Below are 72,089 nucleotides of genomic sequence, written 5' to 3'. Positions count from 1 at the left end.
CCACATAGCATCAGTGGCATGATGCGTAGAGGAGAACCTATCTTTGAACATCCAGCCCAGGACCAGCAATCGTGGTGCTAGGAGGAGCTGTGCTTCAGTGCCAGCCACTTCTGAAGCAGCTCGAACGTCTTCATATGCTGCCAGAATCTCTTTTTCAGTGGGAGTATAGCAGGCCTCGGATCCTTTGTATCCTCGGCTCCAAAACCCCAGGGGTCGACCTCGAGTCTCCCCTGGTGCTTTCTGCCACAGACTCCAGGTTGGGCCATTCTCCCCGGCTGCGGTGTAGAGCACCTTTTTAATATCTTGCCCTGACCGGACTGGACTAAGGGCTACGGCATGAACTATCTCCTCTTTACTTTGTTCAAATGCCTGTCGTTGCTCAGGGCCCCATTTGAAATCATTCTTCTTCCAAGTCACGTGGTACAGAGGACTTACAATCTATTTCCAATCACTATTAAAGGGTGAGCGAGTTTTGCTGATCAGTCCGTGACTCTCCAGCTGGTGAATCACCGGATGAATGGGGATAAGGGAGTCTCGGTTAGTGGAATAATGCCACCAGTGCACCGCTGTGGTAGTGATTGGCACCTGTTGTTCTTCAACCCTCGGCAACCCCACAATGGAAGGATCCTCCGAGCGACCAGGCAAAACATACAGCTGTTTAATTTCTTCTGTCTCCCAAGCAGCTATACCAAATGCCCACTGACACCCCTTTGGGTCATTGAAATACCCTCTCCTAAGATAGTCTATACCAAGGATGCACGGAGCCTCGGGGCCAGTTACAATGGGGTGCTCCTGCCACTCCTGACCAGTGAGGCTCACTTCAGCCTCCAATACAGAGGATCCCTCTTGGGACCGCCTTGTCACTCCAGAAAAAATTTTGGACTCTGACCCTTTGAAATCTGATGGCATTAAAGTACACTGTGCAGCAGTGTCCACTAGAGCTTTATACTCTTGCGGATCTGACGTGCCAGGCCACCGAATCCACACCGTCCTATAAAAGCGGTTGTCCCTTTCCTCCACCTGGCTGGAGGCAGGGCCCATCTAATCCTGGTCAGAGAATTTGCTGCTCATCTGCTGTAAAAATGACTTGAAGGTCCCTTCCAGAGGACTGGAATCAAGATCAAACTGTCTACCTGGTCTGGAGAGCTGGCTGCTGGAAACTGGAGCGGCATTTTTCCCAACAGAATCCCCTTTTGTGAGTATTTTACCTGGCAACTCACGCACTCGTGCCTTTAGACTTGAGGTGGGTTTTCCATCCCACTTCCTCATGTCCTCTCCGTGGTCACACAGATAGAAGCACAGGGTGCCCCATGGCGTATAGCCTCCGTATTCTCTCTTCTGAGCAGAGGAACCCTTGTCCCTAACAGCTGAGATGCAGGCCTGTACAGGTGGGGAGTAGGACATGCTCTCTTTGATTTGCTGGACCTTCTGGGACAGTTTCTCAACAGCTGAGATGAGGGACGAAGAGAGATTTTTCTCATATTGCCGGAGTCAGACAGCCACCTCATCCACTGTAGGTGCCTCTTCACTTCTCCAGTCTACTACTGTCAGTGAGCTGTCATATGAGAAAGGTGCGCTCAATACAAACTTCCTCCACATGGATTGTGTGCACTGGACTTCATCTGCGTCTGTGGGTAAGTGGTCATCGTCTGGTTCATAGTAAACCAGCTCCCGCACAGCTAATTCTCTCAAATACTGAATACCCCTTTCCAGATTGGTCCACTTGCCAGGAGAGTATTTAAAATCCTCACTGGAGGGGTACCTCTCCCTCACGCCTAACAGAAGTCTCCTCCAGAGGGTGAGGATTTGTGCCTTTTTCCCAATGGCCTTGTCAATGCCCCCATCCCTGGCCAGGGATCCCAGCTGCTTGGCTTCCTTGCCTTCTAATTCCAAGCTGCTGGCCCCGTTCTCCCAGCACCGCAGCAGCCAGGTGACAATGTGCTCACCTGGGTAGCAGCTGAAAGCTTTCCGCATGTCTTGCAGCTTGCTCAGGGACAGGGACCGGGTGATGATCTCTGTCTCTATCTCCCGCGATGACCCTGGCTCATCGTCATCCCTCCCGGAGCGATCTGCTCTCTTTGAGTCTTTCTTTAGTTTTACAGGGGCGACTGCTACCGGCACATGTTGGTCACTGGGCTCAGTCGCGATGTCTGCAGTTGGAGCTGGGGATGCAGCATTTGCCGTGCCTGCCGGGGAAACAGGGGCAGTCCGTCTGGTCGTGGCAGTGGCAGCCGTGGTGGTTGTCGGGGGGACTGTGACTGCCTGCTGGGCTGGAGGGGCTGCAGGGCCGGCTGGGGGGGCAGCGCCAAGCGCAGTGCCTACCGCTTCGTTTCCTCCCCTTTCCCCTTTAGAGCACTGAATCAGATTGAACAGGGCTCGGTAGGCGTGGGCCAGACCCCAAAACGTTGCAGTGATTTGTGTGTCTCTGGAGTTTCCAGGGTGGCAGCACACTTTTTGCAGATATTTTACTAGTTTGTCTGGATTCTGTACTTTTTTCAGGAGTGAGTTTCAAAGACATCGAGGGTGTCCACTGCCCTAGACACTTGCCCTTGGTGTGCCACATTCCCACCTTCTCATAGCTGTCCAACCCCTGGGCAGGTCTGTGCACAATCTTGTTAACTACTTGTTTAACCCTAAACAAAACCTGAAACTTATTCAGGAGGCATAACAGTAGAAACATTCTCGTCTGAGCATCCCATGGGTACTTGAAATTCTCAAAAGCTGTTAGGACTAGTCTGAAGGAGAGAGGAGGTTTGAAAGAGTGGGGGAAAGCATCCCCTCTGGTTTTCCCCACAGACTGGGTTTGATTAGAAACAAATTCTAAGACATAGGATCCGAGGTATGGAAATGACCGCAGTACCGCATGCAAATACAAGCCTAATTTCATGCGCAGTGATATTATCATATCATAAGTCGATATCATACAGTACAGCAAAATAATCATCCTGATCCTTTTCCCCGAGGTAACAAACAGCACGGCAGTGAACACATACTGCAAATAAGGATTCAAATACCACAGCCACATATTCAAAGTCAGCAATATTTTTTACCAGCGACTGTTTAACTAACAAAATAAATTTGTATAGCAAATCTAAGAAAGCTGTTTTAACACACTCTGGTCAGCCCTGTCATTATCCCCGCCCCATGCCTGGGTACCAAATTTAATGTTATTTTTTAGCTGCAGCTGGCAACACAAGCGCCACGCGGCCGCCCCTCCCCCCACTGGAGTGTGGAGGAGAATAGAAAGAAAAACAGACAAAAACTGGTGGGTCGGGATAAGAGCAGCTTAACAGAACAGCAAACAAAGGGAACAGTAACAAAAACGATACTGATAAGCAGAATACACAACACAAAACAGCAGAACACAGAGAACCACTCTCACCGCCCACAGCCGCCGCACGCTCCTGAGCTGCGACTGCCTTCGCGCTGCCCAGCTTCCTCCAACCAGAACCCAGCATGACAGCACATGGTGTGGAATACTCTGCTCTGGTTGGCCAGGTTGGGTCAACCCGCCTGGCTGTGCCCCTTCCTGGCTTCTGGTGAAAATTAACCCTGTCCTGTCCAACCCCAGGACACAATCCCACAGCACTCTCTCATTTATGCGTTAGTATTTACTGTGCCTTGTTCTTCAGCTATACGTTTTTGTGAAGCGGAAAAGGTCTGCCTTTAATTGACATCATCCATGTAACTGAGATCTTAATCCAAGTCTAGGGATCCTGTAAATTGGGTTTTGCTCTTTATATGTTTGTACTTGAGGGCCTATGCAATCCCTGATTGCGGTACCTCTTTCTACATTTCATTTAATTGCCACTCATCTCTATCTCATTTTCCTAGACTAGAGACAGACAATATCATTCTGTGGATCTGTGGCAGCACTGACCAGAGAAAAGTCCAGGAAGTAAATGTAATAATGAATTACAACCTGTGATATGTTTTCGTTAGCAGACTCTCAAACAACGAAGAAAGCTTGAGCTTAACTGTCCTTGTTAGTGGACCTAGAGAAAGGAAGGGAAAAATGGATACTAAATTCTCCAGCCAATTTGCACTAGCAAATTTTTTGTGATGTTAATCACACTACAAACCCACAGCAGGAATACACCCTCTTTTATACACAAAGAAAAGTTCCAACTTGAGGAGTCTTAATAGAAAAGTACAATATGCACAGACACACTTTTCTGGACAGTTGGTTCCATTTTCGTTCTACAGTTTCAGGAAATCATATTTCTATTCCAAATGACACCATATATGAGACAGTGCCTTAATGTACTCACATTTTCAGTTCTTTAAGTGGAAAATAACCCCACAATTATTGAACAACTGACCAGTTATTAAAAAAGATCATCTTAATTAAGTCAGATCAATTGCCTTTTCTTTATAGGTAAGTACTTTTATGCTATCTTTAATACTAAAAGCAATATTTGAAAATGTGTTGACATTTAAATTGAAAACAATTTGATCTAAATGACATTTTCATATCTGTTAATAACAATAACAGAGATAAAACATATAGTTGCCTTCAGCTTCACACATATTTTTCTAGTGATTTAGCAGTTCATTAATAAAAGAGAAATTATATTGATTAATTTTAATAATTTTAGTCTCATTCTTATATGAGATATGCAATAGTCATACAGAAAAAAAATAATCAGTTCAGGTATTGGCTCACCCTTTAAAAAGGTGGAACAGGCTCACGCATTCAAACATGCAAACACAAAAGCTAGCGGTGTCAGAAGTCTGACATCTAACTTGTGACATAATTTCTATTTTGAAAAAAACTAGCATATTTACATTGTTGATGTACAAGCCATTCTTCAAGTCTCTTCAAGTCTTTTTTGTTATTACTATTTATAAAGAATTTTCTGGTGGTATTATTTTAGTTTGTACAGGGAAAAGATAAAAATTTATCACTGGATGCATTGTAGTTTCTACTTATGTCAATATCATTATGTTGACTTTCCAAAATATCCAGAAAATTAAGCATATAAATTTATCTTTGGGATTCATGAGATTCAAGCTTTCCATTTCACAATGCATGGCAATCACACATATAAATGTAATTGGGAAAGCTGTAATTGCTGGGACGGGTAGTTACTAATTAAAAACAGAGAAATTGTTTACAATAAAAGAAAGAACTGACCCATCCTCTAAACTGAAAACAAAATTTGAAGTTTAACTTCTGTAAAGTTCTTTAATGCTTCTTCATGATTCTTATCTATGTTATTTTTCTGTTGTGGAAAAATCAGTTCTAGGAGTTACTCTTAAAAAACCTAACACATTCCTATTCATAATATACTTGTTATGAATAAACTTTAATACCTAGTATGATACCTTAATGATATTCTTAAATTGTGTATTGGCATTTGTCATTCTATTGTTACACTGTTAACAAAATCAAGGATATGTTCTGTGATAATAAGAATTATAAGCAGAAGTTTTAGTTACTACATGTTGTCCACAACAGAATTCAACATCTCTACACTGCATTCAGGTACTCATAAAATTAATGCATACAGCAAGCTATTTAAAACGGAATGCAATCAGCCAAATAATCCATGTGCACTTGCCTGTATGTAGCCCTACGGACTTCTGTATATTTTAAGTTATACCTTTCCCGCAGCTTACATGGAGCTGTAAAGAAATACCTGCAGTTTCCAAAATTCAAAATATTTTCTTTAGTGGTTCCTTACATAGTTTCCCTCAAAATAAAAAGGGAGGTTTTATTCGAAAGTTACAGTGTAGAAGGAGCTACTTTTGCTTACATGCACCTAGACATAGTGGCAAATTTTAGACGTCTGGAGAATGCTTTGGTTGATAATTGAAGCTTTAGTGTTTTAGAAGTAAGCAAGAAGATTTTTTTTTATTACAGCTTTGTTCTGTTCTGGGTAAATTATCCATTCTCTTTTGGGAAACTCCATCTTTTAACTGTATTTTTCTGGTCATAAAGCGTACTCAAATCATTCTGTCTGAAAGAAAATTCTCTAATATCATCTTCATTTTCAGGATGCCATGTAAAAATATGACTTTTTCTTCATTAATGCAACATGTAATCTTTTTCTTTTAGGCGTTGGGGATGTAGGTACAGAGGACTGAGTCCAGATTCTTTTAAAGTTATACTAAGACATTCTGTTGTCCTTAATCTGAGCTGGTGTCCAGAAAGAATAAACCTCTTGCCAAAAATCAAGCCAGATCTCAGACATCCATGTATGATGCTACGAATATAAATTATCTTTCATCTCAGCGTTATGCTATTCTACTTTAGAGGTAATATACAGAATACAAGTACTACAAAAAAAAACAATCGCAAAGTCATGAGCAAAGATTTCTATGTGCAGATACTGGTGGAAAGTTTAAAAAGAAAGTGTACGAGGTGTCTTGAAAATATATTTGCATCTTTTGTGAATAATTTTTTTTAAAACTGTTTTTTATGAATTATAGCACAAGCAGTTAATACTTAAAAAAATTAAGGCTTCTAATATATGTAACTTAATCCATGCCTGAATTTATCCCTAGTATTGACTAAGCAATTCCCTGGAAACAAAAACCTTACTGTTTCCAAGTCCCAGAATATCTGCTTAAAGTTTCCATCATTGTCTTTCTTTAAGTACTTGGAATACTAGATACAGATACTACCGTTGTTTAGACAGTAAATTCAATTCAACACTGTAATCTAGTTGTAAAATTGCTAGATACTTGTCAGTTTTTAAAGACACTTTTAAGGACTAGCAACATTTTAGATTATTTATATTGCTAATAATATATGATTTTTTGTGTTCTTAGGAACTTTCAGTATCAATGATGTTAGCAACAGTGCACACTTTATCTAATTATGTAGACTTTAGCAATCATACTTTGTATTAGCATCTTACAGTGTTTCCAGATACATTCAGATAGCAATTCTAAAGTTGAAGTTACAAAGTGTATTGAAGTACTATCTTTGTTACCACTGTGTTGACTCAGATGTACTTCTTAACATATCTGATCCCTTCATTCTTCTACACAAGGAGACACTTCTGATCTATAATTACCTTAAGAGGTCAGTTGTACCACATTTAACAGGTTGCTTTGGAGAAGTGACAAATTTAATCTCTATGTTTATGCACGTGGGGTTTAATGAGAATCTGGCATCAATTTAAGAATTAATACCTAATCAAGCAAAACACTTGAGGCTGAGTAACTGGCAGATGTTTCTTGAATAGGAACCTTAATGGCCCACCAATACATAGAGTAGCATAAGAGTATTTCTGCTGCAATTCCCGTCAGAGCAGATGCGTTTGAACAGAAATAGAAGTGCATAATAATTAGTGTATTCAGTGTGACTAGCAACAGTTATTGGTTCAAAGGACAGAGGATACAAAAAGTAAGAAAGTTTTCATAGAATATATGAATCCTACTTATTATTCCCAAGTTAAATGTTTTCTCTCCTGAGGCAAATACCTCTAAATATGTGCAAAGAATGTAACTGTTTACTATGTATAGCATATTTACCTTATTTCCTTACTGGCCAAACTACTAATTACTGGGCTTTGTAAACTTTATACATGTAAACTGCAACTCATATAGTAAGATCTGCATCCTGAACGCATTCAAAAAGGATTTTAAGTTTGAGGGGTAGGAGGCTGAATAACAGCACTGAGGTGAAAAAAAGACAATATTTCTTGTTTTCAGGAATTCTCAAGAAATGTTTACTAGAATAAAAAACTTTTATAAGTATGTATCAGGTGCATAAATCTGATATATGAATAAAAGCTTCTGTGCTAAATCCCCTCCTTTTTTATTTTTTTTAATTCCAAGGGGTTGTCCATAAGACTTTGTTTATTATGTTTTACGGATATTATAAATATTGGGAGAAAATAATTTTTTTTAAATCCATTATATAGTATTCTGTGGACCTAAGTTAAAATAATATGTGCTTTTCCACACATTATTATGTTAAAGAGTAAATAATTATTCAAGCTTGGTTTTCATCAGTGACAAAGTGCATGTAGAATTATTAATTGGGACAAAATTAGGATGAAATGTTGGAGGAGGAAATTATACTAAATTAAAAGTTATGAAGTAAGGAAAATTGATAATACACTTAGGAAAAAATCCTTTGTGAGGCTAAGGACTAGAAGTTCTAAAAAAAAATATTAAGTAAAACAGAAATAAGAGAATATGTAGGCTTATTACTAAATTGAGATGATAATTGATGAAAATGTAAAAAGACACATCACATTTTTCTTTTTTTGAGGAAAACAATTTCTTTTGTGGCACAAGTATAATCAAATAACTTCAGCTCAGAGAAGAACTGATATCATACAAGCTTTACTAGAAAAGAAAGAGAACAAAGTACATTTCAAATTACAAAAAATCTATTGGGCAAACTAAAGTAGAATTTTGTATAAGGAAAAGGTGACAGATTGTAGGAACTTTACAAGGAACCAAATACTTTCTAGGTAGTGAAGTGTCAGTAAGCCCCATAGAAAAGGGGATGGACATGCTATTAGAAAACAGAGTGGTTAATATTTAGGTGACTCAGGCTTGGTGGGGATTTTTCTGTTTTATTTTATTGTTCACAAAGAAGAAGAGGTCAGATGATAAAAAATGGAATTTACAAGATTTTAGTAAAAACTTCCAGTAAGGAGAAAAATAAATACTTCAAAGAAAAGAGGGAAAATTTCAGGAGCAAGCAGTTACTAGTAGATGCAGAGACTGAAGGTACCACAGGATTATCATATTTGTCTTACTAATCTTGAAGTAAAAAAGGAAATAAAAGCTAATAAGTTCTATGGAACACAGATGCATGTCACAACTGTATGCTATTTAAAGAAAGCAGTAATTCTCAAAAAGGATCTAAGGTTCTTTACAGGTAAGTGATATTTCTGAACTCTAATCTCCTTTTAGAAACTATGTTCAAGTCAAATGAAATTATTTGGTTTAATACTGGGGTTCCTGTGTGAAATTCAGTATCACACAGGATATAAAAAGTGACACAGAGTCTCCCATACATCCAATATTACAACTAGTGCTGCCTCACCCTGAGTACTCTTTGCAATTCTGGGCCCCACAGTTTAAGAAGGATGTTAAGGTCCCCGAATGAGTCCCGAAGAGGGCAACACAGTTGGGAAGGGCTGGAAGGCATGTACTGTGAGAAGCAACTCAGGAGTAAGATTGTTTTGGAGAAAAGGAGGCTGAGGTGCGACCTCATTGCTCTCTACAGCTTACTGAGGGGTGGAAGTGGAGACAGAGGTGCTGATCTCTTCTGCCTAGTATCCAGTGACAGGACCATAGAATCATAGAATCACAGATTGGTTTGGGTGGGACCTTTAAAGGCCATGTGGCCTAGCCCCCCTGAAATGAGCAGGGATATCTTCAACTAGATCAGGTTGCTCAGAGCCCCATACAGCCTGGCCTTTAATGTTTCCAGGGATGAGGCATCTACAGCCTCTCTAGGCCACTGCTCCAATGTTTCACCATCCTCATTGTAAAAAATTTCTTCCTTATATCTAGTCTAAATCTACCCTCCTTTTGTTTAAAACCATTACTCTTTGTCCTATTGCAACAGGCCTTTCTGAAAAGATTGTACTCATCTTTCTTATAAGACCTCATTTAGTACTGAAAGGCCTCAATAAGTTTCTCCCTGCAGCCTTCTCTTCTCCAGGATGAAGAACGCCAACTCTCTCACCCTTTCCTCATAGGAGATGTGTTCTATCCCTATGATCACATTTGTGGCCCTCCTCTGGAGCTGCTCCAACAGGTCCATGTCTTTCCTGTGCTGAGGGATCCAGAGCTGGACGCAGAACTCCAGTTGAGGTCTCATCTGAACAGTGCAGAAGGGTAGAATCACCTCCCTTGATCTGCTGGCCACATTTCTTTTGGCACAGCCCAAGATATGGTTGTCTTTCTGGGCTGTGAGCACACATTGTCGGCTCATGTCCAGTTTTTCATCCACCAGTACCCATAGCTCCTTCTTGGCAGGGCTGCTCTCAATCTTTTCATCCCTTAGCCTATATTGACGCCAGAGGGTTGCCCCAGGTATGTGGGAATGGTTCAAAACTGTGTTGGGAAGGTTCGGACTGGACATTCAGAAACATTTATATACGAAGACGATGGTAAACCATTGGAACAGACTTTCTAGAGAGGTGGTCAATTCCCCAAGCCTGTCAGTATTTAAGAGGCATTTCGACAATGCCCTTAAGATCATGCTTTGTCTTTTGGTCAGCCATGAAGTGGTCAAGCAGTTGGACTAGTTGTAGGTCTCTTCCAACTGGAACTATTCTATTCCATTCTGTTCTGTTCTATTCTATTCTATTCTATTCTATTCTATTCTATTCTATTCTATTCTATTCAACAGACATTTTCTATTGGTTGATTAAGGAAATGACTGGTTGACTGACACAAAACGCTGAACGAAACAAAAAAGGAATAACAAAGGAATTATTTTAGTGGAAGAGAAAGCCTGAAGAAATGTTAATATTATTTCTTACCTAGACTCTGTTTTTAGTCAAGAAAATTAATAGGAAAAGAATATTAGGAATAGAAGTAGTAGAACAAATATATCCTTGCTAAACCAGTCAACTATCTGGAAGCATAAAATTATTAGTTTAAAAAGAAAAGGCCCAAAATTTTGAAGGGAATTGCATGGATAATAATTGTGTAGATTTTTAAGAATTTCAGAAACAAAAAGCATTTGGAATTCTGACAAGTCCATGGGTAAAAATAAATAAATAAAACACTGAGTAAAATCATTCCATTGCTTAAACATAAGCATCTAGTTTCCTCTCAGATGCCTTGAGATGTGAGACATCCTCACTGTTCTTTTAGACAATGAACAGGCCCTATGAGAAACCTGTACACTTCTAGAGTGGCACTTCATAGCAAGGCAGATTACCCTTGTTGCCTTTTTCAGGCAACCTAATCCCATCTCTTCTGACAGTAGCGATGTCTCTAAAGGCTGATCAATATAATCAGGGGAAGGAAGTTTAAGGTGTTTTGAACATGTTGTTAGAAAACAAGGAGCCTGTTTAGAGAAAGAAATCCATCAGTGATGAACAGAAGAACATGAAGGACAAAACTCGAAATATGTCAAGTAAACAGCACAGAGGAGTTAATTTTGATGAGCTGTATCCCACAATAATCGAAAATGCATAGTGTCATATGGGGAAGAAATTTATAAACTAGAATGTAGTTTACTGATATATGGTAAATTTCTTTTTCTGCAGTCTAGCCACTTCACTCAGACTTCTTCATGATTCCACAGAAAGTCATGACTACTAGATGGATTTGTGCTGAAAACTTACATATAGTTTGAGATAGTTTATCTCAAGAGGAGCTGTTCAGAGAGAAAGAACAAACACAGGTTGTGAAAAAAGTGGACCAAGGGCAACACTAGAGAACTCCAAGTCATCAGCCACATCAGGTAAAGTTCACATAGACAGAGGAGTTCATGTACCTAACTTGTTCCACTCCCCATGGGACTTAAGGCACCAATTTCCAATGGGAATTAAAGTAGGAATTAGACACTTAAATATGTTCAGCCATATGGTCTTATACCTGGTCTTTATCTTAGTTGGTCTTAAGTCCTATTAGTGCTAAAAGGGGACAAATATAAGCAAAACAAAGAGAACTCCAAAAAATAGTTGTTACTTGCAAGATATCATTCCTTCTCTGAATAAAATGTACAATATTTGAGAAAGCAGAAAGAAACAAAAAAAATTCTGATCAAATTACATAATGGGAGTGAAGATAAATTAAGCTGTAACACAACTGAACTGGTGCTCATGGAGCAAGAACTTCATCCTAAAATTTTATTTGAACTGATTAGTTAATTTCATGTGTCACTTGAAAACTTTCTTGAAATATGCATATCATACTTGAGGACAGCAACTCCTACTCATTAGTTTAATTACAAAAGAAAGTGTATTTCATGGCAATAATAAATTATTATATATAAAAGGAGGAACAAATTAAACTGTTAGAGTTAGTAAAGGGATTGTGTTAAAGATACTGATACTTCTCAAGAAGTCACAGAAGAGTCTGAACAACAAATTCTTTATAGTGGATACTAATTCACCATTGAAGTTACATAAAACATTATTAGTTTAGTTGGCAAGTGAATAAAGTTCAATTCACAAAAAAAGAATTTTATATCTTTTTCAGAGTCTTTTGTTTGGGTGAGTTTATTTTATTTGTTTTGGAAAAAAAATCCCAGCATTCTCCTCAAATAAAATATTTTTAGTTATTTCTAGTTTTCAAAATATGAGTATACAGAAGTTCACAGAGAAAAGAGCTGGAAAAATAAAAAGAAACACATTCATGTCTCAAACTTCATTAACATGTCTCAAAATGTCCCTCCTCAATTTTCATCTGAAATTTAATTAACTTTAGTCAAAAGTCATTATTATTTTCATTGAAATCGCTAACAAAACCTCCCATTTGCACAGGTAAATTGCTTACATTAATTGTGCAGTAGTTAAATAATCAACAAATTGTGATTTGTGATTTTTTTTTATTAAAATATAAACAATCAATGGTCTAAACTAATCTTCCGTAATTCTACTTGATACAAAACTAATGATTTAGTATTGCTTAAGTATTACTAAATTTGATAGAGAAATGTCAGTTTTTTGATAAAGTAATATTTCACATAAATATATGTATTTTGAAAATAGTGAAAAGAATACAGTCTATTTTTTTCATATCCATGCGTCATCTAAATAACTTTGAAATATTCTGTTTCTACTTTTTATTTTTGTGTAATTCACTTAAACTATTACATTAAGCTAATGTATTTCTGAATTAATCTCATATGAGTGAAATACAAATTAAGACAAAATCGGAAATCATTTTTCTGTGCTTTCACAAGGAACATTTAAACGATGCTTAGTCATTATTTCATTACACAAATTTTGAGCTGGAAGAAAAAGTAGTATTTTGTTACAATTAAGAGTGAAAAATCAAGTTACTTATAGCCTCGTTGAACATATTTCCAATTCTAATTCTAGGCAGAAAAATATTGAAAAAATATTGAATTGAGTTGACAAATTATTTTATTTCTGAACCATCTCACTAGTGACACAGATCTGGAGATTCAGGACAGGTGAAGCACTGTTGTTAGGTTAATTTTAGCTCTTTTCCTATTCCCTAAAACATCATTCTGCCAATATTATTATATTAGGTCTAAAACAGCCATAATGCATTACGGCTGTGAGATCAGCTTTAGAGGGATAACCAGTGGTTATTATTAGACAGAAGGATACAGCTGTGGCTTGTGGGCATGGAGGTAAAGGTTTCAGGAATAAAAAAAAAACTACCACAAACATATAATAGAAGATTAAATTGTCCTTTTGTCGTCTTTGCCTTATAGGAAGTTCTCTGTATTTCATGTCACAGATTCTGAAGCTCTCGGTTCTTTCAAATTGAAAAACCAATGAACCAACCAACCAAAGAAAAAACTTAAACCCTTTTAATCTTAGGAGTGTTTAGCATTAATAGGTAGAATGAGGTGCCAAGGTTCATTCATTAAAATCTATTTTATTACCAAACAGGAAAATGCTGAGTGAGCAGAGAAATCAGAAATTAAAATACAAACATATCTATTGGCAAAAAATGGAAATGTGGCACTTGTCTGACACCACCTGTCCAAATAGAAAGACATTGTCTCTCTGATAGTTGCAAAAAATTTTCAGTGAAGAAAAGAAATTTCATATAAATAAATCCAGTTTTATTCCTGCAGTGAACATAATGTTCTGTGATATTTACTTTTTAAAAAGCTATGTACTTAATAATCATTGCTATCTGAAGTCTACATATGAATACCTGATAGAATACCTTTAAAAGTTGTTTAAAATAAGTCAAAATATAGATCTCAGCACAGTAGATTTTCAATACCCCAGTGAACAGCAACATTTTTTTGCCTTATTACAAATACTCATAATGATTCCTTATTATGAAAGGACAAACAAGTTATGTTGTCTTTCTACCTTAGGTGTTATGTATTTTATTCCTATTTACTGTCGTCTGTCAAGTCTATGATAAAAATAAATAACATAGCCTATCAAATCCATGATATTTTTAAGAGCTTTCTTACACTATTAGAAAGCTAACATTTTTCTTCAAAATTAATCATCCTTTTATTCAGTTATAAGTGAATCTAGTACTACATTACCTAATATGTGACATGACTTGTTCTTCATGTCTTTAAATTTAATGTCTTTGCTTACATATATAGGGGACACACAATGTCTGTAAGGAAATAAAAATATACTTGTATTAGCTGTGCTAGAAGTTTGGACTAAGTTGGTCACCAAATACTTGGTGAGTGATCTGTTTTGCTTGATGATTTTTGGAATCACATTCATCATATCCACAATCTTGGCTTGAAATATGCAGAAAAAGAAAAAGAAAAAAAATGTCTGTAAGAGGAGGGTAAAATATTCACCTGTTTTGGTTATGGAAATATATGTGTCCTGTTGTGCTTTTTCCATAGATCTTCAGAGTACTCATTTTCTACTTTCTGTTCTCTGTGAGAATGATATTAATGCTTCATTCCAGAACCACCACAGAATATTATTTTTTTGCTGTTTTACACAGAAAGAAGCAAGTAAGTGCAATATGGTAATTATAATAAGAATCGTCAAGAATAGTACAATGATTTATGCCTGTGAAGAATAATTTAGCCTTCTTTCCACAAAGATCTTATAATGATTGCCTCTTGTTCAGGAAACGCTCTTCTATCATTGCTCCCTTTGCAAATCCTATTGACCACACTGTAATAATTCATATCTTAAAAACTTTGAAGTATCTGACTCCTTGGCCTTCATTGTCCTTCCTTGACCTCGCTTAACATGATACCCAGAAATACTTCTTTCATGCATGCTGATGTGTAATGACATACATCTCTCAATAATTTATTCCAATGCAATACTCACTTTTACGATATGCCTTCACAAAATGTGTCAGGCTTAGTATAATTTAATCATCAGTAATACTTAGCAGAACATATTGAAATTATTAAAAAAGATTATGCTTATCCAGCTTCTGTCTTCTATGAAGTGTGAAGATGGTGTCACAAGGGAATGCAAATGACTTAATTAAAAACAAAGTTTTACATAAATGAATGAATGAGTGGCATTTAATTTCAGCAAATAAGAGAACAGGTGAATGTTTTCTTAGAATGATGACCATAACATAAACCATAGTGTCTCTGCTGTACAGGAATAATTTAGACATTTGTAATAGAAGTGAGCCTGGGACATGTTTCTGCTAAGGGATGTTACAAGGCCCCTGGCTCTGGCAGGCTCTGGAGCTCAGGTGTTGCTCTGTCCTGGCCGCTGGAGCTCATCCTGGTGCCCTGGAGGCCCCAAAGTCTCTCTCCCGGGCTGAGTGTTGCAGCTGCTGCTTTTCTGTTTGAAGGGTCAGCCAGTAGCAAGGCTGAGTGTGTATCCCAGAGACACGCTCCTACTCACACGGGGACACTGCCATGGTTGGCTACAATGACAACCACCGAATGGGCACTGCCTTTAACAATCCCTGAATACGGCACTGTCAAGACACACGTAAAACACAAGTATGGATATCCAAGTCTCTAAAACCTAAGTACAGATCATCAAATACCTTTCCTCCTCTCCAGCTGATCAGGAATAAAGTTCACTAGTGAAAATACACATCGACATTCACTCTCTAGGTTCACAAGCATACACATGCTCATGGATCCCTCAAAGACCAGCACAGTCCCTCTACATAATACCTCTGCCTGGATCTCGAGCCCTCTTACTCACTCCACAGGTGTAATATTCAATAACTAGTCCAGCCTGAAGTTCACTAATACACACACACTCACACACTCATTTGAAAGGCACTCCACACTTGTTCATCCTCCCAGATACCACCACGAACCCTCTCCCGGCCTGACACTCCTTCCTGGACCTGAGTCCTCCCACGCCACCTGGTCCCACTTGAAGTTTGCTAGTAAATTAGACACATTCCCACATCCCACACCCACACCCACCAGGTTCAGGAAAAATGCATTCCTCTCCCCCCACCTGCTGACACACAGGCCCTGAGGTCTGTCCCAATCCAGTTGCTGTCACCATGGATGCACAGACCCTGTCATCCCTGATATCACTCCATTTGCTAAGTCTGAATTCGCTAACAGTCACTCTACTTGTTGTCTGAGCCCTCACGTGTGGGACGAAGAGCAAAATTGCTCAGAGAGATAGTTAAGAAAGGATTTAGTAAGAAGACAGGACAGACTGGGATGATTAGGCATAGGCCTTGGTCAGACAAACATACTGACCTGCTGTTGCTTACACACAATTGGTCCCTCTTATCGCTCTTCTTATCCACCTCACCTCCCTTTTTTAGTCCCTGGTTCCTCCTTTTCCTCTCACTTTGACCCTTCACTAAACATGCCTTAGCAAGTTTTGCACAGTGCCACAGCCCCCCTCAAATATCTTTAATACTTGTGTTCCCCTACTTCCCCTTCTTGCTAGCTACACAGTCCAGGTTGAATCTCTCCAAAGTTAAGCCTGGGGTTTTTTAATGGACCACTGATTACCATTTCAAGAGTTTTGGTCTTGTTTTCTCCCTTATCGCTTGCCTGTCAGAATTTTGTCTCTGTTTCATTTATCACTTTGCCTTCGAACTGGAAAGGTCCTTGATCTGATAACATAAATGAAGCAGATGCTCTCACATTCCACATTCCTTTATAGTTTACTTACTGGTAAATTAGCACATAGTTCTAATAACATTTGTTTCTAGGTAAGTCTGTAATAGTGGTGGGCTTGCGCTTACACTCAGTTATTCTATTTGCTGAACGGCAGTAGATTAAAAAATTGAAGAACTTTCCCTCAAAACTGAAAGAATAACAAGAAAAGCAATTTTATTAGACACTGACATTCCAAATGCACAAAGAAGATAAAAATTACTGCATCTTAAAAATCCAGTCTACTTTGTTCTTTTCAAAGACTAGAATATTCTTCCATTAAAATGGAAATAAAATTTTGGGCATGGTCATTGAACTGAATGAAATTAAAACCCCTTATTAATATTGTCTAATGTCTAATATAATTTTATATTACATTATATCCCAGCAATGTGTTTCATAAATATTTGCTTGCTGTCCTTTCTTTAGTGCATGGCAGAAATCTTGAAGCAGGATGAGTTACGATGAACACAAAAAAGGTCTAAAAGGAACTGTGTAAGTCCTCATTTTCAGTTCTATCACCTAAATGTAGCAATATATGGATGATGGTGGTATTGTTTTTTTGTTGTGCTGTGCATTGCAGTTTTTTTCAGGTTTTTAACCTCCTATCAGGCATCAGGACACGAGATTAATGCTTTATAATTTGCTGAACCCTTCTTTTTTAACTTAGGGATGTAGGGAAGGCTTCTATTAAAAAAAAAATGACCAGGATGTATTAAGTACTGAATGTAAAATTTTAAAATACTAATAAAATATCTAGATGGAACATAAAATTTTCTTCCATAAAATATTGTTAGGCAAACCATTTAGTTATGTAATAAAGATATATCATGTATGGCAAAGTTAAAAAAAAGTGTCTGACAAATTGTTCAGTAAATGTCTGAATGTGTGTTCTTCAGAACATATTTACATACTACAGTAATTTTTGAACACTTTGTAAGTGGGAGGTAAAGCCCAGCTAGCTAAGCTGAAAAGAAGAATCCAAAAACGCATTTCTGTTCTGATATTATAAAATGCTAGTACTTTGCTTTTTTAAAAACAACTTTAAACTGAAATGTTCAGCTTTCTGCTTTACCTTGGATATGAACCATAAAGTAAATTTGGTGGTTCCTATAACATAACTGAATTAACCATGAGAAATATTTCACTAGATGGTTCAAGAATAAAACTGGATGATCTTTATAATTCTCATCTATATTCCCAAGACAAGTTTCAATGACATATTTACATTAATATCAGAGATATTTTTCACGACAAAAGCAAACTAAGAAAAAAAGAGTAATAAATATATTCAAATATGACATCACAGTGGTAAATTTCATTGATAAAAATTTTAGATTACGTTTCAGATAAAGAAACTGACGTGCGGAAAGCAGACTCCACAATCTGTAAGATTGTAAAGTAGGTATGTTTATTTGGCGCCGAGCGGCACGGGGAGTAGTCCCACCAAAGTTGTGCGCGCCAAGCAGCAATGTGTCTCTTCAATTTATACAATCAAATATTACATATACATTAGATTTCCCAAGACATCTATACATATGCATCTATCCTCATTGCATATCAAAATCAGTTCCGAGAAATAATGTCCATATTATAATTAGTTCCAAGAAGTAAGTTCCATAGACTTCTCCCAGCTGCGCTTGGGCAGTGCCTCCTAGTGGTGGTTGTCGGGGGTCCCAAGATGAAGGCCCATCCTCTTCATCACAGTGTCCGCTGATTGACCTTAGTTTCTGTGCAAACTCAGTTCTCTCCTGGCTCCCATTCATACAGCAGGGTCGGTCTTGACCGGTTCTAGGTGACTCCCAGCCCCTATCAGGAACTAACCCCTTTGTATGGAGTTGCAAGACTCTCTGCTTCAGTTAATTTAGACAATAGATAAGCACTATCAGTTTTTTAAATGCACAGCAACTGTTAGGTAATGCAACTTCTATTAAAATCCCTTTTAACCCCTTCCTTCAATACAAGAATAAGAACTACTAATGTTATACATGTTTATGATTAAAATAAATTATTTTTAATGAAAACTTCTCTTGATGTTAAAATCTTACTACAAATATGAAGTGGGAAGTAGTAGGATAGAATAGTTATTGAAAAGAGGTTAAAAATAAGCTCAGATAAAGAATCTTAGAAGGAAATTGATCATGTATATCAAGGTGTTTTTACTGTCTTTTCTTACTGTAATTCTGATTGCCTAATAATTTTTATAATTTTTCATTAATGATTCTTTTGTGCTAGTAGGGAAAAACATCAACATTTTACAGATGAAGAGCTGAGACAAAAGTTATGAATCTTTTCAAAATATCAATCTGATGTTTTGATTCCAAGCTGAAAGAACTTTGTTTCTCTTGATCAGTAGTTGTGTTCCTTCAAAAAAGAAGTTCAACGAAGGAGGAGAAATATACCTTAACTTTAGTCATTTAAAAGTACAGTCAGTCATCAACAATTTTCTCATTGTCAGTTGAGAGAGATAGAGACCTTTATACAAAAATAATCTATCCTATCCTAGGTCATTAATTAGTAGTGGGCAAATTGCCCCCTGAATCTTCTTTCCACTGTCTCTGTTGATTGAAGTTAGCAGCCGAAAGTTAACTGAGATAAATCCTACCTCAGAGACTTGCTGAAAATCACGAAAGATGTTTGTGGTTGAGTCAAAAATGAGACCACGTGTTTAATCCTATCTAAGGGTCTTATCCCTTAAAAGCACCTTGCATACATAACAGAAAAAAAAAAAAAAGTGAAAAAGTATTAGAGAGAAATAAAGCACAAAGGAATAATCTGAAATAAGTCATTCAGATAGTGAGATGATTGCAAAGGAGGCAGGTGTTTACACACATGTGCCATTAATCAGCATCTTGAATGAAAACAAACCAAAATTATCACTATGTGGTATTTTTCTCATTAGATACAAATGAAAGAAACTATGAAGCCTGCAGTATGCTTAGGGGGAAAAAAGCATCAGTAGAGAAGAAGAAATTGTAACTTCTAGTAAATCAGTTCTCCAAAACAAAGAAAGTCTTTTCTCTTTAGTCACTTTGTAAGAATTTCACAAAAGTGGTTGGAATGTAGGTATATGTTTATTGATAAAAGGAAGAGAAAAATGTTGATCTGAGGTCCTGTAAAGTAGGATTTTCGACCTGTAAATACAGAACCTGGGAATCTAGATGCCTGTCATCTGTAGTACATGATTTAGAAGGTTATCACTCATAGCATTACTTATACATTACAGAACATGTGGTACTTTAAAAACAGCACGAAATTCTGCCAGTCATAAAATCTCAATAGCTCTAAGCATGAACACTTTTTATTCTCATTACTGTTGAAGAAAACCTTAACATTGAGAGAGTGTCTTGGACTACTCACACCTAGCATCACCCATGGGAGAGGGTATTACATTCCTCTTGGAGCAGACAGAAATGACACCATGAATCTCAGTTACGTCATTTGTAGTCTTTCTGTGTAAACAGACTGTGATCTTTTATAATTAAGGATAGCTGTTTCCCTAGTACAAAGATAAAGTTTAGTTTATTCTTAATTTTTAACTCTTGGGACAGAAGGGTATGAGGACAGTTCTGCAAATCTTGTTCTTTCTGACACATATATATAATGATATGCTTACTATCATAAAACTGACTATGGCAAATTTAACTTCTAGTTTCTCTCTGTTAATTTACAGCATCTGATGATGTTCTGTTTCCCTGTGAGAATATAATATTTACCACTTTAGAGAGAGAGTTACAGGTAAATTAGAATTGGCAGACCGAATTCTTTTAAATTCTTTTCCTGATGGTAAGCTGTTAAGACTTCATACAGGTATTTTGTAAGAAACAGCCTTCATTACAGGGGAAATTTAAAAAAAAGATTGTCATGAAGTAAATACGGATAAAATGAAATAATTCATCCTCTTCTGAAGAAACTGGTTGAAAAATGGAAAATATTCTTCTTCAGTAGACCTTGAACTATAGTAAAAACCAATCTAAGCTATCTAATTTGTATTTTCAGAAGACAATCTAAAAGGTCATGCTGGTTCTTCCTTCTGTTAAATGGAATAACTTTACAAAAGGTTAGTGCAATTTAGGTTCTCTAGGGTTTTTTTTGTTGTTTTTACTGCTCCTGAAAGAAAAACCTTCCAGCCTAACATTTGAACAAAAGAACAATCTCTTACATTCTTGATCTCATCGGTAATTTCAGCTCATAAGTGTTCACTTTGTTAAACTGACAAAAAAAAAAAAACATATTACTTATCACAGTGTAGAATTGAATTAAACTTCGTTTATTTGTTCTCATTTTACAATGGTTAACAGTACATTTTATTTATATTTGGAAATTATTTGGAGAATGATTAACTACAATGTAATAGCAATACTACCAAGGACTAGAATGTTGATTTGCAATAGCCAAACACTGCCAGGCAACTCCTCTGAAAGCCTTCAAAGGAGAAGAGAATTGATAATCATATTGCTCGTAATAATAGTTACTTTGATTTAATAATGAATATTATACATTTGTGTATGTATATGTGTGCATATTTATCTCTGTGTACAGATATAGATATCTGTATTCATGCACTCAAAGATAAAGAATAGATAGATAGACAGATAGATAGATAGATAGATAGATAGATACATACGTACATACATACATAGATACATAGATACATAGATAGACAGAAAGAAAAATAGGCAGGCAGGCAGACAGACAGACTTACCTGTGAGCACACATATATTCTTGAGGTTTGCCCTGGCCTAAAAATATACATTATAAAGAAATCAGAGTCATGGAAAATTACTCAAGGTCATTCAATGATTCAATGGAAGTCAAAAAGGGAGGAGCAGTCTCTCAGTTGTTATCTCTGTGGCCAGCATAGCTGGATACTGTTACCTCTTTAGCAATACAAGGTGAGGATGGGACTGTCAAGTATGTGTGGAACATTAGAAAAAAGGATAGAAAGAAGTCAGTCAGGTTAAAAAGTTTTTTAGCTCCACATTCCAAAATCATCAAGGCCAGAAATGGAGTTAAAAATGCTGGTGAGCAGCTGTTGTGCTGAGGGAGGTGTTGAAGGAGCTGTCATACAGTTAAAGGAGGCGGACTAAAGTAAACTGTTTTCTCCTTACTGTACTCCCAATGGTACCATAGTCAGAATAGGCAAGTAAAAAAAATTAAAAATTAAAAAGAGCTACTGTAAGATAATAACTATTCTAGTTACATGCAATTTTTATCCAAAGGAGTCTTTGACCTTTGATATATTCTTGTTTTGTAACCGCAAATATTTCTCAAGTGACTCAAGCACTACCTCTTCTGGCTCAGTTCATTAGTTTAGAGCATAAATTCATTTTTCCAGTATTCTTATTTGGTCAAGTAAAAGACACTTTAACAGTATGGCGGTATCCTGGGTTCGGCCAGGATAGGGTTAATTTTCACCAGAATCCAGGAAGGGGCACAGCCGGGCAGGCTGACCCCACCTGGCCAAACAGAGCAGGGTATTCCATACCATGTGCCGTCACGCTGGGTTCCGGTGGGGGGGAGCTGAGCGGCCAGAACTCACTCGTGGCTCGGGGGCATGGGCGGCGGTCCGGTCCGGTCCGGTCCGGTCGAGCAGCTCTGTGGTTTGTGCGGTTTGTGTTGTGTTTTCTCCTTATCTGTATCGTTGTTGTTACTGTTCCCTTTGTTTGCTGTTCTGTTAAACTACCCTTATCCCGACCCACCAGTTTCTGCCTGTTTCTTTCCATTCTCCTCCGCAACCCGACGGGGGGAGTGGCGGCCGTGTGGTGCTTCTGTTGCCGTCCGCAGCCAAACCATAACAGGGTGTCAGAAGGAAAATGATAAGGGTTAGAAGGAACGTGGTGAAAGACCAATGAAAGTAAAATCTGTTTTGGTATGGCCTGACATGAAAGAGAAATCATGATCTTTAATCCCTCATTTTCTTTTTTTTCCCTATTAGAAATATTTTCTTTGTAACAGAAGAAAAACCTTTGTTGGCTCCTCTTCCTGTTAGTAATGAGTTCTGGCACATTAAAACTTAATAACACATGAACATTGCAAACTGTATATGAATGTTTTAATTGCATAAGCTAGTGAATCTTGCAGGGGGAAAGAAGAATCCCATCACTTTGTCTGCCCATGTGCGTTTTGAAGGATGCTATGTAAATAAGAGCATTCAACTATATTAAAAAATGTTGTGTCTTGAAGGACAGTATAGTAAAATCAAACTTACCCTTTCTTCTTGGGCCTTTAAAAATTGCATTAGCTAAGCAAAGAGCAACTATCCATGTGCACTTAAAAAGTGTCATGAAACTTGAGGAGGAAAAAAAAAAAGCCTTAGGCTCTCAGTCAATAAGTGTTTCACCATTTTAATAGTTCAGCTAATACGAAAAGTATATGTACAGCTGTGCACTGACCAAGCAACAGTTTCAGTTAATCGAAGTTCAAGACCAGTGAGAACCATTAAATCATACTGCCAGACCTATATTTCATGAGCCATTACATTCCTCTTTCTTACTTCAGGAATCAGCCTAGTACCTTTGTTTTGATGTCCTCGTCGTTACTTCTTTTGTTTTTTTTCTGAAGTAAATCTCCATGTTTAGTTTTTCCATGTTTTTCTGCACTAGATAAAACTATTGTCTTTAGTAGTTGGCATATTCTCCTTTGAAATGTACTTCTTACTGCAGCTGTTTCATTAAATTTTTCTTTGTACAAGTTGCCACCTTTCATTACTAATCTCAATATGGAATAAAGGGAACTGTCTCAAAAGCTTAACGATACTTTTATTATACATTAAATATAGATTATTTCTCTGTATGTGACAGTCCCCATATCTTTGTCATCTTACCTACATTTCAGAAAGTTCTGACTTGCATCAATGCACGTAATCTGTCAAAAGCTAAAGCCTACCCAAAATCACTCCCCAGACAAAGGAGTCCATGACTACAGTCATCCAGCTCTGATGAGATTAAGCAAGTAGGAATAGGAAAGCAAAGTAGCAATAAACAACTGTAACAGTTACTGTGTTCATACTTTTATGTAATACATTTAGGACTGTAGACAGGAGTGTGACAGAAATCCTGGCAGCCATAGCTGACAACATCTAACTCGTCATAGATATGAAGAAAGTCAAAGATAATTCTGTGGGATTACATGACTTTTCAGGATTTACACTAGCAATCAAATATGGGAGGTAATACACAGTGTAAACAGCTTCTGCTCAGGTGGTGATAGGGAGCACCATGTGTGGAAGGCTAAGTCTGAGATGCAGTCATCCTGTGTAGTTGCCAGCCAGGACCTGCCACATCCTCGGGGCCCACGTACGCTGCCAGGCTAACTTACATTAGGAGGGCCACAGATAAGTATGTCCAAAAATTTAGGAAGATTCTAGGCAAAACCATCTGAATTTATTTTACCTCTGTAGTTTGAGTTTGCACCAGATTTTCGTGCTGTTCAGTTTGCTTATCTTTTATTTTGAGACAGACAGAAAGAAAAAGAGATAAAATTTCCTTGTGATGTTGACCTTACAGTTATCTTCAATTTTTAAGGTCTTCTTGTCAAAACCGTACATTGGGATGTGAGCGAGATCTTCTTCCAGATCAGATCTTTGCGTTGAATAAAAACAGGAAGCAAATTTATAAACTTTTTTTTTACATACTTCTTCCCTTTTAATAAAAATCCTTAACTATTTTTCTTTTTTGGGGCTATTCAACACCAAAAAAGTGACACACTTTCGAACAGCTCCATGGACATATGTTTTTCCATTTCTTTTTTTTTAGTTGTGTTTCTCAAAATTATTTTGACAAAATATAGAAATACTTATTTTGTTTTTCTGAAGATATTTGATATTTTTTCCTTTTAGGGTGTTCAAACACTGAATCACAGATTGAAAAGAAATATCATTACTTTTTCTAGGCAAAACTTTTTTGGTACCCTTTTTGCACAAGAAATTTTTATTGGCACATTAATGGAAAGCAAATGTTCATCATGCAACTAGTGAAGTCAAATGCACATAGAGTTTACAGAGAATATTCAACTCCAGCTTGAGCAATGAAGAACATAACACTTCCCATGAAGACAAAAATATTCGCTTGTGTCCTGGGTTTGCCAGGATAGGGTTAATTTTCACTGGAATCCAGGAAGGGACATAGCTGAGCAGGCTGACCCAACCACACCAAACAGAGCAGGGTATTCCATACCATGTGCTGTCATGCTGGGTTTCGGTGGGGGGGATGGGGGCAGGGGGAACTCACTCGCGCTCGGGAGCGCGCGGCAGCGGCGGTTCGGGAGAGCAGCTCTGTGGATTGTGTGGTTTGTGTTGTGTTTTCTCCTTATCTGTATCGTTGCTACTGTTCCCTTTGTTTGCTGTTCTGTTAAGCTGCCCTTATCCCGACCCACCGGTTTCAGCCTCTTTCTTTCCATTCTCCTCTGCACCGCGGCCGGGGGAGGGGCAGCTGCGTGGCATTTTTCTTGCTGGCAGCAGTCAAATCATAACATTAAATTGGTGCCCAAGCGTGGGATGGGGATAACGGCAGGGCTGAGCAGCGTGTGTTAAAACAGCTTTCTTAAAAATTGTTAAATTTTGTTAAAGGCATTTACTGTGTTAGTTAAAAAGTGGCCGGTAAAAAAAAGTTGCAGACTTTGATCAAATGGCTGGGGTATTTGAATCGTTATATGCAGTATGTATTCACTGCTGTGCTGTTCATTACCTTGGGCAAAAGGATCAGGATAATGATTTTGCTGTACTGTATGATATCGAATTATGACATGGTAACATCACTGTGCATGAAATTAGGCTTCTATTTGCATCCAGCACTGTGGCAATTTCCATACCTCGGATCCTATGTCTTAGAATTTATTAATAATCAAACCCAATCTGTGGGGAAAACCGAAGGGGATACCTTCCAGCACTCATTCGCCCCCACTCTCTCCTTCAGGCTAGTCCTAATGGCTTTTGAGAATTTGGAGAACCCGTGGGATGCTCAGGCCAGAACTCTCCTATAGTACTGCCTCCTGAATGGGTTGCAGGTTTTGTTTAGGGTTAAACATGCAGTTAAGAACATCATGCAGAGACCTGCCCCAGGGCTGGATAGCTGTGAGTGGCTGGGTGTGTGGGATAGCATGGGCAGGTGTCTAGGGCAGTGGACACTCAGTGTGTTTTAAACTCACCCCTGAACAAGTGCAGAATCCGGACAAACTAGTAAAATATCTGCAAAAAGTGTGCTGCCACCCTGGGAACTCCAGAGAGACACAAATCACCGCAATGTGCTGGGGTCTGGCCCACGCCTACCGAGCCCTGTTCAACCTGATTCAGTGCCCTAAAGGGGAAAGGGGGGGAAATGAAGGGGCAGGTGCTGCGCTTGGCGCTGACACCCAACCAGTCCTGCAGCCCCTCCAGCCCAGCAGGCAGTCACAGTCCCCCCGACCAGCACAACCACTGTTGCTGCCAGAGCCGCAGGGGGGGCCCCAGTTTCCCTGACAGGCACGGCAGCTGCTGCAGCTCCAGCTCCAGCAGCAGGCATAGCAGCTGAACTCAATGACCAACCTGTGCCGGTAGCAGTCGCCCCTGTAAAATTAAAGAAAGACTCAAAGAGAGCAGATCGCTCCGGGAGGGATGACAATGAGCCAGGGTAAATGCGGGAGATAGAGACAGAGATCATCACCCAGTCCCTGTCCCTGAGCAAGCTGCGAGACATGCGGAAAGCTTTCAGCTGCCACCCAGGTGAGCACATTGTCACCTGGCTGCTGCGGTGCTGGGAGAATGGGGCCAGCAGCTTGGAATTAGAAGGCAAGGAAGCCAAGCAGCTGGGATCCCTGGCCAGGGATGGGGGCATTGACAAGGCCATTGGGAAAAAGGCACAAATCCTCACCCTCTGGAGGAGACTTCTGTCAGGCGTGAGGGAGAGGTACCCCTCCAGTGAGGATTTTAAATACTGTCCTGGCAAGTGGACCAATCTGGAAAGGGGTATTCAGTACTTGAGGGAATTAGCTGTGCAGGAGCTGGTTTATAATGAACCAGACGATGAGCAGTTACCCACAGACCCAGATGAAGTCCAGTGCACAGCATCTATGTGGAGGAAGTTTGTGCGGAGCGCACCCTCCTCATATGCCAACTCACTGGCAGTTGTAAACTGGAAAGGTAGAGGAGGCACCAATAGTGGATTAAGAGGCTGTCCGACTCCGGCAATATGAAGAAAGCCTCTCTTCCTCCCTCATCTCAGCTGTGAATAAATTATCCCGGGAGTTACAGCAATTCATGGAGGATATGTCCTACTCCCCAACTGTGCGGTCCCACATCTCAGCTATTAGGGGCAAGCGTTCCTCTGCTCAGGAGAGGGAATACAGAGGCTACACTCCACTGGGCACCCTGTGGTTTTACTGCGTGACCACAGAGAGGACATGAGGAAGTGGGATGGAAAACCCACCTCAAGTCTAGAGGCACAAGCGCGTGAGTTGTGGGGTAAAACAATCACCAAAGGGGATTCTGTTAGGAAAAATGCCACTCCAGTTTCCAGCAGCCAGCTCTCCAGACCAGGTTGGCAGTTTGATCTTGAGTCCGATCCTCTGGAGGGGACCTCCAAGTCCTTTTTACAGCAGGTGAGCGGAAATTTCTCTGACCAGGATTAGAGGGGTCCTGCCTCCAGTCAGGTGGAGGAAAGGGACAACCGTGTTTATAGGACGGTGTGGATTCGGTGGCCTGGCAATTCAGATCCGCAAGAGTATAAAGTTCTAGTGGACACTGTTGTACAGTGTACTTTAATGCCATAAGAGTTCAAAGGATCAGAGTCCATTTGCATTTCGGGAGTGACCGGGGGATCCCAAGAGCTGAGTATATTGGAGGCTGAAGTGAGTCTCACTGGGCAGGACTGGCAGAAGCATCCCACTGTAGCTGGCCACGAGGCTCCGTGCATCCTTGGAATAGACTATGTTAGGAGAGGGTATTTCAAGGACCCAGAGGGGTATTGGTGGGCTTTTGGCATAGCTGCTTTGGAGACTGAAGAAATTAAACAGCTGTCCATTTTGCCTGGTCTCTCGGAGGATCCTTCCATTGTGGGGTTGCTGAGGGTTGAAGAACAACAGGTGCCTATCGCAACAACAACGATGCACCAGCGACAATATCGGACCAGCTAAGACTCCCTTCTTCCCATTCATCAGCTGATCCGCCAGCTGGAGAGTCAAGGAGTGACCAGCAAAACTCACTCACCCTTTAATAGTCCCATATGGCCAGTGAGAAAATCTATTGGAGAGTGGAGACTGACAATAGACTACCGTGTCCTGAATGAAGTCACACCACCGCTGAGTGCTGCCGTGCCAGACACGCTAGAACTTCAATATCAGCTGGAGTCAAAGGCAGCCAAGTGGTATGCTACAATTGACATCGCTAATGCATTCTTCTCCATCCCTTTGGCAGCAGAGTGCAGGCCACAGTTTTCTTTCACCTGGAGGGGCATCCAGTACAGCTGGAACCGACTGCCCCAGGGGTGGAAACACAGTCCCACCATTTGCCATGGACTAATCCAGTCTGCACTGGAAAAAGGCAAAGCTCCAGAACATCTGCAGTACATCGATGACATCATTGTATGGGGTGACACCGCGGAGGAAGTTTTTGAGAAAGGGGAGAAAATAGTTCAGGTCCTTTTGAAAGCCGGTTTCGCCATTAAGCGAAATAAAATCAAGGGACCTGCGCAAGAGATCCAGTTTTTGTGAATAAAATGGCAGGATGGGCACCGTCAAATCCCAATGGATGTCATCAACAAAATAGTAGCTATGTCCCCACCAACCACCAAAAAGGAAGCACAAGCCTTCTTAGGTGTTGTGGGGTTTTGGAGAATGCACATCCCAAATTACAGCCAGATTGTGAGTCCTCTGTCCCACGTGACCCGGAAGAAGAATGATTTTGAATGGGACCCTGAGCAACGACAGGCATTTGAACAAATTAAACGGGAGATAGTTCATGCCGTAGCCCTTGGTCCAGCCCGGTCAGGGCAAGATGTTAAAAACGTGCTCTACACCGCAGCCGGGGAGAATGGCCCAACCTGGAGTCTGTGGCAGAAAGCACCAGGGGAGACTCGAGGTCGACCCCTGGGGTTTTGGAGCCGAGGATACAAAGGATCCGAGGCCCGCTATACTCCCACTGAAAAAGAGATTCTGGCAGCATATGAAGGCGTTCGAGCTGCTTCAGAAGTGGTCGGCACTGAAGCACAGCTCCTCCTAGCACCACGATTGCCCGTCCTGGGCTGGATGTTCAAAGAGAGGGTCCCCTCTATGCATCATGCCACCGATGCTATGTGGAGTAAGTGGGTCGTGCTGATCACACAGCAGGACCGAATGGGAAACCCCAGTCGCCTGGGAATTCTGGAGGTCATCATGGACTGGCCAGAAGGCAAAGATTTTGGAGCATCACCAGAGGAGGAGGTGACACGTGCTGAAGAGGCCCCACTGTATAACCAGCTGCCAGAAGATGAGAAAAAGAATGCCCTGTTCACAGATGGGTCTTGCCGCATTGTGGGGAAGCAGCGGAGGTGGAAGGCTGCTGTATGGACCCCTACACGGCAAGTCGCGGAAACTGCCGACGGAGAAGTTGAGTCCAGCCAGTTTGCAGAGGCCACCAGCTGGCTTTAGACATTGCCAGTCGAGAGAAGTGGCCAGTGCTCTATCTTTACACCGACTCCTGGATGGTGGCAAATGACTTGTGGGGGTGGCTGCAGCAATGGAAGAAGAACAACTGGCAGAGCAGAGGCCAATCTATCTGGGTTGCCCCTTTGTGGCAAGATATTGCTGCCCGGCTGGAGCAGTTGGTTGTAAAAGTCCGTCACATGGACTCCCATGTCCCTAAGAGTCGGGCCACTGAGGAACATCAAAACAACCACCAGGTGGATCAGGCTGCTAAGACTGAAGTAGCTCAGGTGGATCTTGACTGGCAACATAAGGGTGAACTCTTTATAGTTCGGTGGGCCCATGACAGCTCAGGCCATCAAGGAAGAGACGCGACATACAGATGGGCTTGTGACCGAGGGGTGGACTTGACCATAGACACCATCGCACAGGTTATCCACGAGTGTGAAACATATCACAGAATCACAAAATCACAGAATAGTAGGGGTTGGAAGGGACCTCCGTGGGTCATCTAGTCCAACCCCCCTGCCGAAGCAGGGTCACCTACAGTAGGCTGCACAGGATCTTGTCCAGGCGGGTCTTGAATATCTCCAGAGAAGGAGACTCCACAACCTCCCTAGGCAGCCTGTTCCAGTGCTCCGTCACCCTCAGAGGGAAGAAGTTCTTCCTCATGATCAGACGGAACTTCCTATGCTTCAGTTTGTGCCCATTGCCCCTTGTCCTGTCACTGGGCACCACTGAAAAGAGCTTGGCCCCATCCTCCTGACACCCACCCTTCAGATATTTGTAGGCATTTATAAGGTCCCCTCGCAGCCTTCTCTTCTTCAGGCTGAACAAGCCCAGTTCCCTCAACCTCTCCTCGTAGTGGAGATGCTCCAGTCCCCTCACCATCCTTGTAGCCCTCCGCTGGACTCTCTCCAGTAGCTCTTCATCCTTCTTGAACTGGGGAGCCCAGAACTGGACACAGTACTCCAGATGAGGCCTCACCAGGGCAGTGTAGAGGGGAAGGAGAACCTCCCTCATCCTGCTGGCCACACTCTTCTTGATGCACCCCAGGATCCCATTGGCTTTCTTGGCAGCCAGGGCACACTGCTGGCTCATGGTTAACCTGTCGTCCACCAGGACACCCAGGTCCCTCTCCGCAGAGCTGCTCTCCAGCAGGTCCACCCCAAGCCTGTACTGGTGCATGAGGTTGTTCCTCCCCAGGTGCAGGACCCTGCACTTGCCCTTGTTGAACCTCATCAGGTTCCTCTCTGCCCAGCTTTCCAGCCTATCCAGGTCACGCTGAATGGCAGCACAGCCTTCCGGTGTATCTACCACACCTCCCAGTTTGGTGTCGTCAGCAAACTTGCTGAGGGTACATTCTAACTCTTCATCCAGGTCGCTGATGAAGAAGTTAAACAAGACTGGGCCCAGTACTGACCCCTGAGGGACACCACTTGTCACCAGCCTCCAACCAGACTCAGCGCCACTGATGACAACCCTCTGAGTTCTGCCATTCAGCCAGTTCTCTATCCACTTCACCGACCACTCATCCAGCCCACACTTCCTCAGCTTCTGCTCTGTAACCAAGCAAGCCAAGCGGTTAAAGCCTCAGTGGTATGGAGGACAATGGCTAAAATACAAATACGGGGAGGCTTGGCAGATTGACGACATCACACTGCCACAAACCCGCCAAGGCAAGTGCTATGTGCTCACAATGGTGGAGGCCACCACCGGATCACTGGAAACCTACCCTGTGCCCCATGGCACTGCCCAGAATACCATCCTGGGCCTGGAAAAACAAGTCCTGTGGCGACATGGCACTCCCGAAAGAATCGAGTCGGACAACGGGACTCACTGTCATAACAGCCTCATAGACACCTGGGCCAAAGAACACGGTACTGAGTGTGTGTATCAAATCCCCTGCCATGCACCAGCCTCTGGAAAGATCGAATGGTACAATGGGCTGCTAAAAACCACCTTCAGAGCAATGGGGAATGGGACTTTCAAAAATTGGGATACTCATTTAGCAAAGGCCACCTGGTTGTTTAACACCAGAGGATCCACTAACCGGGCTGGTCCTGCCCAGTCAAAACATCAGCGCCCCGTAGAAGGGGACAAAGTCCCTGTAGTGCACATGCGGATCATGTTAGGGAAGACGGTTTGGGTTAGTCCTGCCTCAGGCAAAGGCAAGCCCGTCCGCGGGATTGCTGTTGCTCAAGGGACTGGGTGTACCTGGTGGGTAATGCGGAAGGATGGGGAAGTCCAATGGGGTTTTGATTTTGGGTGAGAATAGTCCATAAATAAATTGTATAAAGTTAATTGTTAAATAACCCTGTCACTGTCTGTTATCACTGTTATATTTGTTATATGTTATACCAGTAGTAACATAGTAAGAATCATCCAGATTAAAGAAGGATGGACTTTTTGATGAAACCTAGCAGAGCACAGCGATGATGGGACTAGACCTGGTTTTCAAAAACTGGCACCCACCAACTTCATCAAGATCAACATCTCCTGCAGACTGTGGGCACGGGCTGCACCAGATACATCAGCCGTGACGTCTGGATGCAGCAAGTGACCGCCCATCACCACACATCACCTCTCCTGTCACGGAAGACAATTACGACAGATGGAGCCTGAAGTCATGAATTGAATGAACTCAACGGACACTTTAGAGTGATTATCCATAGACTAAAGGAATGATATCTGGAGACAGGAGAAGTGGTGGTTATCAACTGGATAATGGGGGACCTGGGCATGACATAGATGGTATGGAATAACGGGTGAATAATGTTCTGTGTTTGGCCAGGACAGGGTTGAATTTCACTGGAATCCAGGAAGTGGCGCAGCCAGGCGGGCTGACCCCACCTGGCCAAACAGAGCAGGGTATTCCATACCATGTGCTGTCACGCTGGGTTCCAGTGGGGGGGAGCTGGGCAACCAGAACTCACTCACGTTTCAGGAGCGCGGGCACCGGTCCAGTCCAGGAGAGCGGCTCCGTGGGTTGTGCGTTTTGTGTTGTGTTTTCTCCTTATCTGTTTCATTGTTGATCCTGTTCCCTTTGTTTGCTGTTCTGTTAAACTGCCCTTATCCCAACCCACCAGTTTCTGCCTGTTTCTTTCCATTCTCCTCTGCAACCCCGGCAGGGGGAGTGGCAGCCGCGTGGCGCTTTTGTTGCCGGCTGCAGTCGAACCAGAACAGAGGATGATGTGAGTTGTAAGGGACTTATGTGGATTATTCAGTCCAATCCCCCTGCCAAAGCAGGTTCACCTAGAGCACACTGCACAGGGCCGTGTCCAGTCAGCTTTTTAATAACTCCAGAGAAACAGACTCCACAACTTCCCTGGGCAGCCTGTTCCAGTGCTCCGTCACCCTCAGAGGGAAAAAATTCTTCCTCACGTTCACACGGAACTTCTTATGCTTCAGTGTGTGCTTCTTGCCCCTCGTCCTATCGCTGGGCACTACCGAAAAGAGTCTGGCTCCACCCTCCTGACACCCACCCTTGAGATATTTATAAGCATTTCGAAGATCTCCTCTCAAACTTCTCTTCTTCAGGATAAACAAGCCCAGCTCCCTCAGCCTTTCCTCATAGGAGATATGGTCCAGTCCCCTCATCATCCTCGTAGCCCTCCTATGGACTCTGTCCAGTAGCTCTTCATATTTCTTGAACTGGGGAGCCCAGAACTTTATGCAGCACTCCACATGGGTCCTCACTAGGGCAGCATAGAAGGGGAGGGGAACCTCCCTTGACCTGCTGGCCACACTCTTCTTAATGCACCCCAGGATACCACTGGCCTTCTTGGTAACAAGGGCAAACTGCTGGCTCATGCTTAACTTGTTGTCCACCAGGACTCCCAGGTCCCTCTCCACAGAGCTGCTCTCCAGCAGGTCCCCCCTAGCCTGTACTGGTGCATGGGGATTTTCCTCCCCAGGTGTAGGACCCTACACTTGCCCTTGTTGAGCTTCATCATGTTCCTCTGCACTCACTTCTCTAGCCTGTCCAAGTCTTGGTGAATGGCAGCACAGCCTTTCATTGTATCAGCCACTCCTCACAGTTTCGTGTCGTCAGCAGACCTGCTGAGGGTACACTCTAACTCCTCATCCAGGTCATTGATGAGGATGTTGAACAAGACTGGGTCAAGTACTGACCCCTGGGGAACACCACTAGTTACAGGCCTCTAACTAGACTCTGCACCACTGAGGAAAACCCTCAGAGCTCTGCCATTCAGCCAGTTCACAATCCACCTCACTGTCCACTCATCTAGCCCACACTTCCTGAGCTTGCCTATGAGGATGTGATGGGAGACAGTGCCAAAAGCCTTGCTGAAGTCAAGGTAGAAAACATCCACTGCTCTTCCCTCATCTACCCAGCTGGTCATGCCGTCGTAGAAAACTATCATGATTAGCCAAATATGATTTCTCCTTGGTGAATCCATGTTTACTCATCCTGATAACCTTCTTTTCCTCCACTTGCTTAATGATGACATCCAGAATGAGCTGTTCCACCACCTTTCCCGGGATGGAGGTGAGGCTGACCAGCCTGCAGTTCCCTGGGTCCTGCTTCTTTCCCTTTTTGAAGACTGGGGTGACATTGGCTTTCCTCCAGTCCTCAGGCACATCTGCTGTTCTCCAGGACCTCTCAAAGATGAGGAGAGTGTCTCAGCAATGACATGTTCTAGCTCCCTCAGCACTCGTGGGTGCATCCCATTGGGGCCCATGGATTTGTGGGTGTCCAGTTTGCTTAGATGGTCTCTCACCTGATCCCTCTCAATCAAGGGAAGGTCTTCCTTTCTCCAGGCTTCCTTTCTTTCTTCCAGGGACTGGGATACCTGCAGGCCAGCCTTAGCAGTAAAGACTGAAGCAAAGAAAGTATAACCTATGCCTTCTCTGTATCCTTCGTGAGCAGGGTACCCACCTCATTTAGCAGTGGCCCCACATTTTCCCCAGTCTTCTGTTTGCTACTTTGTTGCCTTTTCTTCACTGTTATCTTACTGTCTAAGAATAAGTGATTCTTCTTCTAACTAATGAGATTATTTTTGTATGTATTCTCCTGAATATATTTGTCTCTTTCTTAGCCATTTGTCTGTTGCTTTAGTCTTCATCGTATGTTCAGTCAAGAGTTCACAGTCAGCTATCCAAAAATATAAAAAGAATTACTAAAAATGTTTTGTTTGTGTCTAAGAATTGTATATATCACTTTCTGGTTTTTAGAAATTTCTTTGCAAACAGTTTTTTTCTCATTTTACCTTTCCAGCCTCTGCTGACTGATGTTCAGTTTGTTGCTTCTTTATTCTTTTATTAAAACTAACTGAACTGACAACAGTGAAATATAATTTTGTGATATCTACTCTGAAAGACTAATCTACAGCTGGCAGAAATGTATCGCCAGTTTAGTTGGCATGAAAGCAGTCACAAGAAAATTACGGGAAAGTCACTAAAAATTTCTGAGGTAGTAAAGCAAATTAGAAATAACTAGATATATAAATAGATAAACTCACAAAAGTAAAGATCTAGAGAAAATATCACTATGTCTTTTGCATTCTTGTCTTTGTCAGAATATTTAAATGCTACAGTACTGATATTTAGATCTTGCTGATTTTTTTTTTTTTTCTCCTAGGACTTATTATTGTGTTGTGTGAACAACATAGAAGGAAGTGTATGGCTTCTCTTGGTGACAAGTTACTAGTTAGCCTTACTAGCCTGCTCACCAGCAGCGATTAATACCTCAGTTGTTCTAAAGCTGTTTTTCTGATTTCAGGGTAGGAATTAAGCAGGAGTACAATAAAACTTATACCATGGAATTTTCACATTAGCTATTTGGCTAATGTCTACTTTTGCTGATAATCTAAACTAAAGATACACGTGCAGAGTTAAATCTACTACAATTTCAAATACATTCTCTGTTCTAGAGACTATTACAGCATAGATTACTAAAATGTTCATGCAGCTGTTCCATGACAAATAAACAATTTAGCTTTCAGTTCATTATTTATAATTCAGTGATGTCAGGGACAATCAATGTTATACTCATCTCATATAGAGACCTCATAGAAAAACACATTATGAAATACAGATATTTTATGTAACCTATACAGTAGCAATGTACACTTCAGAATAAACTATTCACAAGTCTACTGCATTGTAATTGCAGTTGTCTTGGGAGATATTTAAGCAAAATAGCTCTGCTGAAATGTGTAGCAAGAGGAAACATTCAAAGAAAACTTCACTGGTTCAGAGAGACAAAAGATCAGTAATTCTTCCTTACAAAGAGAAAGGAAAGAAGTTTTTGCAATTTCTTTCTAGTGTGACATTTCTTCAAATGGGGTGGAAAATCACAGAAAAAAATTCTTTTCTATTCTTGAAGTAGAGTTATTAGAGAATGATAAAATGCCCTTACACAATTTCTAATAAATTTGTCATTTGTAGTACACACATTTCTGTAAGAGCTGTCAAGACTTCTGCAGTCAGTAACACCAGTACTTGTTAGAGAGCAGTAGTCCTCTGATAGTTGGTAGTTCTTGATTGGAAGTACCCAGAATTAAATTTATGCTTGACTTCTTTCTAATCTGATGAATCAAGAAAAGGTAACTATGTGAGAAAAACCCTTACACTCTTTATGACTTCTGGTATCTAGTGCTGCACTCTCATAGATTTGAAGGCAAGGCACAGTAATCTTTATTTCTAAGCCAGTCCCAGTGTAATAAATCTTTTATTGCCAGCACCAGGAAAACAAAAAAATCATCATCCTATTCTGAAACCAGTTGCAAAAACTAATGTCTCTGCACAGCCCTATCCAGACTGTGTTAATATTTTATTCGGTATTGAATTGTTTTTATGACATCTAAGATCAATGTGTGTCTATTGATTAAGTCTTTTGTTTTATGTTGAAAATCCCTTTGCAACACTTGAACTTAGTTTTTGCAGCATTATTCTGGTAAACTAGAAACTGAAAGAGAAGATAACTAAAAAGAATCATTTATATTGAGTAAATTAAAAATCCATAAATATCACAAATCTTGAAAAACCAGAAAAAATATTATTCTTCCTTAGTTTACCAAAAGGTCTTCCTAAAGTCATTAAAAATTTACAAAAATTTATATTAAATCATAATTAATCTTTTTAAACAGTTGTGGACAAACCTTCAGTGACCCAACAAGTTTTCAGTGACCTAACAGAGACCGAAGTATAGTGTACTTTAAACACAAAACCAGTACTTTTAAGTGACTTTTCTTATGTTGAACTGGAAACAGTACTTGAAAATCTTGGCTACTTTCTTCTTGTAGCAAATAATGTGAGTCTGATGGTATATTTTTTTCTTATAAATCTGATTGTCTTTCAGACTTTCCTCCTATACATTCTGCGACAGATGCTTACACTAGTGCTCACGTAAAGGTATTTGTGTAGGCAAATTTTTGATATTGTGTGTGAGAGAACTGGAGGAGGTTATTTAAACAATTAAGACTGCAATATCAAAGCACTAAGTAGGAAAAAATTGATGTTAACAACTTGAATCAACACAGGCACAAACATATTGGAAGTATAGCTTGGCCACTACATAGCAGTGCCACACAGTTCTCCTAGCAGCAATAACTCCTTCCCATGAGATCACACTGACGAAAAAAGCTTTAAATGGTCCATCTCTTTGTGGCACTTCATTGTTACATTGTTAGCACAATCTTCCTGTGGACATTGTGAACTCTACGAAAAAGCAAGGTGTACTTCAAGATTTAAATCAATTTGTGTCCCTCACCCAACATATTTAAGTAGACTAGGGTTACCATAGCAGTTTAATCTTTTGGGTACTGCTGGTAAAAGGTGATTACAAATGCAGGTTGTATAGTACACCAATCTGTCTATAATTTAACATCTTTGATTAAGAAAAACTATGTTTTGCGTTTCATACAGAGATAAATATTCAGTCACTGATAGAAATACAGATAAGTAATTAATGTTTTCACTGTAGATTGTCATTAATGACCTACCTAGCCACCCCTCCTGTGGATTCTGAAAACCATTTTCTTCTTAAAATTAAAAATATCTCTTAAAAATTATACCTTTTTTTGCAGTTGAAAGTACTTTGTTCATTTAGGGTAGCTTTTGTAAGAAGTTAAAGCGGCTGAAATTACCGTGTCTCTGCAATCAAACTAGTCACCCCTGTGATTAGCTTTACAGAAGTCAGGTGAAAGGAAACAGTCTTAATACTTGAGAGCCTTTATTGCATACTTAGAGCAGGGAAGACTGTATCCACATAAAACATTTGCTTTCAGGATAAATTCTGATCTGCCTGTTTACACTGAGTGGGAATATTACTGTTTACATCAGGTTTGATTTTGATCCTTCATAAACAGTTGCTTACAGTTATTTTGCTCTGTTCAATTTCACTACATTTTTTTTAAATAAAATTGCAACACTTCAATAATTCTGCTTTTACTAGTGTCCAGTATCAATATGAATGCAATCCATTGCGACCCAGTAGTTAGTGCTGTTAGAGTAATTTTTGTTCATTCCTCTGTTCCTCTATAAGTTGTCCATATTTAAAGATAAACATATTCTATGAGAAAATAAACAAGATCATATCAGTAGTGACTGTACATTACATTCAATTTGACTTGATAGTTTTATTATGACTATCTTGTGTTAGCTTCAGTTTTCCATGGACCTGAAAATTTGCACAGAGATACAATGGAACACAATGATACGTTTTAATTTTTCCTTCTCCGAGGTCCTTCTCTCAACTAAATAGATTAACTTTCTTGTCTAGATAACTTACAAGATCATGAAATAATAATATCAAAAGGTACACATTAGAAGCACTTTAACTTCATTTTTATGTTAGGTAGCCCTCTTTATTTAAAAATAACACTATTTCATGTTTTTAGATAAATCTTTCTGTCTTTAAAATTTTATTTTATATCAAGAAACTTATTCACCTACATTTTGTTGCCAAAACACTTTTTTGTTTTTATATGAATAAATTTTACCTCAATAAACTCTCAAATGTAGCTTTGCCTTCAGCTTTTATGTGATAGCACAGTTTTACTTTCTAGACTTCTGACTGGGTTCTTGTACCTCCATAGTAACAAGAAAAATGCACTACCAATTCAGTACAATAAAAAAGACAGTCTATACTTACACAGATAGCAGATGCTTCACAAAATGGAGGCAAATTTCTGTCTATTTGCTGTCTTGCAGGTTAATCTCCACCTGCTGATATTTTTGTTGCTCAGAATCACATCTTGGATCTGTAGATAACTATGATTTTCACAGAGACTACTTGTCTTTAATTCAGGCTAAATATGGAACAGTTAAATATAATTTCATATGGTGATAATTGAAACAATGGACACTGTAATGGTCTGTGAAGTGTGACAATGTTTATTTCAGTAAGATTCTCTGACTGAGAACCTTGTCAAAACAGGATGATATGGGAAAGGGGGAGGCAATTAAAAGAATTTACAGAAGAACAGATCTGAGGGACCAACAGCAATGGAGATGATGACAAGGAACCAATATAGTCAGTGATACTAACTGATGACCAGTCAAGAAACTGCAATCATCGCTTCAAAGAGGGCCAACCTGAACTTAGCAAGTGATGAGGATGCAAACCTGAGGGTCCCAGATATTGCAGGGTGTGCGGGATCTCGGAGTTATGCAAACTGATGTGGGGGAAGGAGATCAAGGAGGAAGAATAAAGGAATAGACAAAAAGGGGTATAAAAGGAACTGGTCAACACACTTTATGGACTGAGCCCTGTGCCTGACCATCTTAGTCTGTTATTCGTATCTTCTTATCTTTTACTATCTCTCTGTGTAAACTCAGTCTCTATCCCGTGTGTGTGAAGGGTTGCTGCAGGGACTAAGTACTAGCTACTAGGAGGACCAGTGTCAGTAGATTTGGGGCTGGCAGCTGAAGTCTTGACAGTGGTGTGGGTGCCCCTCATCTGTGGTGTCATCTAATGGAGCAAATGTGGTCTCAACATCAGCTACCGGAGTGAGTGTGGGGTTTGGGCTACCAAATCAGAAACTACTAGCCAGTGGGAGAGACCAGTGTGAGCGAGGGCTGGTACTCAGGGGATCCAGCTGGCAGCTGGAGCAGGACCTTGGTCACAGTCTGTGTGCCTGGTGCCAGCTGTTGGCGGGCTGAGTGCCTGTATCTTGCCCAAAACAGTTGTGTGGGGTGTGCTTGTGTATTCGATAGCAAACCTTCAGCTGTACCAGCCAGCAAACAGGACATCCTGGGTCTTGTATTGGGTGGGGACAGTGTCCAAGGTGGTGTTTATGCATGAGTTCAGGGTGCCTGTGAGACAAGTGTAAGAGAGCATGTGTAATGGTTAGTGAGCACCAAGCTGGACCAGACAGTGAGTGGGGTATGAAAAATGAGTCAGGATATGGCCAGGGGTGTTGGACTGACAGAGGGTTTATGATGGCACTCAAGAAATCTTTGGTTATGCATGTGTGCGTGAATCTAGAGAGTGTTAAGCATGTGCTGCTGATAGTGACCTTCAATCTCTACCAGCTGAAGAAGAGGAAGGGAACGTGGCTGTCTGTGCTCGTGTTTTATGTCATTATCTATGTTTTACTGAAGGAAGTGCCTTGTCTGTGTCAGCCTGTGCACCTAGCCATGTCAGTGTCCTCTGTGTGTCTGTGTGTGTGTCCCTGTGTGTGTGTTTCTGGGATATGAGCTCAGCTTTTCTACTGGTTGAATAAGTAAACAGGAAAGCAGCACCAACTTCCATTGGCCTGGGATGCAAACCCTAGGTATCCTGCGTGGGGTCCAGCAGCCAGACAGAACGATTTCTGGACTGGGAGCTGCTGGAGGCAGCAGCCGATTATAACATCCGTTAACAGAAGCATGAACCCAAGGCACGAAGCAACCCAAGGCATGAAGCACCATGGACCAACCTGAGTAAAGGGGAACAAACTGGCCCAGCAGGCTTCCTTGGAGACTACTTGCAAATACAGCTATTATTTACTGAAGTCTGAGCACAAGTGAATAAAACTGTAAAGCAAGTAAATAGCATATAAATAATCACCAGGAAGAAACCACAAATGCAAGTAAATCTAGTTAGAATCTTTATTAACCTTAGCCCCCTGCTTCCCCTGCTCAGAGACATACTGAAGAAGATGTTTCTTGTTGTACAGCATCCTTTTGACAAAACTATGGTCAAGAAGCTTCTTCAAGCTCATTATAGAATTTCTTGCCTAAACAAGAAAAATAAGATGTGCCTTAGAATGTCTTATAAATCTTTACAGTCATGTATGTGCCCTTACCAAACTGGCTAGAGGAAGGACTTTGGTTTGTGTGTATGAAAGCTCTGTTTATTGATCATGTTCCTGACTTATTTTGTCATTCATAACCACAATTTCTATTTCCCAGGCTTCTAAAGCTTGAAATGCTTCCCCCCACCCCTTCTATTCTACACTGTAATGGAAAATTAAGAAAAGATATATTGAGAAGTAGTGTTCAGATATCTGTCTGAAATGGAAAACTTTGAAACTGTGAAAAAGGAAATAACTTCCTATTTTTTGCTCAAAATAGTTTAAAGGAAACAGGCTTATCTACATATTATTTAAAGCACCTACATTTAAATCATAGAGTCCTTTTCTTTACCCTTAATGGAAAAGCTATTAGCTAACTGCTGAGGTTAAAGTGCTAAATTCATAAAAAAACTTTTGTATGAATTCATGATGAAGCTGTAGATTCTAAAATACAAACCAGGAGTGCATCATTCCTTTCCTTCATTTTTCAGTGTTGGAAAACCTGTACTATGCAAAAAAAAAAGATTGTATGTAATCAGCACAGCTGCTTTAACACACATGGAGAGCAATCAAGCAATCAAGACTACAAAAATTTTCTATCTACTGTTGACAATCATTGGTCCTTTTTTCTCTGCACTGCTTACACCGCATCAGTGATAAAGGTGTATTAGCCCTTTGTATAAACTTTACATGAAAGAAGAAAATTAAAGGCATTGAGTCTCTATTTAAAATAAAACATATACTTAAGTTTTCTCTGCATTTGGTTCTGAGACTGCAGAAAACGGAAAATTTTTCAGATGTCTCTCTGTCTGTTAACTGACAAACTAAAAATGCAGGTGAATAAGAAAGCTCAGCAGATCAAATAGCAGCTTGTATAGAAGATGAAGACAGTACAATTTGCAAGCGTTGTTTGTGAACTATAGTATTAAAATGCTAGTCAGAGGTTTCAGAGACAGTTATTTTAATGAGAAATGGAAGTGACAGAACCGGAAACTCTCTAGTGACAATATCCATAAATGAAGGAAAAAAGTTGGAAATTTAACCTGATCTCATAACAGTGTCTCTTGGCTATATTTTATGAGATTTATTTTCCTTTATGCTGTCCTCAGAATTGAATTTTGAGTTGTATATGTATTTTTAACTCATCTACACTTTTATGAGTTAGAACTGATCTGCGTTCATTCACATTACTCCAGTGTCTTCTGGTTCTGTAGTCCTAATAGTCTAGATGCATGCCCATAGTAGTACTGAGTAAAATATACTTGTTCTACAGACAGCCTATTATCTAACATGAAACATTCATGCCACCGAAACTTTCTGCTTGACTTCTTTTGGTGTGACATGCTTTCAGGGCATGGGTCCATTTTGCACAGTCAAATGACACTCTAACCAAAAAATGTCTTCAGGTTCTGCAGATAATGTATTACAGCAGAGTGCCTTAGGTATATTATCTATTTCCATAAGACACAAGACTTGCAGGCATTAACTGGCTTGATTATTAAAGTGCAGTTCTTCTAAGAGTATTCTATTAAAGCTCTGAAAAAACTTGCAGCAGTTACAGCCCACACGATATGCACACAGACATAGACAAACTAATATTTTCATAGCAGTCATGGTGAAGGTGGAATTCACACAGTGAGAGATATTTTAAAAAGCTAGACTTTGGCTAGTAAGACACATTTGTAATAATTGTAGATAAAGATTAGAAAGTCTTCAGAAGACAAGCTATGTGAATAAAAAGTGTCATTCAATAGTAATAAAAAATATATTTTTTTACAGAATTAATTTATTAAATAAAAAGTTCTTGCATGAAAGAAGTTGAAGGAAGATCATATGCACAATGATTTTTTGGGAGGGTCCATGGCTTACAGCATATATTAAGTCTAATGGAGAAACATGCTTCTGGAGAAAAATAAAAACAAAAGGAGACAGAATAGGAAAAGGAAATCCTCTTCCCAGGATCCAGCAAGCAAAAGAAGTGGTAGCGGTCCCAAAGTGAACATTGCCCCCTGGGTATTCACTCTAGCACAGCAGTTGGTTCCACCTCATACTTTTCCCACATCAACTATAAACTTTGCAGGAGGACCTACTCAAACTCCCTATGAGCTATTCCTACTTATGGTACTGTTACTGGTGGCTAGAGAACGCTCTGGTCAGGGGCAGCTGTTCACATGCTAACACCTTATTAAGTTATGTGCATACAAATTATTAGGTCCCCTAATGTAAATCAAAATCTACAACTGGGGCAGGAATAGTGGGGAAAGAAAGGGTGATACCATGCCACTGGTAGTCACTTCCCAGCAGAGCCCACCTTAATAACAGTACTGGGATTTGCGGGTGCAAGTCTATGGGAACAAACAAAAAATGCTGCCACAGAATATCTGGAAAATACAGTGCCACAGCGGCTTGCAGGTAAGGTTACAGAGCTGCAAGTGAAAGGCAGACTACTGAGGTATAAATGGAGGACTCTTAGCAACAAAAAAATCTAATTACACTTAAGGCACCATGCAATATTCTTTCAGAGAATCATTAAATACTATTTAAAAAAGTTTCCACTGCTTTTTTGGACAAAAAACATAGTGGAATTATTAATTACCCATTAATTCAAATAAGACAGAATTATCTATAAAACTCTCTATTTGTATGAGCCCTCTTTTTTCATGATATTTTCAATTTCTATCAAATATTCAAGTTTCTCCTAAGGGATATTAATGAGATCACAGCTAAAGTACTGTTTTCAGGATTTACTAGTCAAAGCGAAAACATTTACATAAATATACTCTACTATTTTTTCTTTGACATTCTGATACAGTCTTCACACAATTAAATATTATATCACCTCCTGGCAACATCCACTATTTCATAATGATGTTTTAATAAAATACTCCCCACAAGACTGCTCTTTTGCTTGAAGACTGGTATCAGTCTAATGCATTAGCTTATGTGAAAGATCATTTCCTTTAACAAGTTTGAGGTGAATATTAGGGCAAAGTATCGGATTATTCATTATATCTTCTTGGGTTTCTATCTAGCTTGAAAATTTTTGATATTTCATATGAAAACATTGCCATGGTATATCCACCAGTGCTAAAAAAATGAAGATTTTCAGATTTAATATTTCACAAACCTTTCTTAATTATTTATTTTCATTCAGAGCTTATTTTCTGTAATGTTTCATTTTTCCTCAAACAAAAACAAACACCAAATACAGTGAAAATTTGAATTTTCCTTTACTTAATGCTAATTTATGAAAAGAAATTACTTAATTCATAGAAAATTCCTGATCTTTTCTTCTCAGACTTTTGAAAACATAGGAATTTTGAGATGATTGCATGAGAACAAGCTTGTCCTGAAAATTTAGCAGGAACTCTCTAGCCTACATCAGGTCTTAAAAAATCCTCATTTTAGTGTGTAGGGAGATTGAATGTATTGTTACAATTACATGAAAGGACTGAATTATGGGATAGGTATCTTTTTCAACTTCCCAGTACATTTTTTTTAATATTTTGAATATATAGCATAAGAATGCTTTTATATGTGCTTGCATAAAATACAATGTAACAAACTTGAGGCATCTGTTGTACTATTATAGAAAATAATATCACATCAAGACAAAGTTAGCGGCAAAACAAAATAATGAAGAGAGGAGATAATGGGAAATTACATGGTTTTAAAACATTGTCTGAAGAGTCTGTGGAGATTTAGTTTTTAGAACAGCATAGCACATGACCATTTTGATGAAAACTGACATAGTATCCGTGATCTACATAGAGAAGTATGGAGTCTACAGAAAAACAAATGTGCTAACTAATTACCTGTGAAAATGCCTATCTACTGTGAAAACCTGAACTTTTAACTTTTTCCTCATCTGTTTGGACAAATGTTTCAGGTGGCATATCTTTTGCCTTCTACCAGAGGTTAGGAATTTCCTTCACACATGTGCTGGAAGATCTTGTGCATGTAAAGAAAAATAATTCTATTTAGAGGCAAACATAGAGGAAAGATTAGAAGTAATGAAATGTAAGGCTTGTTTACATGCAGCATTAATTTACTTTTTTTTACAATTTACTTTTTTTTTTGTTTGTTTCTTTTTTAAAAAAAGTACCTTAACTATATCAATACAAAAATCCCAGGTAATGTAGACACTGGGTTGTACATGACAAGCTCTGCTCTCACCAGTTCAGCAGTTTGTGACCTCCATTGATAGCAACGGTGTTCCTTTGTAGGATGAATTAATTTTGTGAAGGTCAGATGGAGAATACATGGGGGGGGTTGGTTATAATATCAATAAAGCTTACCAGCTTTTCGAACAAATCCCCAAAGCTTATAAATCTGTCAGGCTTCACCTCACAATACTGAAGAGGCCTCTGCTGAATACAGCAGACGATCTACCTATTCCTTTTATTCAGTAACATAATGAACATTGTCTTTACCAGTAGTATTTATAAAATTACTAAATAATATTTTTACCCCAAAGTGAAATATGTGGAGATTCCATACTAATTTTATTGTTGTAAGTGGTTTTATTAGAATGAGTTCAAACAGTACAGTTACAACTATAAAATTCTAAGACAGTGTCACCATTTAAAGCAGAGCAGCAATAAACAGATTGGCAGGTGCTCTCTATTAACCCCTGACCTCCCCACAAGGGGAAGGGAAAAAGGAGGAAAACGGAAAGACTTATGAATTGGAAATTGGAACAGATTTACTAAAAATATTAATAATAAAAGAAATAATGCAAAATATACAAAACCAGAAAGTCCCGGACTGGCCTCAGCAGTAGACAGGAACTGGATTCAGGAATGCACAGATTGGAATTTGGATTAGGATCTCAGGCAGGACAAGGAGCAGGGTCTTCTTCAGAAGCCGGCCATGAACAAAGCAAGCAAGACTCATGTGATCCCCAAGCTTTAAGATGAGTATAACATGCATGGAATACCTTGCAGCTTGTTGGTCAATATGGGGTCACCTGTTCTGCCCACCGCTCCCTGCAAGTACTGCTCTTTACAAATCCTCACTTGTGGAACATGGGAAGTCTATCAACGACCTTATCAGTTACAGTAATAGTTATGAACCTGGGCCTTTCTGTGCATTCCATTCCTGCCCTTAGCTCAGTGAGACTATAAATGTAAGGTGTTATCACTCTGGAGTGGACACTATCTGCAAAATATGCAGCCAACTTCAGAAAAATGCAGTTACTTAGAAGAACTTAGCTGTAAGGAAAATTCACTGAAAGAGAATTGTTTCTGTTTTAAGTAAAATTGGGACAGATTGGTAAGAAAGACATCATTCATCATATTTAATCTTTCCTTTATATTCATTGATTGTGTTTATCTGATACGTAATAAAGTGAAATTAAAATGCAGAAAATTTAGGTTGTGTTAATAGTGTCTCTGTGCTCATCAGGTTACATTAAATAAAAATAACTTAGTCAATGGTGGTAAAATACTAAATGTATACAAGACACAAAACAGGTAATAGTAAATTATAACAGGGCGAGAGCTCTTAGTCAAATGTAAATGAAATGAAAAAATATTAAGGCACTGAAACATTCATGTGCTTCAGTATTTGTGGATAGCAAAGACTCAGTTTTCTAACATGAAGTACAATTTTCAAGTACATAGCTACAGTATTGTGAAACTTGCATCCAAGTAACATCATGTTTTCATCCAACATCTGATGATATTGGGGTTTAAATCACCATAAAGTTTTAATGCACCATTCCCACCATACCCTCCACAGTTAGATTTTCTGTCACTTAAGATCATTACAAAAGCTCTTTGAGGATATGCAGCAATGTAGCCTTTTTTCATATTCCCTCTACAGATTTCATCCACAAATAATAGTTTTTATACAGCTGAAAATGTTCCACTGACATTTTTGTACACATCCTTGAATGAAACTGACTTTTTATGTTATAAATTCATCTATTTTTGTGAAGAATGGTTTAGAATTTCTCTACACTGTGTATTTACTTTACATAAGCTAAAATTTTCTACTGTTGAATATTTACATACTTCCTAACAAATGGATATTTACCTCTCTATGTTTATATTTAGACAATAGCTCTTGAATAGTCCCATGACAGTTAACAATTTAAAATTAATTAGGTCAATAACACTCACTTATTTTTAACTAATTTATCAATAGTAGTAATCAGCTATTTCATACACACACCCAGAGACACACTCTCCCAGGAAATCCTTTACCCTATTTTAAAACAAGTAGAGAAAATCATGCTAGATATTTTTGCTAGGTGAATCTTATTTGTAGTTAAATATGTCATACAATATTGCAGCTAAAAGAAACTTCTCCTTAATATAAAGATAATGTAAGAGTTCAGCACAAAATTTCTATTTTTGTGGGTCTCCATCATCATTGATGAATGAATACATGACAACAACACATGATGATTTACAACAACTTGTCCTGGAAGAAAGCAGTGATTTCCAGATCACAAAATCACAGAATCACAGAATGGTAGGGTTTGGAAGGGACCTCTGTGGGTCATCTAGTCCAACCCTCCTGCCAAAGCAGGGTCACCTACAGCAGGCTGCACAGGACCGCGTCCAGACTGGTCTCGAATATATCCGGAGAAGGAGACTCCACAGCCTCCCTGGGCAGCCTGTTCCAGTGCTCCGTCACCCTCAGAGGGAAGAAGTTCTTCCTCATGTTCAGAAGGAACTGCCTGTGCCTCAGTTTGTGCCTGTTGCCCCTTGTCCTGTCGCTAGGCACCACTGAAAAGAGTTTGGCCCCATCCTCTTGACACCCACCCTTAAGATATTTATAAGCATTGATTAGGGCCCCTCTCAGCCTTCTCTTCTTCAGGCTAAACAAGCCCAACTCCCTCAGCCTCTCCTCATAGGAGAGATGCTCCAGTCCCCTCATCATCCTCGTAGCCCTCCGCTGGACTCTCTCCAGTAGCTCTTCATCTTTCTTGAAGTGGGGATCCCAGAACTGGACACAGTACTCCAGATGAGGCCTCACTAGGGCAGAGTAGAGGGGAAGGAGAACCACCCTCGACCTACTGGCCACAGTCCTAATGCACCCCAGGATGCCATTGGCCTTCTTGGCAGCCAGGGCACACTGCTGGTTCATCATTAACCTGTCATCCACCAGGACACCCAGGTCCCTCTCCGCAGAGCTGCTGTCTAGCAGGTCTGCCCCAAGCCTGTACTGGTGCATGGTGTTGATCCTCCCCAGGTGCAGGACCCTGCACTTGCCCTTGTTGAATTTCATCAGGTTCCTCTCTGCCCAACTTTCCAGCCTGTCCAGGTCTCACTGAATGGCAGCACAGCCTTCTGGTGTGTCTACCACTCCTCCCTGTTTGGTGTCATCAGCAAACTTCCTGATGTTCTGTGTTGAACTATTCCTGAAAATTCTATCTAAATCTTAAACTGTGAGGAATTGCAGAAATAATTTTTTAAAATCACATTTCAACTATAAAAGTTGTCACAGATTTTGAAATATGTGACGTCTTCTTAGTGATTGTTAAGTACTAGCAAACTGTTGTCATATTTTTCTAAGAAGTAAATCTTTTTGGAGTAAGAGAGAGTCAGCAGTATTGGCAGGGTAGCTTCTATCACAATGTGTTTTTTTTAGGATCATAAAATATGTTGGATTGGAAGGGACATTTAAAGGCCACCTGGTCCAAATCTCCTGTAAAAAGAAGGGGCATCTGCAGCTACATCAGGTTGCTCAGAGCCTTGTCGAACCTGATCTTGAATATATCCTGGGTTGGGACATCTACCATTTCTCTGGGTGACCTGTTCCAGTGTTTCACCACCCTCATGGTAAAAAATTTCTTGCTTGTATACAGTCTAAATCTTCCCCCTTTTTAGTTCAAAATCTTTACCCCTTGTCCTATTGCAACAGGCCCTGCTAAAATGTTTGTCCTCATCTTTTTTATAAGACCCCTTTAAGTACTGAAAGGCTGCAATAAGGTCTCCTTGGAGCCATCTCTTCTCCAGGTGGAACAACCCCAACTGTCTCAGCGTTTCCTCATAGGAGAGGTGTTCCATCACTCTGGTCACATTTGTGGCCCTCCTCTAGACTTGATCCAACAGCTCCATGTCTTTCTTGTGCTGAGGGCTTCAGAGCTGGATGCAGGACTCCCTCCAGGTGGGGTCTCACCAGAGCAGAGTAGAGGACTAGTATATCACATAGGTGAATGAAGGAGGTCCCTTGGGCATGGTGACAGACTGTGGGCTTTTGGAAAAAAATATTAATTTCTGTACTGTGAACACGTGTGGTACACAAGGTCTATGATACAAAATCCAACTATATGCACAAAAAAACCCAATCAAACAAAAGAATTCAGTTATATCGCTGGCTGGTATTTTTATGACAGAAAAAGTCCAAGAGTAAATACAAATACATCAAGAAAGTAATGATTTTTTGGTGTGAATTGTGCAGTTTTAGGAGGAAATAAGGATGCAGCAGAAGTCCTTCTGATGACACATACAGCATCCCCTTGAGGATCTCTGTGAAAGAGCTTTGCAGAAATAGCTACAGTAGCAGACTCTTCTAATGTAAACATCTTTGAAGCAAACTGAGTAATTACCTTTGAGCATGGTCACAGAATTTCTGTGACCATCCAAAGAAAAAGAAAAAAAGGAAAACCAAAACCATACCAAAAGTATAGCAAAATCCTACAAAAAATATGCTCATTACCAGCCCATGAACATGGATGTCTTCTTAATATTGCTGTCAAACACAAATCATAATATATGGACATATTTCCATAAGCAGTATAATCAACAGAAAATGATGAAAACAATCACTGAAAATACAGCCTAAAAAGAAAAATCTGACATAGCTGACAAGCAAACTGAATAAAACCTATTTCTATCTCCAGAAAGAGTGCTCAAGGGTAGATGAAAACAGCAGCAAGGTAACCTTCTCCAGACTCTCTTGAGGGATACCATTGTCTTTTGGACAGCAAGTAATATAGTCTTAGACTACATTTCTGGAAGCGTGAATATGCAGTATGTTATGTTAAAAATCTTGTTTACGAGCAAATATGAAATGTACTCATATATAAACCAAAAATATATTGTTATTGCAATTGATGTCTTGTATAAAAAAGTTTCAGTAATAGTGTAGTAGTTAAAATTTTTACACATGCACTTATTTTCTGCCCCTTTTACTCTTATGCTCATGCTTCTCCTGCTCCTCTGGGTCCTAAGGTTTATGGCTTCATTCTGGTATTTTGATGATTAGTCAGCAGATGAAGACTTTTGCTGGGAGAAGTGTGATGTTCATGTTGATGACTACTTCTTCTTCACTCTGGAGTCCACCTGAGATGATTTCCAAAATTTGTAGATAGAATTTCTTTGTTCTCTGTTGCCTCTAAAAGCAGATCTGCATTTCTTTAACATGTCACGTGTTAGTTGTTTATGGCTGTGGCATTTCCAGCCCCAGGCCTGTTCCCTGCCCTTTATCATCCCAAGCCTGCACTTCTCCACGATGAATCCTACATCTCCACTTCTCAAGCCCTCTGCTGCCATACCTGATTTGTATTTTCCTGGATTTTGTCATTGTGTTAGAGTTGTAAAACCATGATTTTACCACGCAAAGCTGACCAAAAGTAAAAAAAAAATCACGTTAGACACCTGCTCAATTAGAAAAGTTTCTGCTATTACTAGCTAAACTAAGTAAAACAAAGCTACAAGCAGGTCAGGAAATTTCAGAGAGATCAAGCTATAGCAGAGTCTACGCTGAAGCTTTGTAAACTCAGTACAAAGCTAACGACATGTTACTAGAAATGGCAATACTGTATTACGTGGCCATTCATCTACAGGTATTAGTCTGTGTGCTCAGGAAAGAGAGAGGCAAACCGACAATAAAGCAAAATACATTTGAAATACAGAGCACCTTTTGTGAAGCAAGGGGAATCTGTGCATGCCTGTATTACACAGCAAATATTTGATAAATAAATAAAAATGGAAAAGTATTACAATGATTTTTACAAATACATTATCCAACATTAAGGATCTGCGCTCAGCAAAATGCTAATTTATGTGAGAATGTTTAGCATGGATTGAATAGGAAAACAAGACTTGTAGTGATTATTAAATACCAACTATGTAGGGGTGATATGTATCAGTTGGACAATTATGAAGAGAAGACATAGCTGGAAAACACAGTTTATAACATAATTTGTATTTTCTACAATGGAGTCATGTCTTTCTGGAGCTCTGTCATTAAAATAACAGATAAAATGTTGCATTATTCTGCAATCCCAGTAAAGAACTAAGTGGCCAGAAAACAGTAATCCTAGCAGATTACTTGTTTCTGAGAATTTAACAGGGCTATACTTGAAAACTTCCTCTGCTTACACAGGTAATTTTCCTTCAAATTTTCCGTGTCTCTCCTGCTTTCCGCTTCCTTTCACAAGATAATCACCAAGTCAAACATGCAAAACAGGACTTGGAAAACTATACAGACTATTTAAAAAATGCATGAAGTGGTAATGACATTTGTAGTATTAGTATGCACTTTCAAAGATAATTAAATGCACTGGAATTCAGCTATGCCTATCAGATTGCTGTTTTACATATATACAATTTTGATGAATTTGTTCTCATCTTGTATTGAAAATGCTGTTCAGGTATTTGTTGCTAAAAAAAAAGATGCATGAAGCAATGGCAGCAAAATAACCTGTTATTATTTTACAAGTTAGTAACATATTCATATATCCCTTAACTCCAAAATTCAAAACTGCGTCAGGAATTACATTTTAATATACATATTTTAATTCAGTAGTCCTGTTTATATTCTTAAATATTATTATCATTTTCATTTATATCCATCTCATATAATTTCTGGCTTTTATGAAACAAGATAAATAAATCCTCTGTTAAAAAGTATTAATACTACATTTTTAAAATAAATGTTTCACCATTCTGCACTCACTCAGATCTGGTACAGAGTTTGCTTTGTCTACACATTTAACTGCCCCGATGGCTATTCACAAAATAAGAGATTAGGACTGAGGAGGAGATGCTTTGATCTCTAATAGCTAAAAGTGTTTTACAGAGCGTTCCCCTGGTGAAAAAGTGGCAACAAAAACCTGAAAAACTGCTGATTTGAAACACAGATCAGGCTCATTATGTTCAAGGTTAATGCAGCTGCCTTTTGCTCTCTTTCCAGATAAATGGCTCTCATTCTGACTTCATTCCTTGCTTTACCAACACCATGATATGAATTAGTCAGGGGACTTCATAAAAGTCTGCTCATGCCCAGAGCTGCCGGTCTTCACTTTATGCAGTTCAGCAGCTATTTAATTTTAATTGCTCCCCAAGCTTAGGCCAATTCTGGATGGCAAAAGCAGGGCAAGAATCATTCACTGCTCCTTTGAAGTTTGAAAAGCTTGTGTTCAGATTGCCTCGGGCTCTTATTCTTACATTTATGTGAAAATGTAAGCTGCTGAACACTTCTGTTGAACATCTACAACACTAACTTACCAGGAAATATCTTGTAAAGTGCAGCTGGATGTTTTTCCTGTGGATTTCATGTTAAGGATCTTCATAAAAATAATTGAAAAATCTAATAAAAATTTAGGAAAATCCATGCTAATGAGTTTTGGTAGGTGTAGATTTCAGATCATATTGCACAATCCCTTCATTATACTTCTTGGGGGGGGCTTATTACATCTGTGTATAGCCCCAAGTGCATACTACGAATAAATCATAGCTATACTTTCTCAGTATGTAAAAGTTTCTCACAAAGTAAAAGCAATAAGTGTTGCCCTGTTGATGGTTTTGCAAAAAGATGGGCGAAATAATTTTTATCCTGTCTCTTCATCCCTCTTTCCTTTCCTCGCCAATAGCAAAATTCAGACTTCATGAAGGAAATCACTTCAAGCTCTGAGAAAATTGAAAGAGTGAATCACTGCAGGAGATAAGCTGAATCTGATGGTGGTGCAGAGAATAACATATTCCCTTGTGGGTGTTTCTTCATGGGGAATGCTCTTCAACAGGTATAAAGATGTATGTAGCAATACAGAAAGGGGTCTTCTCTTGGAAGAAGGAAGGGATGAATTAAAATGTGTTTTTCTGTATACAAGGGCACTAAATTAAAAGTTGAAGAGGCAGTAAAGCTGGAGGTGTGACATTACTGAGCTAAGTATTCAATGAAATTACTATAATTATGTACATTAAAGAAAAAAATTACATTGCCAAATGCAATATATTTGTTTTTTCTACCCACACAATTGTATGGTATCTGCACTGAGCTGACCAGAGCAAAGTACAGACAAAAGAAAAGGAAGGGTGAGTGAAGAAAACAGAAAATTATTTCTGAACATTTCTGTGCTTTGAGGATTGGGACTGTATTTACCAAAGCTACTGCAGAAGCTTAAAAAGAAATCCCACAAAACACAAGCACTAGGTTCCAAGAAACAAAATTCTAATACAACTTGCTAACATTCTTTCCTAGTCCACATTTCTACAAATAAAAGCCTTTTGACAACTTTCCGTTTGAATTTTCCCTTCATACTGTGACTGAAAGCAGAGAGTCTCTTTATCATCAGAAGTGCTTTGTATTTGAGGGGGTACTCATCTGCCTTTTTGAAGTTTGTCTCTCTACTTGTTTTCCCAGCATGACATTCTTCAAAAGAGATCTTTTAAAATGATAGCTATAGCTGCAAATTGCCCCTTAACACTAGATAAACATGAGGAAATATAGCAACTGCTATGTCTTGCCCTGCGTTTCTTTTGCTTACTCTTGAGAAACACCATTTCTCGGATAATCTCAAAAATAAAAGGGTTAAATAGATTTAGAAGCTTTCAAGAACAGAGTAGAAAATTTTTCTGTTAAGTACTCTGTTTGATTACACTCTCACTTTTAGACTAACTCTTGTCTTAGAATTATAATACTTAGCAACAACAGAAGGTATTGTTTTTAACATACTTTTGTTTCTCTATGAAGTTATATGTGTTCTACTAGCTACAAGTTCAAAAACTGAATCTTTTGCTGATTTTGAGCCAGTTTTTCTTTTTCTGGTTGTAAAAATAATTTATGCTATTAATTCAAAAAACTTCAATATTATCTAACTTAAAATTTCAATAGCAACACAAATCTACACAGAGATTTAGAGTCAGAATGTCATCAATCCTTTCTGCTTTATGTATGACCTGTCCCAGAAGATAGCAGACACCTTACTTCTCTTGCTAAGAGCTACCTGGTATTCAAACTTATTTCTGGTTTAGTATGTATGGCAATACATCCTTAGGCACCCAATCACCAAACTCATAAAGCAATCCTGAAGTCAAAATGAAATTAAAAATTATATGAATATGAAACTCAGATGATGAACATTTCTAAATTAAATGAGTTTATATTTGAAGTAAAGATTCAGTTATTGGATTTTTGATTGTCTGAAGGTACAAGATATAAGCCTTTAAAAACATAGCACATTCTACAAAAACCCATATTTTTCAAGGAAAACCTTGTACATGATTATCCGAGAGAGTCACTAGTTTCAGTACTTAACATACCAAATATTTAGAAGTTATGTAAATAAGTGGTCCAAAGTAAAAATAAGGACTATCTACATAGTGATTTGTAGCAGTGGGGTGTTCTGATTTTGGGTTTGTGGTTGTTAGGGATTTTTTTTCCCCATTTAAATAGTAACCTACTTACTGCGTATTGGGTTCTCAAGTTGGTTCAGGATTATTCCCAAGTTTTAGGAAATCTCAAAATGTTTCTCAAGGTTTATTCCTGTGCTACGAAAGAAACCTTTCTGGTTTGCTATTGTTTCAATGGGTGAAGAACTATATTTGCACTCCATAAGAAAAACAATACTCAGTATTTAGAATTTAGTATTTAGAATTATGAGAGTTCTTGAGATCTGTTAGTAGGTGACTTTCCAGTGACATATTTTTAATTTCCTTCTCCAATATTTTCCTCTGGCTTTATTTGGGGAGTTTAGGACTGTGCAGGAAAAGAAGGAGAGTTTGCTTTTCCTATTTCCTTCCCCTCCTTTTTTATTAAAAAAAAAGAAAAAAGACTGTGATTATATTATATTATGTGTTTAATTGTTTGCCACCTGCTGGGGCTTCAGCTCAAATTATGCAGAGACTTGGTCATTAGTCCATGCAGTTATTTCACGCATGAGAATTATCATTTTTAATTTGGCAGAAGTGAACTAGTACCCCAGCATGTGTTCACAAGATCCACCTCAAAAGAGCAGTAAAACAAGTCAACTAAGTTGATGAAGACAATAAAGCTATCAGGATAGCTTTGGGGCTAACAAAAATGCTTACTCAATCCTACTTAGTGTTTATAACTGTTTGCGTTTTTTTCCATTTTTTTCTAATGTCACTAATGTGGACTACTAATTCAAGTAGTAAATTAAAAAGTCCATAAAGTGGTAATGCATACCATAAATTTAAGAAATCACTCGTTAGAATTCTAATTATGCATATATTTCAGTGTAGCTTGAAACAAATTGAACAGTGTTTATTTATGTAAAGTCATCATTTTATCTTTACAGAAAGCCTTCCCAAGACATCCAGGAATGAAAGTCTAATTAAATTACCCACAAAATACATACAACTTTGTAACAGACACTTCATTTTCCACTGCTAGCTTCCATGGAATAGTAAACCTTGAAATATTCTATTTAAAGTATTAAACAGTAGCTCACTGAAAATTGACAGGGTTTTTTGCAAACTGTTACCATGCAACAGTGAAATGGAGACATAAAAGATTGAAATTTCTTATGTAAGTGCTAAAATCTTGTTCTTTTCCACTTTAACCACTATGGACAACATTATATATATAGTAGTTTTTTGTCATCAATCCTTATTTTTTCATGTATGTAATAGAAGAAGTCTCAGAGTCATTTAAAGTAATTTGACAGAGCTTTATGTAGTGGTAAACGTCATAAATACAAAGTCTTCCTCTGAAAGACTTTTTCCAAATACATTCTCAAGAAGCTTTGGTAGAATGTATTCTAAAACTCATATAGGGAAATATTCCTGCAGTTCGACATTTTCCAAAAATAAAATATTTTCCCCTAACTTCTAACTCTTCTGTCTTTCTAAGGGTACAGATGTTTTTCTTATTCTCAGTGAAGATGGGGCAAAAAAGATGACAATTCTGTTTATAACAGAATCACAGAATGGTAGGGGTTGGAAGGGACCTCTGTGGGTCATCTAGTCCAACCCTCCTGCCGAAGCAGGGTCACCTACAGCAGGCTGCACAGGACCGCGTTCAAAACCTCACCATGTAAACCCAATACAGCTGGTATTCAGTTCTTCACTCATTAACCCCTCTGTCTTTTTTAAACACAATTTTAACACCACACTCTTCCTTCCTGATTTTTTTCCTCTTCTTTTAAATACTTTTAATGGAAAATCATGTTTGATCTTTCTCCAGTGTTCTGGAAGATTTTCTGTTCTCTATAAGTTCTTGAAAATAGCTAGCAGTTCTTCAGATTCTTTCATGACTACCGTAAGTCCTTTAGGATGAATTTTGCTAGGGTCAGCTGCCTTAAAAGTACAGATTTCTCTAATCTTCTTTAACTTCTTGTTTTCATATTGCAACATGGCTTCTGACTCCCTACTAAAATTATTTACCTGTTTAATATATATTTGGAGTAATGCAAAAAAAGCTCTGGGAACTTCAGCCTTCTGTGTGTAATTAATTTCTTGCACTCCTTCCCCATAAACTGATGGATCTATATTTTGCTGCCTTTTCACTTACAATGTTTTACTGATGTCAATGGCAAAAAGCTATTCAGATCTAATCACACTAAAAAAAATATTTGCCTTGTCAGTCCACTTTTATTCCTTGGTCCCAATTTTTGTCATAAAAGCTTCTTGGTTTTTTTGCTTGTTCAAGAGAGTGACTTATTTTACACTTTTTATTTTTGCTAGGTGTTGCAATTCCCAACAAGAATAAGTTCACAAGACAAGTTCAGCAGTTATTTACAAGTCCGTCACAAGGGCAACAAACACATCAGTCAAGAATTTCCTAAATGCCTACCTGGCTTCACCTAATAGTTCTAAGTGCCATTACAAACCAGTGAACAGCAGTCTGTTCACAATACTTCATCCTTGCCATTCCTTTCTCCTCATGTTCTTCCTCTGTTCCAATGTTTCCCAAATTTCTCTCTCTTGCTCATTTTTGTTCTGCTGTGCTAACAATAGGCATTTGCAAAAAGTTACAGTAGTTTCCAGTCACCGAGGAAACTACACACAAATCTTTTTCAAATAAAACTGTCATTTAAGTTGCAATTCCTCATTTTCATCATTAGAAAAGAGTAGAGAATTGCAATCTCTTCTGCTGACAGCATAAGTTTGCTTATATTCTAGTTCTGAAAGAAATCACTGTGAATACCCCTGTCATATATTCATTTGAACCAGCTGGATAGTCTGCATCCTGCCTAAGAGATGGTCACATACAGTTCTTTCTCTCTCTTTTGTAACTTCCTTCTCTCAATGTTTACTAGTTTACCTGTTATTATACAGAGGACTTATCATAGACATAAGTTCCTGCTCAGATTTTCTTTTAATCGTCACCACTTCAACAAGTATTTACAAGTGAAACAGGAAAATGGGAATCCGTGTTCTTGAGGCAGTGCTGTAAGATGCAAGATAGATCTCATTATGAGGTGCATTTTAAAACAAAGAAACAAACAAATAAAACATAGTCATTTTTTTAATGTAAATTGAAGTCAAGAAGGGAAAAGAGTAAGAATATGTATCTAAAGGATAACAGTTGATATACAGTATAAATATTGTAGCAGGACTACAAATTTACGTCTTGCAAGTTCTAGGACTTAAGGGTCTTATGGCAACATTATTTCTGTGATTAAGACTTCTGCAAATGTCTGTGGTACTATTACGCACTGAGTGAGGTGAAACATCTAGAATTCTACCTCAGAAAAATTAGATGTGTATGGCAAGACAAAGTTAATTTATCCTTAATAGACAGCTTCAGTATATATTATATTACCATTATAATGAGAATTTACAGGTAAAAGTATAATGTGCACAATCAACTTTAGACATAACTGACTTTTTGGAGAGCAGGAGAGGGAATTTACTTCCCATCATTGTCAGTGTTTCTTATCATCTGAGGCTGTGGTAATCCCTGAAAAAGGGGATTATGTCTTCAACAAATCTGAAAGAGAAGCAAAGAAAAAGTTTTTGCAGTGTTGTGGACTATAGTATTCTACTAGTCATGAAAATAAACCAAAACATTTGATGATAAATGATCTTCTGTTTCTACATCTACTTTTGCACATCCAGACAGATCCGGTGGTAAGGGTTGTTTACCTAGAAATTATGTGTATTTAAAGTTGCCAAGACCAATTTGAATTCATTTAAAGAGATGCTTTCAAATTTTCAGTGAAACCTTGTTCCATGAAAAGAAAATAGAAATACAGAAAGTGAACTCCTTAAATATATGAAAACTTCCAATTAACCAGGAGTGCTGAACATATTTTTCTCAATACTGACCAGTGAACATTGTCTTGTGAACTTCACCTCCCTATGGTGCCTGACTTTATAAAGAAGTTTTGGGAGTGTCTTGATTCCTGGGTATTTCAGAGTGTTGTGAAGCAATCTAGAAACTACAGATGATAACTTTTCAAATGAGTTATTTGTTATACACTGATTATTTTTTAGTTTAATTTTTTCATTTACCTTTCCTGTGAAGAAATCTGCAGTATGTTTATGAAGAAAATCATATATGAACTCTGCTACAAGTAGTTTTTCTTAGTGTTTGTGTAATATTTCTTGAAATTCAGCCATAACAACTACTTTCCCACAAACATCCTGTGTGGCCTTAACAGTCTTTTTCTGTTCCAGTTCTCTAGAGAAAAAAAGAATTACATTAGTATTTTTAGCAGTTATGACTGTTGTGTAGGAGTACAGTCTCTGAGATACTACAAATCTTAACTAGATAAATTTCTACAAGTTGATTTTACTTTAAAAAATGAGAGGTGAAAAAAAAAGCATACTGTGTTCCATTTAGTCGACTCTTCAAGCAACAAGTGATCTTCTGAGTTACTCCTCTAGTAACACCTGTCTTGCTGACTTTGTCTGCAAGACTGTTTCTTCTTTCTCTCAGGCTTATCCAAAGTCTTTATGTAAAAATTCTTTGCTTTGACTATAGAGAGCCAGGCACATTATAAACTGTTTTCATTCATGTTAAATCAAATGTGATTTAGCACTTTATTGTTTTGGAAAAACAACTGAACCAAACCAAACCCTAAACACAAACAACTCAGAGCAATAGCAGAAACTGCATCCAGACAATATATAAAAACCTTAAACAGGACTGGTCCTAAAATCAAGCCCTGGGAAACCCTACTAGTGCTTGCCCACCAGCCTGATGTAACCACATTTACTACCTCTCATTGAGCCTGACACTTCAGTCGATATTTCATCTAACATATTATGGACTTGTCTACCTCTATGGTGGACAATATGTCCAGAAGGATACTGTGAGAGACAGTATCAAAATTTCGCTATCAAAAAACTCCACATATACCAGCTTCCCTTGGTCAGCTAAAAGGATGACCTTGTCATTAAAGGAAATCAGATTAATTAAACAGGAATTTCACCTTGTGAACCTGTGTTGGCTATGAGCAATGACTGCATTGTCTCTCAAGTCTTTTTTAATAACTCACAGAATAGCTTTCTCCATAATTTTATCAGGCACTGAAGCAAGACTGACAGGCCTGTAATTACCTGGGTCTTCCTTCTTATTCTGCCTGAAAATTAGGACAACTTTTGCCAGTTTCCAGTTTTCTGGGACCTCTCCAGACTCCCCAGACCATTGACAAATGGTGGAGAGATGTCCCACAATAACATCAGCCAGCTCTTTCAGTACCCTGGGATGAACCCCATCTGGCCCCATTGATTTATGCACATCCAGCTACAGCAGCAAGTCTCAAAGAAGTTCGGAGCCAGCTGGGAGTTTATTGTTCCTCCAGTCATGGTCTTCCAACACAGGGCTCCAGGGGTCCCAGGTCCCATTATCGATGTTAATGAAAGAAGTGAAGAAGACATTAAATGTCTCTTCTTTGTCTACATCCATATTTTCAAGGTGACCAACCTCATTAAGTAATGGACTAAATTTATCTCTGATCTTCCTCTTGCTGTTAACATATTTTTAAAAAACCTTTTTTTTTTTTTTTTTTTTTCCTTCACAGTCCTGGCCAGCTTGAATTCTAATTGAGTTTTGGCCACACAAATTTTCTCCCCACAGTGGTGAACATCTCTGTAGTCCTCCCGTGTCACCTGTCCTTGCTTTCAATGTCCATACACTTTCCTTTTCCACTAAAGTTCTAGAAGGAGATTCCTGCCCATCCAAGCTGACCTTCTGCCTGGCTTACTTGACTGCCAACATTTTGGAATTGCCTGCTCCTGCACTCTTAAGAGATGGCTCTTAAATAGTGTCCATTTAGAGATGATTTGGATAGGAAGGCATAGTTAAAGGCCCAAACTGAACATACAAATTAGCTAAAGGTATAAACAGACAGGCACTTTGCTTTGCAGTAATGGATGTAAATTGGGAATTGGATGAAATGTGAATGGTTCTGTTTTGAAGTCATGGCCATTTAACAAAACTGTCAGCGTCACAAACTCCTGGAATACCCTCTGGATTAGGTGAATTTGCACTCTTCTGCTGCATAAGAGTACTGTTCTGGCTAATGCCAGTTGTCAGGAAACTGTTATGGTGCACAGGTCCTCTCTATTTCAAAACTTAAGATGGCCTCTGAATTTGAAAAACAACCTAAACAAGAAGTTACTCTTTGAACAACCTGGATCATAACTTGGATCAGTGCGTAAGATAGTAACCTAGTTCCAGTAACCTAGTTTTAAGAAATGCCAGGAGACAGTATCCTGATTTTAGTGAGAGACCTTAAAATAGCTGTTAGTTCTTGCCAAGTACCAGCAAAAGTAAAATCCTTTTAACAAGATCTGAAGTGAGCTGCACAGTTCCAAGGGCATATAAAGGCATACAAAGTGTATATAAGAGTATATTGAAGTGATAGCAATGATGTGTATAGCTACCTAGCACTTAGTTTGTTTTAAAGGTTTCTCTGGCAAACTGTCAGACATCTCATAACTACCAATCTAAACATGCAACCCTACATCTTCAGGTTGCTTTCTCAGAATAAGAATTAGCTTTGTGAATCTGCACTCAATCCTGTTACTGGTAAAGTATTCATATGGAAAACTCTCCTTAGCTTTTGACTCCATTAGGAAAAGCCCTCTTCTCCCTTTCACTAGGCCATAGACCACTCCCTCCAAGTTTAAAATGGTGACAAGGTTCTTTGAATATAAACACTGAAAATCTTGGTGCATAACTGAAAGGAATACTAATATTTAAATTAGATCATTGCTATGCATGTGGTTTAGAAAAATAGGTAAGGGAAAAAAGGAGGAGAGGCATATCAGGGACAATATATTACACCATGACCCACAGTATAATAGTAGCATTGTGGATGGGTCAAGTAAAAAGCAATCAAGAACAAAAATACCACCATCAAGTTTGAGTAAGACTATAAATGAAGATCAAATCCTGAGGCTGATGTTAAAGGGGGATTTAAATATTGAAACATTTATTTCTGAAAAAAGTAGAGTCATAAACATAGACTAAAATGCAATGCCATATGATGCTAAAAATCATGAACTGGAAAACTGAAGTAAGAAGTTGTTTTAAAACAGAACAAATAAACAACTAAACAAAAAGCTTACAAGCAGGGTGTCTGTAGGCCAAGAGCTAATGGAGTTGCCTGTCCTATAAACAGGAGTTTGACATGTAGAACATTTGAAGTAATCCACATGCTTTATTTGAGATTTATAACTTGGAGTTGTGCCAGTTTTGGGCACCATACTTGAAGTATATGAACCAGAAGTGTGTGAACCAGAAAGGTCACAGAGAAATGCAAAAAGAATGAGGTCTGGAAAACAGGACTTGCAAGCAAATGTTAAATGTTTTTTGCTGAAGTAGACAAATGAAGGATGAGAGCAGACTGGATTAAAATCTTCAAATGTGTAAAATAGTCATACTGCAGTAAGGGAAGACTAAAGTAAACAACATAGAAAATATTTCAATCTAAAGTAATTAAACTGTTGAATAAACTACCTTTGAAGGTTCCCAAAACAAGATTAGACAATAACCTGTAAAAAACAGTTAAATATAAATGACTGAAACATAAATGTTAAAACACTCTAGACAATTTCTAGTGCTCTTGTTCCTCTGTTTTCTTTATATGCATGATTTGAGATTCTAGGAAAAGAAATAGAAGATTAGTTCATGAAATGTTACCTCAGGTTTTATAATTCTTAGAGCCACAATACAAATTCAAACTATTTTGTGAGACAAACTCATTGTTCTTTTTTTTTCTTTTTTTTCCCCTGTGAAATGAAAGAAGAAAATCCTAACAATCCTTAATAAATTAGTTATTGGAAGGTGAACAGTCAAAAGGAAGTGATTTTGTTAGGTGGGACATTTAGTACTGTTCCTACAAGTGTGCATCACAGAGTGTACTTGGGTGTTTGTTACTATGTAGCTGACTGGACAAGACTGATAATCAATTTCTTGGAAACATTTTAAGCTTTCTTTGTCAGCAAAGAGATATCAAGATTTCAATATCTGTTCTGCAGCACTGATCACATGTTTACAAAAATGCACACCTGATGAAGTTTGGTGATATTACAGGAAAAGTTCAATACAGACAAGCCTTCACCACTTATATAAGACCCTGTTTTAGCCAGAAAGAAAACTGGATGGCAAAACAGTGAGCTTTCTTTCAAAAATGCTTAGTTGACCACCCTTCCATTAAAATTTTGAGAGGCCTTTTTTTAATCTTAACCTCTGAGTATGATGGGACTCAGAGGAAAACAAAATAGATTTATGCATCACTGAACACAATTTATTGTATGTTGGCCCCTTTGGAGGTGGTTATAGATAAAAGAACTTAATCATAATTTTCCAGGGAAAACAGTAAACAATTAACCACTATTGCCACATTTCAATAAAAAGACAAATCAGAAATTAGCATAATGTCAGCACAAGCCTCAAGAATAGGGATGTAAAAAATAAAAAGCTAAATAACTATATACTTTTCTTCTGCTTTTTCCCATTTAGAAATAATTTTGCCCTAAACACCAGTTTGAAACACAGATATACGAATAAAAGTGCATCAAAGAATGAAATTAATGGAAAACAAAAGAAAGCTATTCTGTTGTGCTGTGTGATACTCTTCTTGAAAGACAATTGATGTAAACTGGCATTAAAAAAATTTAAAATCCTTTATAAATGGGATTATTAGTGTCAAAACCTAGCTGTTGTGTATATGTTCTACTCATTTCACTGATTAATTACTTGAAGATTTTACTGCTTCCTATTGACTATACTAATTTAGAAATGATGTCAACAAAGAGGAATTGTTTACAGTGCAATAGCTGGAAAGAAAATGCTGTGTAACAATTTGGTGTTCAACATTAAGCAGTGCTTTAGAAGAAAATATCAGAAAGGAAAAAAACAGGATAGAAGGAAAAATAACAACATTTTGATACAAGGTATCAGACACATATGTATAAATGTTACATTTTTTATTGTATTTAATAATATTTATATATACATCTGTATGCTTAAAGATATCTCCATATAAAAATATCTGAAATATTTCGTTTTCTACTATTTTTCTCCAAATACACAAATTTGGTTGTGAGTGTTTGTGTGTGTGTATGTGTGCAGGGTGTGGGGGTAGAGAGGTCTGTATTACTGGAAATATTTTGATTAATATGCTTTTTGGGAAGAACTACTCCCAGAAACATACCCGACTACTTACTTAATATTTATTCTGCCTCCCCAAAAATAAAGCATCCACATATGATAAAGCTGAAATTAGTAGCAGTACAGATTCAACAGACATTTAACTAAGTATTGAAAAGAGAAAGCAGTTTCACACCTAAGAAATGAAGTCAGAATATGATACAAAAAGAAGCTTAAATCACATAGTAAAACATGTAAGAGAGGGAATATCTAAAAAGTTAGTGTCTTCCAAGACACAGTTAGCTATCTGGAAATTTAATTAGTTACCCCTGTGAGGCTAAAATTGTGATATGAAAGTGATTTGTGCACTAAAGTACCTACATACGTTCTTCAAGTTGCAGAAAAACAGTCTCTAGATTTTGTTGTAAATGGGAAGTTGTCAGTATGTCGATCTTTTTGTTGTTATTTGTTTGATTTCCATTGAGAAAGCTTTGTTAAATTACTTGTTGAACTTGGAAACAAGCAAGAAAAGGTGAGAAAGGAGGAGAGAAATTAATTCCCTGCTTTTCAGATAAGCATCTTAAAAAATCCATAATAGAGTAATCTGTTCTGCTATCTCATTTTGTTAAACTTGCAGGATGCAAGACTCATGGGGCCAAAAATAGAAGAAAAAAATTAGTCACAACTGCTGGTCAGTAAGAGAGAAGGGTAACCTGATTTAGGAACACTGTGGGAAGAGAAGGTCTTGACAACCATCCTATACTCTGATAGTGTTATACCTAGATCCTCCACATGTGTAAAAAAATGTTAAGTCTAAGCCAAAAAATAAATAAAGGTCTATCTTTCTCAAAGTTTAGTGCATGTATGGTTCTACCCTAGTTTTAGAAGTAGTTGCTCTAGCAGAACTTCTGTGCATTTCTTTGTGATTAAAAAGGCTATATTTTTTCTGCCCTTAGCAGGAAGATGATTCAACTTTATTGTATGCCTAGGACACTGCCTTAATTGAATCCAGTAGTTGCACAAGCTGTCCTTTGCCCCTATTTTGATGAAATAAGGAACCTTAGGGTTGCCAGTGTGACATCTTTAGACATTATAAACCTAGTATTAATCCTAAAAGCACTACTTTATTACTTATTTTGTTTTAAGATGTCAAATGTGGCAATTCTTTTTGACAACTGCTGTTAATGCTTATACCATACATAACATACTGATACTTACATTCAATTTCAATTCTAGTAATATTTTCCATATTTTTACCTAATGTACAATTTTCCATAAATAATGTGTTGCAATTAGAAAATGACTGTAATGAAATTCCTAAAATTTTATTTTTTAAATAGGTCTCTTACTATCAAATATCCTTCTGATCCATTATTTCGTGGAGATCCTTAACATTTTCTAGTGATTTTGGACATCAACAAGGTAGCACAGAAAAATATAGCTGTGCTGGACTCTGGGGTTTTGGATTTGTTATCTGCTCCTTTGTTAATTCAGAAGTTGTTTATATATGGTATTATAATCTGCTGGGAAGACAGTTGTCACTGAAAACCTAACACAAAGTAACCTGGAAAAATCATAATCACACCAGCTCCTACAGAATGTCAAAAGCTTTGGCAGAAGCTAATACACTTCTGTAGCTGTACACTAATACATCTTAGAAAAGACACATGCATCTTTCAGGGTCATAGACTGAAAGATATTGAAAGTGGAGTGTAGAAGATACTAAGCAGCAACTACAATAGAGAACTTAAAGCAAAACCTTTGTGTTGTACAGTTTAAGCTAGTAATTATTCATGATAAATTTCTAACTTCAAATTGAAGCAGGAGCTTTTTCTTTTTCTTTCTTTTTTTTTAGTAATAAACTTTTGGCCAAGTATTTGTGCTTTTCTTTGAGTTTCTAACCATTTGACAAATTTCCGAATAGAAGTTTTCATGCAGTTTTAGTGAAATAATTTCCTTCCTTAGAAATACACTAAGAATGGGCAGAATTTGGAGTGCAATAAATAGCTCTATTTTTCTAAATCACAAGGTGAGAGATCATTTCTGGTTCACCTCCTTCTCTGTCTTATCCAGGGTCTTGATTCAGGGTCTTTCATGTCAGAAATGAATAGGATATCGATCCTTCTGCAATTGACCTCTTCCTCACTTAACACTGCGTGGGGAATGAAACAAAGCCAAACGCCAAAATCAAACAAGAAAATGTAAAAATGTTCAAGTAATCCTGATATGAAACAGAAATATTTTTTTAAATGTTGATTTGTTTTAATAAGATAATCTTCCCATCTTCACTGTGTTTCAGCTATTTTTTCACAGTGAAGTACAGCACTGGCATTTCAAAAGATATTTTGATCAAAAACACCATCCCTCAGCATTTGACTACATTTATTACATCAAGATTATGTCAAGAAACATAGACTGCCTTTTCATTTCAGTAAGAACAAAACTGAATTCACAACACATTGATAAGTAGAATTATATATTTCTATACAGAATTATATAGAAAAGTAGTACACAAACAGATCACACATTTATTCAAGTAGGATTTCTGCAGCTTTGTACACTTTAACTCCCTCAAAACATAATGTCATTTATGTTCATAACAAACATTATGAGATTAAAAATTAATCTGTTTAAATATTATATGTTCCTTTCTTACTTTGATTGTATTTTTTTACTAAACCTTTGCACATTTGTTGTCACCTCCTTATCACCATTGAATATTGATTTTGATTTAGTATTATTCTTGATTCTCTGGTGGTTTTTCTTCTTTGTTTTATTTTTTAGGGTTGGTGTAGGTTTTGTTCCTTGGAAAATTACAGAAAAAATCAAAGTCACATAGCTTGTTCAGTGTTACAGAAGTGATCAATTAACAGGATGCTGACGTTCATAAGTCAGGCTGTGAGCACTGTATGTGATCCCGTTAGAGAGAATTTACTTCCATAAGCAGTGCCATTGACTCCTACTCTGAACTACAAGTAAGAGGATAACAGTCTGGCCTTGGATGATCTTCTTACTTTTAAAAATTAAATATCACTTTATAAAGAATGCTCCTGTTTTCCTATGCTTATAGGCAAACAGCAGCTTCCTTCCATGTGACAGTCATTGATAAAGATAAAACCTTATCCTTTTGTACACTCTTCAGAAAAAAGAACTGACATAATTTTCAGGTATTTATTAGACCTAGGGAGATGCATACTGTCTAGACGAAATTTAGATTCTACTATAAAGGATAGTAATAAAGATGACAACAACAACAATATTAACAATACAAAGGGTGTTGCTCAAAAGAAGGCTTTGAACAAGATTGCTCACTTGCGTTTGCAACTTCAACAAAAAATCATTGGTTCAACAGTCTATATTTATTCCTCATGTCTCCATTTTTTTCAGTCTGGTAACAGAAAGAAAATTATTACTTCTACTTCACCAGTGTTTGAGGTCTGTCAGTGGAAATGAATCACAAAAGAAAAATGTTAACAATATTTTTTAATATTGGTAAAAATTTAGGTGTGCATGTAGTAGGTGCTGGAAAAGTCCTGTACGCTGTAAAGCTATGTATTTTGAAAAGTTACAGAAAATTGTAAAATATTCCATTCCCAATGCTCTGATTATATCTTTCAGAGTCCTTTATCTGTGAGTTTCAATGCTATTCTTTTCTACTTAAAAGAACAACACTAGATTAGATGCTGAAAAATTTGAATCAGTTTGGGAGAAACTATGTAGTTAACTCTTCATTGTGAAAAATTATGCCACTGAAGAAGAACAGGTTTAGGCAGGAATAGTAGTAGGCATTAATTAAGCAGTATTAGAAGAGTTAATGGAATTTGGATGGTACAACTGAATAAAAAAACACTACCAAAAACGGACCAGAAGAAAGTTTTTGTCTCTATTCTGGCCATAAGAACACTAGTATTAGAAGAGAAAACAGTGAATAAAAGCAGCATAAATCAGAGAAATAGAAATAGAATTAAAGGAAAAAAAGAGATCTGAAAAGAAAAATAAAGGTATGTTCTCTCAGATTGACAGAGTTCATTGAACTCTTATAAGGAAATAAGTATAACTGCATTAATTCTACACTTTCTGATAAAGCCAGTCATACATTCCTCATATTAGTGGACCTGGTAGTTACCTGTCTGGCTCCTGGGAACTACTGAAACAGAATTTAATTTTGAATAGCTGGAAGAAGCAAAGTGCCAAAACCTGGAGTGCTGCTTCCAGCTCTGGAGCTCCCTACGTAAGAATGACATGGACCTGTTGGAGCAGGTCCAGAACAGGGCCACAGAAATGATCACAGGGAGGGAACACCTCTCCTATGAGGAAAGGCTGAGAGAGCTGGGGCTGTTCTGCCTGGAGAAGGCTGCAGAAAAACCTCCCAATACCTGAAGGGGGCCTACAGAAAGGCTGGAGAGAGACTTTCTAAATGGGAATGTAGTTATAGGACAAGGGATAACGTCTTCAAACTGAAAGAGGGTAGATTTACATTAGATAAGAGAAAGAAATTGTTTACTCAGGGTGGTGAGGCATTGAAACATGTTGCCCAGAGAAGTTGTGGATGCCCCATCCCTGCAAGTGTTCAAGGCCAGCTTGGATGGGGCTTTGAGCAACCTTGTCTAGTGGAAGGTGCCCCTGCTTATGGCAGGAGCACTGGAACTAGATGATCTTTAAGGTCTCTTCCAACCCAAACCATTGTATGATTCCATGATTCTGTGAAAACCTATCATCCATCTCCATATTCCTTATTCTTCTATTGCACAGATATAGTGTTAAAAAAGAGAGATGTTGGCATAGGATAGCATATGTTTGGGGAATCAAGTATCTCAAAGAAGACAGTTGGCTGCTCTCTAGATGTGTAAGGAAGATGCATTGCATGGGTCCTTGCAACGGCAATATGATTTGGATCAGGTAAGACTCCCCCCAGCTATTGTTTTGCTGAATCCAGCTGACTCGTAACCACTCCTACATATGCATGGTCTGTCCCTGTGGGTTATCTGAAAACACATACAAAATGCCACCTAACGATGCAAATTATGTATGAAGCAGTGTCCTACATGGCAATGTCTGCGTTTACAGGAACACTTTCTATTACTTACAAGCACCTTACCTACACAAATTTTGATCAATTATTCAGCAGGAACCATCCGAGAAGTTGCTGAAAGGACCAAATTCTCTCCCCCCCAGGATGATTAACACACTGAAACAAACGTATCTGTGTAGCCATAGCAGGAGATACCTGGAGAGAGTATTCAGGACAGTCCAAAATGCCTTCTCAGAATGCTCCTGCATCATTCACTCAAATGCTTAATTGTGAAGGTGGCTATGATTTCAAATACACTATTACAAGTCCTTCCACTGTTTTAAATCAGTCCATTAACTTGCCTGTGCAGATGACTAGACAGGGAGTGCCTGGCTCACCCAAGGAGTTAATTACTGATGCATGAGTCTATAGACAGGCACTGCTCTGATACCCAATTACACGACAGTTACAACTGTAGGACGAATTCGAATTTTATGTATTTATAAATCAAGTTCTAGTGGCTGTGCCACAGTCCATCATCTCAGAAGGAATTGGAGAGAGATTCCATATGTTTCATTCTTTATTTACAGAAAAATCGGTTTATTTTCACAAAGGTGTGTAGGAACCGTAGTTTTCTTTAATCACCCAGTACCTGAAATATACTTAGATATTTTTCTGTTTCTTTCCTATATGTTTACAGTCCAAAGTGCAGTACAGTGAAGAAAATCAGTTAAATGAGAATTATTTCCATGAAAAAAATGTCTCAGAAGGGAGCTATCTAAAACAAAAAATATCAAGGCCATAGCTATGTTAGATCTTGACTATTTAGTATAAGAATAACACATGTGCCCGTGTTTTTAAAATTTTTAGCTTTGAATCTCTTCTGAAGTTGAAAGCAGAAATTTTTAGTATCAGAACTTAAAAAATATTTTTTTCTTTTTCATTTTTTAAACGAAATACAGTAGGAATACAACATATTGTAATCTTAGGACTAAGAAATAACATTACAGTATAGTGTTATGGAAATGGATATCTGAGATTCAGATTCAGTTATTGGCGTTTGCTATTCACTAAGTATGATTACATGGCATGAATTCTTCATGACAGTGGCCAGTCTCTGTGTGTACATGGCAACACGAAGGGTTGCTAGTTCATTTCTCACGATTGCTATAACCTATGTTACTGCATAGTCTTTCCCTTTATATCTCAGCTGAGGAAAGCACCATATTGCTATAACATTTTTTTCTAGAGCTATCTCATTCACAAGAAATTTATACCAGTTCCAAGTCTAGAGGTATCTTGCCTAGAGCTAGCTACAGTATCTGTGCTTTGTGTGTCACTGCATTATACATATATTCCTGATCAAAAGTGTTTGCAAACTAAGTAATTGTTCTGTGTTTCAGTTCCCTATCTGTAAATGGGAGATAACAGTGTTCCATTTGTCTTTCTCGTTTAGAGAGTTCTAAGACTCAGACATGCTTTTATTATTATTTTTGTTCAGTGGTAAAATCAACATTATAATTTTATTGGAACAAATAATTGTTAAAAATGGATGGAATTAATTGACCAGCTAAAGATACAAATATAAATTATATCTAAAAATGAAATCACAGACAAGTTCAGAAAGTAACCTGTGTGATACGTATCTGTCCCTGGTGTATCACTCTTCACCTTTATATTGCATTATGGGAGGAAATAAAATTTTTCATAGCAAATGCTTCACTTTAGCTAGTCTCTTATTTAGGAGAAAATATGCCCCAAGTGGTTTGGTCTAAAGATATCTACAACTATCCAATAAATCTTATGCTGAGTCTATCAGAGTTACTCTTCTCCAAACCTCAGGCTAGGCTCCAGCAGTGGTTTCCGACAAGATCAGACAGCTCTTAACATTTCTTGAACAATTGGCAGACAAAGATGGCATATTCTTTCAAATGCTTAAAAAAAAATTCTTAAGGGATTCATGAGCTAGAAACTTTGCTTTTAATGACAGAATGCAGATTTCTGCTCTGGTCTTGAACTGTCATATTTTTTATATGATCTTTTCTTTGTTTTTTAACTTCCTTGCTTGTAAAAATATGTAAGATTTTATTGCTGTGCTGACCATGCTTCCTCTACACTGTATTTTCTGCTCAAGGGGAAAAATGTTCAGTTGCAAAACTGGAACTTGATTTCACGCTTCTTGGAGAAATTCCACATACTTCAATTTATATCTAACACGTATAAAAGTTTAAAGTAAGAGACATCGTTCTCTGGATGTAAGGAAGACTGAGAAGGATCCAAATATCTTCCTGCCTTAAATGTATGTTTTCTCCTACAATTAGAAGAAATCACTTTATACAGAGTGGATTTTTACAAAGAATAATGTGATACTACGACAAATTAACTAGACTAATTACAATAAATGGTTATGACTACATTGGAGTTTCAAAAAATTTTACCATTTCTGTGAAAGAAAACATTGTCAGATGTCAGAGACAATAACAATCCTATTGATTAATTAATGTTTTTGATTTTTAAAGACAAATATCAAGGGATTTACTCTGAAGGCCTGTATTCCTTGCATTTTCTTGTGTATTTGAAAATAATACATACTTTTTGAAAATAATACATACATCTTATTCCAGTTTTGATTCTTATATCATGTACTTTACCACAGCTTCTGTTATCTTCTGTTAATGCACAGGGGACACAGATATAAGTGTTTCAGCACTTAACAAGTTTCCTTTCTTTAATAGACTTCATTTCACAGATGAAAACATACTTGAATTGCATCCACTGTGATTAAATTATGTTATTACTGATACAATGGTGAAAGGGAAAGTCAGGGCAGGAAGAAGTGTTTGGTTAAATTAAGCAAATAACCAGTTAAATACCTAGACAAAAGATCATATAAAAATCCAACTGTACAGCTGACATGTCCATAAGTTTGTCTCAATTTCTTTAACAGGAATACTGAAATGAACGCAAGTTTATTCATACACATATTACTTATGCATGTTTTCAGTCCCCTTTCCCTTCGGATATCAGCCCAAGAGCTGAAATCTTATGTAGTTGTAAGCCATTTAAGTGAAGTCATGAACTAGATCCTACAAATATGCATGCTAGGCTGCACAAGGAAAAGCATATCATCAGGTCAAAGATGAAAATTATTCCACTCTACTTGACGCTTTTGTAACTTAATCTGGAATATAGTGTCCACAGATAGACTGTTCTGTATGAAAAAGACATTGGCAAACTGGAGGGAATCCAGCAGAAGGTCACCAAGGTGATCATAAGGCTGAAGCACATGATGTACATGGAGAGGCCGAGAGATCTGGGTTGTGATTAATACTGTGTAAGAAATTATCATCAGCAATAAGCACATACTCAATGAGTGAAATCACCAAATTTCAGTTTTAAAACTTAAAACAGGCCTGACTCTTCAATCTTCTAAATGGTCTGTTGTAATAATCTCTAGCTCCCTGATAGGTGTGTGTATAAATATATTAAAAATACACCTGTGTGTATATATATTCATACATATAAATAACTTTTCAGTTGCAAAAATGGAAAGTGAAAGACCCTCTTGACAGTGACTAATTCATAGGTCTTGATTTCTGATTAGAATGGTATTTATTAAAAAAAAAGATTTCTTGTTGTTTTAAATAAGACAGCAAGTTAACATCAATATTATTTTTCTCAAAATGGGCTATTTCAACTCTTTTTCTTGCATTTTATGTACAGTTACTTGTCATTTTGATACTTTTCAAGACCTTATGCTCTGATTGCAGTAAAAGGCAGTCAGGGATCAACATCCATCACTTCA

This window comes from Opisthocomus hoazin, chromosome 5, assembly GCF_030867145.1.
Source record: "Opisthocomus hoazin isolate bOpiHoa1 chromosome 5, bOpiHoa1.hap1, whole genome shotgun sequence".
NCBI classification, from domain to species: Eukaryota; Metazoa; Chordata; class Aves; order Opisthocomiformes; family Opisthocomidae; genus Opisthocomus; species Opisthocomus hoazin.
This window is presented reverse-complemented; position numbering follows the sequence as displayed.